General features: G+C 39.2%; 2 protein-coding genes and 1 long non-coding RNA gene across 4 annotated transcripts; all 3 read right to left on the bottom strand.

Moving 5' to 3' along the window:
• Positions 1 to 28,085: 28,085 nt before the first annotated feature.
• On the bottom strand, positions 28,086 to 33,673 carry LOC131351137 (uncharacterized). The gene is made up of 4 exons (XR_009204340.1): positions 33,503 to 33,673; positions 32,811 to 32,889; positions 29,983 to 30,139; positions 28,086 to 28,220 (listed from the first exon to the last, which is right to left on the bottom strand). It is a non-coding gene; the product is annotated as an uncharacterized LOC131351137 (long non-coding RNA).
• Positions 33,674 to 36,237: 2,564 nt separating this feature from the next.
• etaa1b (ETAA1 activator of ATR kinase b) lies at positions 36,238 to 49,896 on the bottom strand. Of its 2 annotated transcripts, none has more exons than XM_058378457.1 (6): positions 49,573 to 49,896; positions 49,082 to 49,210; positions 40,170 to 40,231; positions 39,989 to 40,091; positions 38,071 to 39,381; positions 36,238 to 37,546 (listed from the first exon to the last, which is right to left on the bottom strand). In XM_058378457.1, exons 1-6 carry the CDS (start codon positions 49,733 to 49,735, stop codon positions 37,422 to 37,424), a joined length of 1,893 nt encoding a protein of 630 aa, XP_058234440.1. In that variant the 5' UTR covers positions 49,736 to 49,896; the 3' UTR covers positions 36,238 to 37,421. The 2 variants fall into 2 exon arrangements, with proteins under 2 accessions (XP_058234440.1, XP_058234442.1); XM_058378459.1 differs by having other exon boundaries at positions 36,247 to 37,546; positions 38,071 to 39,344; positions 39,989 to 40,095.
• Positions 49,897 to 50,256: 360 nt separating this feature from the next.
• Positions 50,257 to 53,643, bottom strand: LOC131351136 (uncharacterized). The gene is made up of 3 exons (XM_058386376.1): positions 52,443 to 53,643; positions 51,971 to 52,293; positions 50,257 to 51,051 (listed from the first exon to the last, which is right to left on the bottom strand). Exons 1-3 carry the CDS (start codon positions 53,564 to 53,566, stop codon positions 50,918 to 50,920), a joined length of 1,581 nt encoding a protein of 526 aa, XP_058242359.1. The 5' UTR covers positions 53,567 to 53,643; the 3' UTR covers positions 50,257 to 50,917.
• Positions 53,644 to 72,089: the final 18,446 nt, after the last annotated feature.

Below are 72,089 nucleotides of genomic sequence, written 5' to 3'. Positions count from 1 at the left end.
AGAGAGAGAGACTATTGCAATTGAAAACAGTGATGGATAGTGTTATGTTTTTAAAGCTTATTAGCATCTGGGCCAGTAACAGAGATCATTATTCTTCCACACAGTAAATAACTAAAATTGACAAAATAACTGAGTTTGGCTAATGATGGTGGATGTTGTCTTTGTTTCTAATGACGGTAATTAACCTCTCAATGACTAAATAATAGTATCTTAATTAATTAAAGGAAAGTCTTTAAAGCAAATCAATTATTCTAATGGGCAGCCACACACTACAAAACACTCTCTCTCTCTCTCTCTCTCTCTCTCTCTCTCTCTCACACTCACACACACACACACACACACATATGCCACCTGTCAAATCTGATATGGACAAGACATACACTCCACACTTCTAATTATACACCACAATCACATCTTATTTACTCAGTACACTGAGTTCAGCTAAGTGCATTTTGGAAAAGATTAAACTAGGTTCCACAACTCAGGGGTTATAAGAATCAATCCTTTGTAAAAATCTGGCAGAAATGTGGTGGACATTTAAAGGTCTCTGAGAACAAGAGGAAAAGTATGAGTCTAATAAGACTTTTATCTGAACCGCAAGCATATATCTGGTAAAAACCTGGTACTGATCATTAACTGGCAAATACCATTCCTATGTTGAAGCAGCATCATACCATGGGGGTTACTTCTCTGCAGCAGGGATAGGATAAATTGTTTAATTAAGTGAAAGATTAATCAAATGCAGAGATGTTCTTGAAGAAAAACTGCTGCATAGTGCACACAACCGTAGTTAGGTTTGAAAAATTTCTGCTTGACAATGACCTAAACATACTGACAATTCAGCCTTAAAGTAGCCGGGTGATTCTCATGAAATCTTGGTTTTAAAAATTTCTGGAGTATTTGTGAACATTAATTTCCAAAATGAGTCCTAAAAAATCTCATTACCGCAACAGTGTGAAAACATCAACACTGTCAGAAAGCACAGTTTTAAAAATAGATTATTAATAGTCATGCACAGTTACTTGAAGTTCTGAAATAATATTTATTTATAATTTAACAGTTTTTAAAATTTTGACTGATTTCTCTCATTACCGCAACACCGTCCACCGTTTCTTTTCATGTTGCTTCTTAGTCAGCTCTTCAGTTTTCTTTATTTTGCCAGTTTGTTTTTGTTTTTGATTCCTGGAAGCAGAAAGAAAGCATTACATTAAATTAGTCTCATAACATGGGGGAGAAAAACATTTTATGTATACATCATCAAATAATATAGACTTGATGCTTATTCTCTGTGTGTGTGTGTGTGTGTGTGTGTGTGTTCCATACTGGGCCTGAAGTTGTGGGGTGGGGTAGAGCTTAATTTTAGTCTTTGAAATGAATTGAAAAATAAAGTAAACAAGAAAATAAAAAAACAAACAAATTACAAACAGAAGAACAAATAACTGTTTATTTATTATGTAATTAAATTACTAAATTATAACAAAATTATTAACAATTTAAACTACTGAAGTTTGTTTTTAATTAAAATTAATGACAGTGCAGCAATTTTATTAGGCTGCTGTCACTTTAAGAATCACACGACCTACATGCCTTAGTGTGGCGGGAATTTCCCACAGTATGAACAGTACACTCAATCCAGCACCAAAGTCCTGTTATAGTAGTGGCTAAAGGGTTGTGTGTGTGTGTGTGTGTGTATACTCTCATGTACACTTCCTCCTAACACTGTAGGGTGTTTATTGCTAATTACACCTGCTGTTACATCTCCAAACCTAACCTCTCTCTCTCCCTCTTCTGTACTCCACCAGCAGTTCTGGGTTTCTGTATAATTTTTCCCTGAACTTTGTCACCCTGGCCTTTGCTAAAGTTTTTTTTCTCACTTGCTGACTGTTTACAATGAAACAAATCATAAAGCAAAATATCAACATTTAGGAAATTTGAAATTAATATTAAATTCATAAGAGATATTTACACAACACAATACACAATACACAATATGCTTAAATTCTCAGTCCAGTTATATAAGTTCTCTTTACCACAACTGGCCTTAAATGGTTGCGGTATATGAAAATGGTGTTGTGGTGGATGAGGTGCCTCAGGATGTTTTGCTAACAATAGAGAAGCCATGATGACTTTTTTCTCAATGCATATAATTAGACCTTTATAAACTTCCTGTTTCGGTAATGATAATCAAAAAATCGTGTTAACATTCTGACAATAGAATATTTAACATTTAACTGGAAAGATATAAAAAGATGATCTTACCTGGTCACCATCTTGAAGTAACTGTCCCATGTGCTCCATCACTAATAATCACTTTATTACTTTATTATAATAACTTTATTTGCATTCTATATGTGTGTTATGTGTCCTTAAAAATGTTGCGGAGGATGAGAACATCAGGCATGGACACATCATTTTCTACTTTTTTTCATTATTATTATACATGAATATTCAGTAAATAATTTTTTCTGTCATCTAGAATAATCTAGTAGAACATCCATTTATTTTTTTTCTAATTTTTTTTTATGTTAATTTGTTTAAATTAAAACGTAACACACATTCAAACACAATGTCAGCAGAATTTCAGCAGAAAATGCAGCAAAATAAAAAAATAATTCATTCTCATGTTGAAATTACACATTGTGCAAGGTAGAGAACAGTATTGTCTCTATTCTGATGCTTTTTTATATTACTAAATTACACATTTTATATTTAAAATCATTAGTGCCGTAGTGTTTCAGTGGTTTCGTGAGAATCACCCAGCCCATCCACAGACCCCATAGAAAATCTGTGTAAAAACCTGAAGATGGGAGCTCACAAATGTTCCCCATCCAATATGTGTCAGGGTGTGTAGAGGGAAGAGCCAGGAGAAGCAGATTATGAACACAACAGATAGGGTTTATTATCTCACAGGCATGAATATAAACAAACTGAAATAGCTAGAACTACACAGGAAGATGCACTCTCAAAGAAACTCGGGAGGCCTGCAACAAAGCACATCAGAACACACACCAACTAAAGACACTAACTAATACTTGCCGCTGTCTCTGGTGAGCACTGCACTTAAATAGTCTTAGTGTTAATTATCTGCAGGTGCATCGGCGGTGCTCAGGTGACTGGGGCGAGGCGACGTCGCTGGTTTGATCATGATGGGGATTGGTGAAGGTAATAAAGATGCATATAGAGCTCACTTCACTTGCATGCTACAATCATTAACATTTTGATTTGTTAATGTAGAAATGTAATAACAAGCAATACATACAAAAATAATATAAAAATAATATACTATTTGATCAAAGGTGTCATCCTATACCCAGGATTCAAATGTATCCAGCCTGTTGCAGCATCAATTAGATACAGTCACCCATCTATGTCACTTAAGGGCTAGTTCACAAAAATATGTTGTGCATCATGATCAATTATAGAAACTAGTGGGATCTAGCTAATAAGCAATAAAAGGGAAACAAAAATTTTAGTTTTGAACTCACAATTCTTGAAACAACAAAACATAAATCCTTGTGCTATAGTGCCATCATTTGGCTGAATTGACCCATCACTCTTGAGTAGTGTGAGGGAATACAATCTGTTGATCAAGTTTCATGTCTTTATGACTTATGACTTATGGTTACACACCATCCTATATGATCCTGACCATACCATATGGCATGACATCAGCTTGCAAATTAGGTTTTGTATATTAAGCAAATATTATCAATGAAATGGGAAGGGCTAAATTTCTATGGTTTTAATTAATTAGCTCAAACAAAAAAATTCACTGTTGTAAGCAAAAATGAGGCTAATGTGAATGAGATTCCATCAGATTGGATCCATACCAAAAACCACCACACAATTTTTGATGATAGCTCAGTGAATTTCTGAAATCTGGCCAATGATGGTCATGCTTTTTAAGTTATTAGTTGAGTTATTTACTCAAATTGTTTTCACGGATTAGCAAATGGAGGTACCTAAACAAATTTAGTATTTTTTTTTTTTGCTATGGCAAAACAGGCACCAGGGCCATCAAGACTTGACTGCATGTTAATTAAAGAAAACAATTGGAACAATGATGCATATAAAGGATAGGAGCTGCAGAATTATGTATGGTTGGCAGGGTTGCAAGAAGAAGCAGATGGATTTTGACTCTTCGCCAGCTTCTTTAGAACTAACTTTTCCAAGTAGGTTCCATCGTTAAAGGGTCTATATATTGAGATTGATTGAGCTCATCACATGCATGACAGAAAACAATTCCAGACAGCTGCTCACTTGTGTCTTTCATATGTTGAAATGCCTTGACAAATCATCATTAAAGGTGTCTGGCAGATGTATAATGTGCACCAGAGAATGTTACTATTATTTTGAGTCAAAATTACTTGGCATTATTGTGTAATATCTACCATTATTGAAATATTCCATCATTATGACCAAGCCTCACTGTTGATGAATAAACATTACTAAATAATAATGCATTCACACACCCAGTGTCATTGACCTTAAAATTTTATAAAAAGGCAACTAAATGTACTATAACTATATTGGTTTTTTATATTGTTCTTCTCTAGCCTTGCCAAAGCTAAGATCAGAAAATAATCAATAGAAAAGTTACAAAAGTTACATTTCTCTGACGAGAGTGAATTGTCCTGAAAGGAGAATTCAACATGTTTTCCCCATCAAAAGCAGAATTTATCCTACAGAAAAATACATTTGAATTGGCCCAGCTATTTGTTAGCCCCTAGGCTGAAATAGACCAATGCACATATTAATCTGATAAACTTAACTGATTATCAGGTTACCACAGATCATGAAACTGTTTACATATTTGAAATCTTTTACACAAGTTTGTAAAAGGTGAAAGTAAGCTGAAGAGCTGCTTTGCAAGGAATACTTGGAGTACATGGATTTGCCTCAAGGTTTTTGAGGCAAGGTTTTTTTTTACAGAAAAAATTGCATTACAGATAGATTCTTAAGAAATGCCACAGAGAAGCTTCACAAATCATTAAAATGTCTTCAGTAGGGCAAGTTGCTCGATTTAGATGATCTCTCTTCTGAGTTCTGCTTAGACATGTGGGACTTGATAGGTATATTTATGTTAGGTTTGTGGTATTTGGCAGTATAATTATCAATAAGCAAACGAGACAGAATTAGCGAACGTCCATCCGGTTTATTACTTAACTCACTTCACTTCTTCTTTCTTTTCCTCACATCACATCCAGTTTAACTACACAGTTCAGAGTTCCTATTTCAAAATAGTAGTCACAATGCAATTACTCATGAACACAACATTTTCCCCTTTTTTAACAACATGCTGTAATTATTAATCTGAAGCACATTCGTCTTGTAGCTGTAACTGGTCTTTGATTCTCAAGTACATAACACTATAACACATATCTGATAACAGTAGTGATGCAAATCAGAACTTATTAAATCAAAGTGGCACAACTTGGAAAGCATACCAATGAACACAGTGCATTCAATACATCAGGTCTAAGCGACATAGTCCTTTAACCAACTAGGTTTGTGAGCATTACGTTTAGGTCTAAATGTATGGCTATGTGTACAGTGATCTGTGTTCGCAGCAGGGACTGTGGTTGGGCATGAAAATGCAGTAAGCTTGGAAGCATTCCAAGTTTTCCCATTACTAAGGACGTATGTACCCACCCCCAGTCTTTTGTTCACTGTGAGCGGATCTGTGAATTTACTGTGTCACTTAAGAACATGCAGATGATTTTGAACTCTCACTTTGTCTCCCTCCTGGAAGCAAGGGTTGCATGCACTGCGCTTACCATCAGCATACCGTTTCATTTTCTGTTGCATCCGTGCAACCCTTTGGCGGACAGTCATATCAGTGGGTGAGCACACAGGGGAAGATGGCAGAATAGACCACCTTGCTACACAGAGTCCAGCACGACCAACACTTTTAGTGGTAAGTAGGGTTGTCAGGGCCTGGTGGTCCGTACATAGAGTGAAACGACAGCCCCATAAGTAAGTACGCCACTTTTCTACGGCCCACACACATGCTAGTGCTTCCTTTTCAACTGTGGCATATTTTCACTCAGCAGCCATCAGCGTGTGTGAAGCAAAAGCTACTGTACATTCTGGGAGAGTATGGCGCCCAGGCCATAATCAGCAGCATCTGTAGAGACAATGGTATGCAGTGTGGGGTCATAAATAATGCCAAGGAGGGGCTGCTTGCCAGCAATTGTTTCACTTTGATCAAATATTGTTCTGCCTCTTTTGACTAGCTGAACCCATTGGGAGCTTGTAGACATGTGCGCACTGGAGCTACAACAGTGGCAAAATCCGGGATGAACTTACTGTACCATGACATGAGTCCCAATAAGGAACACAAAGTAGGTGCATCCGAAGGTGCAGGAGCATTAAGTATTGCCTGTACTCGTGACCTATCCAGGTGAAGGCCCTCTGTGGACACAGTATGGCCTAAGAACAGGAGACTGGTTTGCCGAAAACGGCACTTGTCTTTATTGAGTTGTAACCCAGAGGCTTCCAACCGCTGTAAAGACCTCCTGAAGTGTTCTGTCATGTGTAGGCATGTCGTGTCCGTGGACAATAACATCGTCCAGATAATTTTCGACCCCTGACAATACAGCAAGGATGATACTCATCATCTTCTGGAATGCTGCAGGTGCTGAAGCTAACCCATAAGGAACATGGCAGAATCGGTACAGTCCATCATGGGTAATAAAGGCAGTGAGATTGCGACTGTCCTCATGCAGTGGCACTTCATAGTAAGCGTTAGCCAGGTCAATAGTGGTGAAGACAGCAGAGCCTTTGAGAGAAGTGAGCAGTTCATCCATGTGTGGCAACGTAAAAGAATCCACGATAACTGCTTTATTTGGCCCTCTGAGGTCCACACACATCCTGATTTTTCCTGACTTTTTCTGAGTAACACCAATCGGTGAGACCCATGCAGAAGCGTCAATGCGTTCTATCACCCTGGCTGCTTGTAAGCTACTCAATTCCTCCAACACAGCACTTCATACAGAAAGGGGTAGACAGCGAAGTTTTTGACGCACTGGCATGACCGTTTCATCCAGCTTTACACGGTGTACGAAATTTTTAGCACATCCAAAATTGGTTGAGTCAGCAACAGTGCACTGTAACACAGGAGAAGTAAGCTCAGGAAGGGGATCAGAAGACAGCACTTGATTATTCTCAATCCTCACTTGCAGTGCAGACATTAAGTCCCTCCCCATTAGTGGTGTGCCTTTTTCCACAATGAAGAATGTAGCAAAAGCTGTGCGGTCATGTAACGAAATGTTCGCTGATAAACACCTGACCACTGGGATTTGAGTTTTTGAGTAAGTCACCAGTCTGGCTGTAGGTTGTGACAGTGCAACATCACTGAAATGGCATGCATAAGTACTGTGAGGCAAGATCGAAATGGATGACCCGGTGTGAACCACCAGATTCACTGTACTGGTCTGATCAGCAGAGGTGGATATGGTTACTGTCAACACACTTTAGCATAATGTCCAGTCTTTTTGCACTTTCTGCATGTTGCAGTTGCAGCAGGGCAGTTTGCAGAGTTAGCTAAGTGTGCCTCTGAGCCACAGTGAAAGCAGGACCGTTTTTTCCCCCGTGAGCAGAATTGGGCATGACATGTGGTGGTTTCCCTCTCCTGCGTTTTACTACGTGCTGTACTGCCTGTACAGAAGGGATAGCTTGGTGAGGGTTTGAGATTGATTTAGCCTGATCGGCAGCCGATTAAATCTGACTCGTTATAGTAACGGCTCTATCCAGTGTGAGATCCATTTCAAGTAAAAGTCTCTCACGTATTCGTGGGCTAAGCACATTTTCCACTAACTGATCTCGAATCATCTCATCAGCACAGGCACCGAATTCACATGTGACAACAAGTTCTCGCAAAGCAGCAAGGTATTGTATAACTGTCTCGTGAGGTGCCTGGGAGCGTTTACAGAAAGTGTGACGTTCAGCTACTATGTTACCTTTTGGTACAAAATAGGCTTTTAGTGCATCCTCTGCAGTGAGTAGAAAATCCGCTGTCCCTCTGTGCCAAGGCAGTGAAGCAGGACAGCTCTCTGTCTTTCGTCTGGTCAGGAATCCCCCGTTGCGTCGAAAATGCATAGGTACTTTCCAAAGATGCGCAGCCACGTGCTGAACGGCATAGTAGGTTCACCGGGGCAAGGCAAAAAAAAACTAGGAAAAGGCACATTAGCAACAGCCATCTTCGCGACCAAATTAGCAGAAAAAGACAAAAAAATTAATCCTCGTCGCCAATTTGTGGTATTTGGCAGTATAATTATCAATAAGCAAATGAGACAGAATTAGCGAACATCCATCGGGTTTATTACTTAGCTCACTTCACTTCTTCTTTCTTTTCCTCACATCACATCCGGTGTAACTACACAGTTCAGAGTTCCTATTTCCAAAATAGTAGTCACAATGCAATTACTCAGGAACACAACAAGGTTTGAACACAATTATGTTGAATAGTGTGATCAGTGGTGTCAAAAGCTGCACTTAGGTCAAGTAACTGCAGCAAGTGTACTTTATCTGTTAAGAACAACCTCCAAGATCCCAACCGGTCTGGATTCAAAGCGACACATTCCACAGAGACTGCCCTTTTGGCCATTACTAAAAAAAATAGATGATACAAGATCAGCCAAGCTGACATCTGTTCTCATCCCCCTCTGCTTTTTGGCAGCATTTGTCAGTCAACTACAAGACTCTCTTGTCCACCTTCAGGAGTCTTAGAATTTGTGAAGCAGCATTTGCTTCCTACCTGGATGGTAGCTTATATCAGGTAACATAGAGGGGTTACAACTGCTCAGGTAACATCTGCTCCACACAGACTCTCCACTGGTGTCACATAGGGCTCAGTACTGGTCCTCTCCTTTTCTCACTCTATACTCACTCTCTTGGCAAAGTTATATCTTCACATGGGTTCTCTTACCACTGCTATGCTGATGACACTCAACCTATCTTTTCCTTCCTTCCCTCAGATACCACCGGTTCTGCTCAAATCTCAGCATGTCTGGTGGACATATCATCATGGGTGATGGGTCATCAGCTAAAACTCAATCCCAGCCAAACTGAATTGCTGGCACTTTTGAGTTAAGGGTGCCTGCCAAATGCCAGAAGTGTAAATGTAAATGCAAGGAGTCATAACCCTTGTCAGAGGCCAGTAGCAGCCAGTTCTGTCTCTGTGCTTTTATGGGTCCTTACGTACATAGCCAGTGCAAAGGGAACGATGGACTTTGGTATTATCTGTTTGAAAATACAATCATGTTTTTGATTATCTGAAACAAGTCAACATTTACAAACAACATAAACACTGCATATCAATATGTTCTAATAAGGCAAAGCTCAGTTTACATTTTCATATAATCTAGAAAGCAGAGAGTATATGAAATTTACAATTTCACATAATCTAGCAAGAGAGTTGACAAAAACATTGTTGAAGGGGCACTGCCATGTTTTAACATACATTAATACATGTGTACAAAATATATTGTGTCTGTGCATGTGAAAGAATATGACATTTCAGAGCATCAAACTCAGTGCTACTCTGAAAGGATTAACAAGTTGCACAATATTGAAGATTTTAATGTGCTACATTTATTTTGTATTTTTTCTCTCCTAGCAAACATGTTGGTCCATGTTGGCCTGATATTGGCAGCCCACATCAGGCCCACAGGAATTTGTACATTGATGTGAGATTGACCTCACTGGCCCAATATGAGCAGGCCATAGTGGGACAACACTGCACCAATTTGTGGCCTTCCCACATAGGGCCAATGCTGTGGGGCCAGTATCATTACAATGTACAAATCCTCATTGCCTGTTGTGGACTCTGTGTGAATCTTATCAGTTAGCACACATTGGGTCAGCTTAGGTTGCCATGTGTCAGACCAGAATGGATTGCTTATTTCAAGCAAATACCCACATTAAGCCGACATTGCAATCAATGCTACACCAACATGCATATACCCTTTGGCTGGTATGGGAACCGTACGAGGCCCTTACTGTTCTAATGTGGGTAAAATTGAATGTAGAGCAAAGTAAGTCTATTTTTGCCTGTGCAATTGTTTGACCAAGCCTAACATTTAGACAGTTGATGGACATTCTACATTTATTGATGGACTGACAACATTTTGAGAACTAACAGAATACAATAGATCTAGTCAAACAATCCATTTTTCATAACACCAAATAAGTAATATCCATCCATCCATATTCTATATCCCTGATGTTCTCATAGGGGCATCCTCTGGGTCATGAGGTAGGTTGGTCACAATGATCTAGATGGAAATCCACCATGAGGAATGGGTCAAGAATGTTGTGGGCATCCACACAGGACCTTTCTTCTGCTCCATAGCCTTACCAATCCACTAAGTACTGAAGTTCTCCTTCTTTATTTGTATGTTTATTTGTCTGAGGATCTTGAAAGGCCTGATGTATTGTGGGCTTAACTTTTTGCAAGGTAACTTTAGCTTTAGGTTCTTTGTGGAAAGCCAAACTAGCTGACCTGACTGGTATTGCGGCTGTGGGTGTTCCCTGCGGTCTGCATAAACGCGTTGTTGCTGGAGTGCTCATTGCAAATGGGCAGATTGGGCAGACTCACATATTTCTTGGCTTCATTGAATCCATTTGTTCATTGCAGGTACTTCTGAGGGCTCCCCCAATCAAAGAACAGGGGTGGTTGGTATCCCAGTAAACATGGAAAAGAAGTGAAGGAGTGAGTAATGGAGTATTGGGCATATTTGGCCCATGGTAGAAACTCACTCCAACTGAGCTACTCCTGACTGCATTAAGGTAAGACCTGAGGTAACTTCCCAACTCTTGGTTAATGCACTCCACCTGGCCCCTGGATTGGGGGTGGTAGCCAGATGTTAGGGTGATGTTAATAGGATCTCCTGAGCTGTATAGGACAATTTTTGAGATCTAGAATGTATTTTTTTTCTGTTTGTATGGAAGGAAAAAACGGGAAGACAATATGAGTAGTCTCAGACACCACTTTTGTTTATTGACCACTTCTGTTTAATGATTTAAAACGACAAGAAGGACATGAAGTTTGGGTGTGTGACCGGCTTTTTTAGAAGTAGATGGAACTTGAACTGCTGTAGAACTTTAGTGCAATTTGAGTTAAGGCTGAGGTCAAGGCCGTCCTGTCCACTTGTAGAAGTGCTGGTATCTTGTGAAGACTGGTACCGAGCGTTAAGAAAATTTATGTTGCATTGAAGCACATCAAGGGAGGATTGAAGCTGAGTGCGGGTTAAAGCTAGGAAAAGGAAAATAAGAAGGATATATGAAATAGTTGTAAATTTAAAATTAATTAGAAGAAGGAAGAGCAAAATGAACAAAGGTAAGCTGGAAAAACCGCACAGATAGGGACCAGAAATGCCAGATTTTTTTTAAATATAAAGGTGACATAAAAGTTTGATTATAATGTAAAATATAATAGTGTCTGGTCCTAAAATTCTAAAGAAAAAAACAGGTGGGGCATTTCAGCTGAGGGGTGTTGGTCTATGTCATGATTCAGAGGTTGTTGGAGTCAGAAGTAGCAGAGAGTTAGAGGATTAGCATTAGATAAATATTTTCCACATTGTTTTGGTGACCTCGACATGATATGGAATACAACACAGCGGAGACCGGGACCTGGGACCTGTGGTCTCGGCTGCCACCCACAGACCGGACACCTGGCCATCTAGGACAAACGTAAGGCAGAAGCCTGTTTAAGCGAAATCCTGCATTAGTTGTATGTGATCTGGAGAGGAGGCGGCCCAGGCCGATGATGGGTAAGCTCTGTATTGCCTTGATAGAGTGATAGCAAGTAAAAGCGATATATAAATGTGTGATAAATGTGCATGTTAAATGTTTGCTTGATAAAGACTGGATGATGACAGATGTATGTTTGAGGAAAACAGCCCTTGCAGGGTTTGTGTGTGATTGAAAGCCCTGGTAGAGTCCAGGTGTTGTGTGAGAAAGTCCTGCAAAAGACATTGTTCTGAAAAGAGCAGAGTTAAGTAGCAGGTGAGAGAAAACAAAAAATATATAAAAAAGAAGATAATGTAGAAAAATTTCTGGATTAGGGTGATAAGTGAAAGGAATTTATTAAGAAATAAGAAGAGATAAGAAAAGTAAAAGTAAACAAGAGAGAAGAAATAAGAGAAATGAAAAGTAAAATTCCCGGGTCCAGGTGATAGAGACAAAAGAAAAATAATAAGAAAAAAACACTGAGTAGTGGAAGTCCTGGATCCAGGTGATAGTGAAAAATTGAAAAAATTGATAGTAGAAAAAAAACCTATTTTGCTTTATTTGAAATGCTGAATTGCTGTATCCTTATTGTGCTAGAAGATAAGAACCAGTCCCTGGCAAGAGTGCACACATGCATTTGGTATACTCCTTTTACTTCATTGTGCATTCAACCAATAACACACACATATGCATTTGCCGCATACATATATGCTAGTTTAATATCAGTACTTCTGTACTTCTACTAGCTTTGTTGAACAGTTTTTGTGTGTCAGGCATAATCAATGGAAAAAATAGTTAGGAAGAATCCACCCAAAACTTGGTTCTGTGTCTTGTTAGGTTACATTAACTTGTAAGAGGTGTGATCCAGATGAAGAGACATTGCCTTTGCTGAAGTGTTAGATGTTTTACAAGTGCAGAGAAATATATGCATAGTAGGTGCAACTGGTGCCCTCTACTGGATGAGCGAACATACAAAGATAGAGACGGTGTAGAGAGATGGCAATCAGAAGATTTGATTAGATGCATACCGTGGGCTATAACAAAGTTCAAAGGCTTTTATACCTTACAAAATACTTTCCTGAAACAGACTGGTTTGAAGAACTTAGGAAAATTTGGAGGCCTAAATTATTGAGTCCAGTATTGCGTGCATTAATTAAGGCTCCTGAACCTAGCAAAGCCAACATTCCCTTGTTTGATTTCATTGAAGACCCACATAAAGAAGATAGAAAACCATTAGTGGAACTGTTAAACCTAAGACCAGACCAATATAATTATTGTTCAGGATTAACAACAATTGTAACAGTAGAACCCAGGCTCAAACAGTGGGAGAGAGGACTGACATCAATATTAATCAATAAGATTAATACAATTGGAGAGAGACTGAGTAAAAAATCCAGTGAAACCCAGTGTGAGAGTAAAGCAAATAAATATCCTGCTGATGTGGGCGGGAGAAAACAGAAACCCAGGAGAAAGAAGCAGTGCACAAAGAGCACTACAGGGGTCCATCATAAGTGATCACTTCCAATTGTTTCGGTCTGCTGCGCACAGGAGATTTCTTCCATCAGATCCCATCACACTTCTAGGAGCAATGACCACCACTGGTGGATGGGTTTTGGAGTAGACGTCTGGTGCAGAGGCGGCGTGAGAAAGCATCAGCGTCACTGTTTTTGAAGCCTGGCCTGTATTTGTCTACAAAGTTAAATCTTGAAAAACGGGCCCATAGAGCTTAACGTGGGATAATGTGCTTTGCATTTTTGATGTAGTCCAAGTTGCGATGATCAGTGATCACTTGGAAGGGGCATTTTGCTCCTAATGTCACCACTCTTTTTGGGCAGCTCTGACTCAAAACTGTGTTCCTAGCTTTGATAGCTCAGAACACAGTTTCCCACATCATAGTTTGCCTCTGTGCTGGTTAGTTTCTGAGAGTAAAAAGTGCAAGGGAACAGCTTTCTGGGGTTGCCATGCTGTTGAGAGAGTTGAGAGAGTACGGCTCCTATCCCACACCTCGAGGCGCTCACTTTAATGACAAATGGTATGTCAGGATCAGAGTATATTAAGATGGGAGCCATAGTGAAGTTTCATTTAAGCTGGTCAAAGGCAGATTGTGCCCTGGGAGTCCAGCTGAGCTTCCACATTTTTTCCCTGCAGCAGGGAGGTAAGGGGGCAGCAGCAGTACTATATTTGCATATAAAACATCAATAGAAGTTAGCAAATCCAAGAAACCTTTGTAGCTCCTTGATACTAGTTGAGAAGCCCATTCTGTGATAGTCCGCACCTTGTCCATGTCTATCTTGACCCCTTGGCAATTGAATATGTAAACAAGAAATTAGTTTGTGGTCTTATGAAACTCACATTTGGCATCATGGCTTGGGTTCCTGGACAGACAGGGAATAAATGCCTCCCTTTCATGCCGTTGTGTTGGGTAGGAGCTCAATAGCACAGTCCCAGGGTCCCAGGTGACAAGTTTACGAAAAGAACTAGGTCCTTATCATGTAAGAGTATGACCTACAGCTTGCTTGGGACCGTTTGGTGGGTGATGTAGCTGTCCCCAATGGGCTGGTTATTAATGGTTGTAATTCTCAGAGGTGTTGTGGGGAGTTGGAGCCAATGGTGTATCAGGTTCATGACCTGGAAGGGCATGTTGTTCCACACATTTTTTGCCATGAGTATGTGGAATTTTATGGCATACTCTTATGGCAGCAGTTGTACAGAAATGTCCCTACACCCAGTGGGGTATTCAAACACCCCTTTACAGATTATTGGCTAGTCTGGCTGCTATCAAGGCTCCCATTAGCTCCAGTCGAGGAAGCGTCTCTGGACTTTGAGGCTACCAGAGTTGAAATCATTTCTGCAGTCTCACTATTGCTGATATCAAATATTTATTTACACAAATGGAATAGGGTTTTAGGAAACCTATTGGATCAAAGATACCCAATGAGCTTTCAATCTGCCCCTGCCCCAGGACCTTACTGTGATGGGCAATCATGGCCTGCAGGTGTGACAAATCTGCTGGATCCACTGCTGGTGAAGTGTTCTTTAATGAGGTCAATGGGAAGGCTGAAATATCCATATGTGAATTTAATAGAGTTAATCCAACAGCAAACAGTCCAAATCTCAAAGCAATATCCACAATGGGAAAACAGGCACAGTGTGACAAAATCAGAAAAACACAGTCTGCAATGTGTGAATATCTGAATTACAGATTACTGATTTGCCATTAGTGGTGGTAAAAACGATTCTTTTTAAGACTCGGGTTTCGATGAGTCACTCACTGAAATTAATTGAGTCAGTGAATCCTTTTGAGTCAGTGATTTTTTATAACACTTGTTTCCTGTACAAACTCTAATCATGTTGGGAAATAGTGGTGGATTTTTTTTTCACCCTATAGTAATTGAATGGTGGGATTAATGCAGGTGATTATACGCTATAATAATTTAATGAGTATAGTATGAGTATACTGTTATGGCGTGTATGTAATAGTAATTGCAAGTTTTTAGAAAATCTTTGACTATTGTATGAGGGGTAACCAACCGAATGTCCATGTTTGCCCCAGGATGCAATGTGTGCTTGTTCCGCCCACTAGCGTAGCCAGGAATCACAATGTGGGTGGGCCCAGAGAAAATTACCCTAAAATTCATCTGTAATGGAATGTAAGTGAAATAAAATAAGATAAAATGAAATGATGTAAAAAAATATTGTGCAAAAATACAACAGCATCGGTAGAGGTAGTGCAAATAGAAATAAACATAAATACAACTATAGCAGCAGATGACAGGTTGAGGTAGTGCAATAAGTAATGAACAATATAAATTATGTGTGCGTGTGTGTGCGTCCACACAGTTCGAGAGAGAGAGTGTGTGTGTATATGTATGTGAGAGAGACAGAGAGTTGTATACAGTTCAGTCCTGAGTGAGTGTGTGTGTGTGTGTGTGTGAGAGAGAGAGTGTAGAACAGTTCAGTCCTGGGTGTTGAGGAGCCTGATGGCTTGAGGAAAGAAACAGTTACACAGTCTGGTTGTGAGGGCCTGAATGCTCCGGTACCTCTTTCCAGATGACAGGAGGGTGAAGAGTGTGTGTGAGGGGTGTGTGGGGTCAGCCACAATGCTGTTAGCTTTGCAGATGCAGCGTGCGGTGTAAATGTCTGTGATAGAGGGAAGAGAGACTCTGATGATCAGCTGTCCTCACTATCCGCTGAAGGGTCTTGCGATCCGAGACGGTGCAGTTCCCAAACAAGGCAGTGATGCAGCTGCTCAGGATGCTCTTGATGGTCCCTCTGTAGAACACAGTCAGGATGGGGGAAGGGAGATGGGCTTTCCTCAGCCTCCTCAGGAAGTAGAGGCGCTGCTGGGCTTTCTTGGTGATGGAGCTGGCGTTGAGTGACCAGGTGAAGTTCTCCACCAGATGGTTGTTGGCTATATATATAGGTATAACTATATACATAAAGTGCTTTGCCTATAAATTGGCATTTAAGAATTTCAGCTCACACACTTTGGAGGTGCTGAGACTAAACGTAAGAGTCTCAGCTGAATCAGTCTATAACCCGGTTCCGCAAGTCTGCTGAGAATCAGCTGAATCAGCCTATGACCTGACTCCATGAGTCCGCTGAGAATCAGCTGAATCAATCTATAATGTGACTCTGCAAGTCCGCTGAGAATCAGCTGAATCAGTCTATGACCTGGCTCCGCGAGTCCGCTGAGCTAAATCAGTCTATGACCCAGATCCGCGAGTCCGCTGAGAATCTTCTGAATCAGCCAATGACTTGGCTCCACAAGTCTGTTGAGAATCAGCTGAATCAGTCTATAATCCGGCTCTGTGAGTCCGCTGAGCTGAATCAGCCTATGACCCGGATCCGCGAGTCCGCTGAGCTGAATCAGCCTATGACCTGGATCTGCAAGTCCGCTGAGAATCAGCTGAATCAGTCTATGACCCAGCTCCGCGAGTCCGCTGAGCTAAATCAGTCTATGACCCAGATCTGCGAGTCCGCTGAGAATCTTCTGAATCAGTCAATGACCTGGCTCCACAAGTCTGTTGAGAATCAGCTGAATCAGTCTATAATCCGTGTCTGGGAGTCTGTTGAGAATCAGCTGAATCAGTCGATGATCTGGGTTCACGAGTCTGCTGAGAATCAGATGAATTAGTCGATGATCCGGGTACGTGAGTCCGCTTGTCTCTTAATGCAGTTTAATAAATGCATTAATGTTAATGTATAATATATAATGTTCTGTATTGTTTCATAAAAAAAGCATGGTATCAGCCATGGGACAAATTAGAATCGGATTAATTTAGACCTCGGACTCATGAATCATGAGTTAATATGAGGAATCAGATCATTTAACGGGTGAGTCAGTCAGGGCCAGTACTATTTGCCATTTCTGATTGTCGGTGTGTGACTGTAATGGATAAGGGCTAGACGTCTGCCATGGAGCTGTTATTAACAAGCACATATTCTATAATATTGTATGACCAACAGACTCCTCCCATTGATTTATTAAAACTATAAATAGAGAGTAATTATTTGATTGGAGTTTTCGGTGGCTGAGGAGTGCAAAACGAAATAACAAATCCGAAAACAAAATAACAAGTTCAAAAACACAACAACAATTTAGACAAACCAGAAAAGGTAGGTATAGTTTGCGAAAGGAATTCTTACCACTGACTGGGAGAGACATCTGTCACTCAAGATACAAGGAAGTACAGCTGGCTGCAGCAGTAGAAATTTGATTTGCGTGTGTATGAATGCAGCTCTGCTCTTATAACGGTCCTTACATCATTTAATCTGCAATAGTTCAAAAGATACACTATATTACCAAAAGTTTAGCTCCACCCCATATCCTTGACCACATCCTAAAATTTGCCTATGACCTCTTTTCTTGTATGCTTTTCACAATTCATTTGGATGTACACAAGCATCCAGATATAGTATTATGCTTTCTGTGAAAGAGTATCAATAGAATTGATTGATATATTTTCAACATTTTTTAAAATAATTATTAAGCGTCCCACCCTCCTGAATAGTTTAACTATACATTTGTGAATATTGGCCAAAAAACCTAGGACTAGTTCACTGAAGTAAGTTCTGGGTATTATGCATTTAGCAAAGAATCCATCATGGCATAACTTAGTTAAAGGGTTGAGCTCAATTCTAGAAATCCACATGTGGATATTTATTTGTAAATCCACTAAAGAATAAGCAAGTAATCTATTATGGCAGACGAGAAACATACGACAACACGAGAAAAAAAAACAGGCACACAGTTGTAAATACATTGTATACATTGTAAATGTTAGAAACACAGTCAGTGCAGCAAACAAATCCAAAACATGAAATCCAATTTCAGCAACAGCATAGTAAGTCCAAAGAAGTGTGAAATGGGATGGGTGGAACTACAGTATCTGGGCTTCTACTTGGACCACTGTCAGGCGCATCAACTAACTGATGTCATCAGCATTGCAACTTGGCTGAGACCCAACCCAAAAATGTCACCAGCCTGTTGAGTGATCCCACTAAAAACAGATACATTGAACAGTCTTGTTTCAACTGGCTTTTATGCAAGTAAAAGTTACACTCTGTGTCCCCATTATTTTGTAGACTAATGCATCTGTAGACTGTACATCAGCTGCAAGCTTGAGAACCATCTGTACTGGAAGCATGTGTGTTGATGAGGTGACCACTAGTGCAAAAAGAAGATTATTCCAAGGATGTGACTCAGACATTGTATATGTATGGACATAACACTCCTTACATAACACTTTCCTTTACTGTCTTCCCTCAGCCATGCTTTTTCAGTATAGTTATATACAAAGAAATGTATCTGCTGCATGGTTCATACAACATAACTTTGCCCATGTAGGAAATAATATCAAGCAAACTTTTATCCTATCTAATTAGTTTAGAAATTATTAATGGATGACTGCGGTGCAGACCAAAGGGTCATGCAGAGTTTAATTCTGTTCACAGATAACTTTATTTTGTTTGGTGTGTTTATTATTGTCTGAGTGCTAGATGTTTACAGGAAACAATATCCTCAATAACACACTCAGATATCCTATTTTAAGAACCAGCTTGAGCTGGTAACAGTGGCTTCTGAGCAGCCACATGCAATTAATGATTTACAGATTGCAGATGTCTATGTTTTTGTGACATGGGCAAATATATACACACACACAATATGAGGCACACAAAAGCAGTGGCATACCTATAGAGTACTGCATACAGTGAATGTTACCCATATATGATACTAATACTACTACTACTACTACTACTACTACTACTACTAATAATAATAATAATAATAATAATAATAAATCATTAAAATAAATATTATTAGATGCACTCAAAGGCACACTCAGTCCATTTTGTTTCTGTAGCAGCTGTTAACCAGGGCTGACCATTGCGCTGTCACACCTTATCCATGTACAATGGCTACCAGCTGTCTGCTTTTTGTTACTAGATTTTATCTAGTTCTCAATGTATTCTCAGATATTCAAGCATTTTGATTAGGACAGAGCATAAACTTGGGCTTATGTGTCTTAACAGCACAAATAATATCCAGTAAAAGAGTACCCTGGCCTCACTTTGCTATTGATTAAATGTTTAAAAAAAATTTTTTTAATTATTTTATTATTTATATATTATTAGTAAGAATTTATGGTATAGCTTAAACAAACTGAAATTTGTTTTAAGAAGAAGCCTTTGTTATTGTTATTTGTTATATGCCCATATACACTCACATATACAGCACAGTGAAATTCTTTCTTCGTTTATCCCTCTGTAACTCATAACTTTGGTAATTGGGGCCAGAGCATAGGGTCGGCCATTGTACAGCACACCCGGAGCAGCTTGGCAGTGCTCCTCTGATGAACAACCCAGAGCCTTAATTAATTTAACTACTGCCCTGCCTATTCCTTAAAACTATGTAAGAACTACAGACTGCCTCAACCCAGATTCCACGCCACAGTACACATCTGAAAGAGCTCCTTCCCAAAAAGGCTTAAATATCATATAGAAATATGTTTAATTCAATTCAGTTTATCTGTATGGTATTTTTTTTACATTGGTTTAAAGCAGCTTTTCCAAACATTTAGAACACTTAATCCAATCAATTATTAATATGGGAGCAGAAACAACACATCAAGGACCATCACTGAATGAAGGGTATGCGTGACCATGATTACCATTTAGTATCGCCTGTCCAATTGGGTGATAACACCTGAAACAATACCAAGCCATGGTGTACGTGACCATGATTACCATTTAAGGATATCTGGCTAGAGGATAGTATCACCAGAACTGGTACTTAGTTCTTACACTAATTTACATTTAAAGTGAAACTCATTTAAATTACGCACGGGAAACCTTGTATAAAATGTTTGAGCAGGATTTGTCCTCCATTCTTTTTTAATCCAATGAACCCAAAGTACTTTTATTGCGATGCTGCAATAAACGTTTTCTTCATTAAAATCTTTGACGCCTTCATCGTTTTATTTTGCTTACAACTATTTGAGTCATTACTCATCCACAACTGTATAAATTAGATGCAGTGCTTCATGTGTTGAAAGGATCTTGCATATGAGCAACCCTAAACCCTCTTGGGAGTTAATTAGTTTTATCTTTAAGTCCAAACAATTAAAGTGAAGTTATTCACTGTTTGGTGATTAGGACTTGGCAGTGGTTAGGATATCTAAGTAATGCCGAATTCACACTGCATGACTTTTCAGTCGCCGACTAGTTTTGCAAAGTTGCCAAGTAGTTGAGCAAAATCAAGGCAAAGCGTAACGCGTGCACGCGAGTGATCAATCACGCAGTGTGAATGACCAAAAACCCGATCTGACCTAGTTGTCGACGAGTCGTGCAGTGTGAATGGAGCTCTGACTGAAAAATACCTCGGCAATGACCTACAGCCAGTGAGAGAGCACGATACAGGGCAGAGGTCAGTTTGGGGAGGAGTTATAGACCACAATATCAGCAAGCATGGCTTCGGTTGGAATACAATATTATAGTTTAATAGAGTTTATAGGTTTTTATCAGACAAAAATGTCTCAAATATAGTTATATCAGAATAAATAAGCTTTACAATTACATCGAACAGAAATAAAACAGAAATATTTGCTTGACCAGCCGCATCAGCAGCAGGATACTGCACAATTATTCATTTGTTCAGTTCTGCAGAAAACACAATCCTTGTTCCACGCACAGACCATTTGGCTCGCAAACTTTTTGCGGGGTAACATTTCCAGTCTCGCGTGAGAACACATCACGTGTGATCTTGCATTATTTCCTTATTATTTCTCACGTACGTTCGGTTGCGTACCAGACAGAGATGTCGGCGATTCTTCCTATTGTGAAGACATGCAGTGTGAAAGCTCCTGTCGCTGATCCATCATGCAGTGTGAACAGAGCAGCGACTGAAATTTTTGTGCAGTGTGAAAGCAACAGTGATCCGATGACTTTGAAAATCGTGCAGTGTGAACCCGGCATAAGGATATCTACAGCAAACATGGATCCACAAAGTCCTTTTGGAGGACTTTTTGGAAAGGAAATTGCTGACGTAAACGTATGCCTGTTAGAAGGCCCCAGTGACGCCAACTCGAAATATGATTGGTTAAGGTAACAATTTCATTGCCACTTATTTTAAGCTATGGGCGCTTGCACTATTGATTCTGAAGGCCTTAAGGCAGATTTCTTTCACCCTGGGAACACATGATGTCAGCCACTGGCTGAAATATGATTGGATGAATACTCTTATCATAAATATTCACAACTGGAAGCGCAACCAAGAGAAAAGCTATGAAAGTAGAGAATAGACTATTGGGAATAATTTAATACACATTCATGGGAAAATATATTAAATATATTAAAATGCAAGATTCAGATCACTGCTGTTTAGGTCAGCAGAGAAGGCCTTGCTGGCCCTGACGGCCCACCACTGTGAAAAATTTAAGGTACACCACCAGGACAGGGAAATCATGCTGCACCCCCAACTTTCAGGATTACTTTAAATAATCCGGATAAATGTTAGGGATAAATTGTAACTTTAAACTTTATAATGTTTTTGCTCTTTCTATACTTTTGTAAAGCTGCTTTCAGACAATGTCCATTGCTAACAGTGCTATACAAATAAATTGAACTGAATTGAAAATTAGCTAGAGGGGTGTCTGCTTAGTGTTAAACACATTATATCTTTATGTGCTAATTTTAATGACTTGGATTGGATTCCTGTTGTTTCTCCCTTCTCTAATGATTTCCCATTTCCCTTCCCTCATTTTCCTGTGTTATCTCCTGTTTGGTTTTGTATGTGTATGTTGGGGGTGTGTAGCACTCCACTTTGCACCCCTCCTTAGTGAAAGCACAACTAGCCTCCATCAACTTGCAAATCAACTTATATAAACCCTGTTCCTTCAGCCACTCATTGCCAGATCAGTGCCAGTTCCGGCTTTCAGTGCTAAAATTTGTCAGGCTTTTTTACTTTTTTTTTTATTTTAACTATATCATTCGCATTTAGCAATGTTTTGTTCTTTACAGCAGATGTAATCCAATCATAAAGGGCCCATGACCTACGTTTGGGTCATGACCCATTAGCTGAAAAATACTGCTAGACTATACCTAGTGTAATGCCATGCAACTGTCATGATCCAGTTGGGATAGAAATGTCTTGCTGGAGAGAGAATTTAGCCACAGCTTTTTTCCACAGCTACACTATATTGCCAAAAGTATTCGCTCACCTGCCTTGACTCGCATATGAACTTAAGTAACATCCCATTCCTAATCCATAGGGTCCAATATGACATCGGTCCACCCTTTGCAGCTATAACAGCTTCAACTCTTCTGGGAAGGCTGTCCACAAGGTTTAGGAGTGTGTTTATGGGAATTTTTGACCATTCTTCCAGAAGCGCATTTGTGAGGTCACACACTGATGTTGGACGAGAAGGCCTGGCTCTCAGTCTCCGCTCTAATTCATCCCAAAGGTGTTCTATCGGGTTGAGGTCAGGACTCTGTGCATGCCAGTCAAGTTCCTCCACACCAGACTCTGTCATCCATGTGTTTATGGACCTTGCTTTGTGCACTGGTGCACAGTCATGTTGGAAGAGGAAGGGGCCAGCTCCAAACTGTTCCCACAAAGTTGGGAGCATGGAATTGTCCAAAATGTCTTGGTATGCTGAAGCATTCAGAGTTCCTTTCACTGGAACTAAGGGGCCAAGCCCAGCTCCTGAAAAACAACCCCACACCATAATCCCCCCTCCACCAAACTTTACACTTGGCACAATGCAGTCAGACAAGTACCGTTCTCCTGGCAACCGCCAAACCCAGACTCATCCATCAGATTGCCAGATGGAGAAGCGCGATTCGTCACTCCAGAGAACGTGTCTCCACTGCTCTAGAGTCCAGTGGTGGCGTGCTTTACACCACTGCATCCAATGCTTTGCATTGCACTTGGTGATGTATGGCTTGGATGCAGCTGCTCGGCCATGGAAACTCATTCCATGAAGCTCTCTGCACACTGTTCTTGAGCTAATCTGAAGGCCACATGAAGTTTGGAGGTCTGTAGCGATTGACTCTGCAGAAAGTTGGCGACCTCTTCGCACTATGCGCCTCAGGATCCGCTGACCCCGCTCCGTCAGTTTACGTGGCCTACCACTTCGTGGCTGAGTTGCTGTCGTTCCCAAACACTTCCACGTTCTTATAATACAGCTGACAGTTGACTGTGGAATATTTAGGAGCGAGGAAATTTCACGACTGGATTTGTTGCACAGGTGGCATCCTATCACAGTTCCACGCTGGAATTTACTGAGCTCCTGAGAGCGACCAATTATTTCACAAATGTTTATAAAAACAGTCTGCATGCCTAGGTGCTTCATTTTATACACCTGTGGCCATGGAAGTGATTGGAACACCTGATTCTGATTATTTGGATGGGTGAGCGAATACTTTTGGCAATATAGTGTATGTAATTACATTTGTCATTTATGCAGAGATTTGAGCAAAAGCAAATATGGCTGATTTGTACATACAAGTAGAATAACACCCACATCTGAGACTCACACACACACAAACGCACTGTCAGCACTGTGGCCATGATGGATCGTCCTCATTTTCTGAGCCATGATCCGATAAAACTAGCATTCGTATCTGAGCCGACACTCTTTGCCTCAGTGTTCTCTGCACCTCAATACATCTCAATGTCCTAAAGCAGATATAGTTGAGGAAGTCCATTCTAGCCAAAGCTTTATAAAATGTGTGCTTACTCAACTACTACTGCAGTTTTCAGCCTTGGGCATCATCACATCCTTATACAAGCATCTGCAGATGTTTGCAGATCTTTCCCACTGTAAAGAAGTGTAACAGATTGCTTAGGTTAAATTGGGGGAAAGTGAGACAGCACACCATCAGGCTAGCCTCTTTGTGAATTACTTGTGGCCTCCTCGAGATCTGATTGTCCTATAAGTTAAAGGCATAGGCGTATTAAAAAACTATTTGTATATAAAAAAAATATTTCAAGGTGAATTGCTATCATGGGCATTAATGTATGTTGATGAGATTCCTGACATTAATTACACTCATGAAGTAGGAATTGATTTTTTTTGTACAAAACATTTGTGTATGGCTGAGGTTAAGACAATCCTGTTATGTCATATGTTGTTTGAATAGTAAAAACACAGATACACAGATTTTTCTGTTTGCACAGATACAGAATCTTCTCTTTCTAAGTTACTAGTTACCTTGGCAAGCAAGTCCCTCAGGTCGAGTCTATAAATTAAGAAAACATATGTGTACATGCTGACCTCATCCATCAATGTGGCTCAGTTAGACTAGCCACAGGTGCCATTACTCATTACTGATTAAAAATATTGACTTAAACCTTTAAGACACAGTTGACAAACCTCATTTACAGTAACTACAGACAAGCAGCAAATTCACTTGGCCAAAATTGTGAAATTTCTGTGGATGTGTCTGTAAATGCACACAACCATGATTTGGTGAATAATTAATGTAGCCTTTTTACCACCTGTTCTGAGGATATTGGAGTGAATTCCTTTTAATCTGTGTGAAATCATTTACACCTTATATACATAATATAAGCATAATATATTAATATATTCATCATAATATGAAATATATATTGCATATAGTGGAATCAGATTTTTTGTTAGTGGGTTAAAAGAAAGCTAAGAGCCATGGTTGGTTTATCCCACAACAGTAGTTTATCTTTGATATACTATGCTTTATTTCAAGTGGGCAAGTCTGCACACCCACACACCCACACACACATTTACAAATCCCAATTACTCTCTTTATCTATACCTCTTGCTCACTCTCTTTGTTTTTGCATACACATTCCCTTTGCTACTCCCACCAGAACAATTGTTCTTTTGTCAGGGATGATTGATGTTGGAATTTCATTAGTGGACTTCTTTGTTTTGGTGTTGCCTGGGCAACCAGGTATAAACAGACCATGGTGAGGTATTAAGTTTCAGCCAAGAGCACAACAGAGAGAAACAACTGCATGGACCCTTGGAAAGGTTAAACAAACAGAATGATCTCTTACTAAAAGATTATTGTTCATTGGGAAGATCAATCAGAGCTCATTGTGGATTTACAGGTTACATGAGCAACACTAAAAAATTAAACCATCTGCTTATTCCAACAAATTACTTGCTAGCTACATGCAGATATTAGGAACATGCTGCTGCTAGAAGAACCCCCACCACCCCCACCCCCGACCATGAAGCTCTTACTGTACCACTCCTGTGCCAAGACTGTTCACGGGTCTGCTTTGCTGAGTGGTTTAATTCTACTGACCTAATCCTGTTTGTTTCTAAGTCTGGTGATCTGACTAGCTATTTGTGACTGGGATCCCAGAACGTACTTAACTGTAACTTAGAGGCTATGTGAATAAAGAATAAAATATTAAGCAGAGGTTGTTGCTCCTATCCTGAAGGTGTGAGCTTCTAGACTAAGGCTGCTTTGGTTGCAGTGAACAAGGAGCTTGTCGACTGATGGCTGTCAGTCATGCAGAATGATGTTGTTGGGTTGCAGGAACTGTAACATACAAAGGGAGAACAGAAAAGGGAATAAATTCTGGGTGGAAAGGTATTCTGGGTGGAAAGGTACTTATTTATTTATTTTGAGGATTTGCTACGTGGAAATCATCCAGTGCCTGTCAGTTTTTCATGTAAAAATTGTATTTTAGGTGCTATGCTGATTACAGCCACTAGCAGATGCCTCTAGTACACCTAATTTTTAGATAAAGTAGTAGAGTAAGAAGAATGTTCAGTTGGAGCTATCACAAGGTCACCTGTTGTTTGCCTTACTAATCCTGTTTCAGAAACTTTAGGTTTGCTACTCAATTGTAAGTTTAATGCTTTGTTGCTTTATTTCATTTATTGCTTTTGTGAACATGCATGAAGTTTGCTTTAGGAAATATTTGCACCCTTCACTATTTTGTATGTTATGTTTCCTTGGTTTGTAAACAGAAGTCTAAAAAAAGTCAAAAAAGAGGATTTTTTGATTTGTGCTTGTGTATCGTGGTCATACACTTTCGTTTTCCCATGGAGTGTAGATCCTTGGATTGTATGTGGGTGCAGTATCACCAGGGCCCAGGATTAAAAGCCAAAAGACTTTGAGGCTACATCAATGAGGGGATCTAACCCTACAGAAAACCTACATGCTGGATTTTTAAAAAGAATTTGTTATTAAGATGAGCAGAAAAGTTTTTATTAATTCAAATTTATAGTATATTGCAGGAGGTTTGATCTGCTTGCAATCTCATACATCACTGTAACTTGCAGGGTAAAAATGCAGGATGGCTCACTTTTGCCTGTGGGAGGAAATTAGAAGAGACACACTAGATGTCACTATTGTAACTTGATAAAGAATTTGGGTTCACATAAACCAAGTGAGGAAACTGAACAGCAGTCTTCTGTAATGATACTGTTGAGAGTATCACAATTATTAATGACCCATGCCTGTTTCTGTGTATACATTTTTCCAGTTTAAAATGGTTTGTATTAATACTGCTTTTTTCCAAATTTTTCCATGTTTATTATTTAGTTTATATTTATTTTAGTTTTACCCGAATCAATATGATCATAATGATTTGCACATTATAATTATGCGACACAAAAATGTTATTCTGAGAATATGTATTCTTACATTAACAACTAAAAAGGTTCCCTCCTATTTTGCTTATTATCTTTTTTGTGAACTTTTCAAAGATATTTATAATTAAGCTGCGTGTTTATAAAGCAGACCAGACCTGACCAATTCAGACCTGATACCAAACATAATCTGGAGATATAGAAGCTAATGATTATCAGACCATTATTTTATGTCTCTTTATTTTGTTTATTCCTCTCTTTGCATGCATTTCTCTCTTAAATTTCCTATCATTCTACAATCTCACTGTGATGACCATTTATACCATTTGTCAGAGAAAATGTAAGTGTCACATCTCCATGGTGGTGCGTGCACCGGCATGCCATGGAGACAGACCCATATGCAGGATTCCAAGAAGCACAGCTTTTATTCACGTAGACAGACAGACAGACATAGGGAAGACTAACCTAATCACGTAGACTAACATAACACTAACTAAACTGAAACAAACAAAACCTTTAACATAAATGATATCATAAAAGACATGACTTTAACCAGGACATAGTACATGAAACACTGAACAATAAACAATGAACGACAAAGACAGGTACACAAGGATCCCTATTTAAAGGGCTACACATTATGGTTAATTGGGAACAGGTGACACAACAGGGTAGGCGAACGATAGGAAAGGCATGGCACAAAATACACTGAAAGAAGCAGGCTTCCAAGGTTCACTGTGTTTTCCAAGGGAACTGTCCAACTGTTCCTGACAGTAAGCACCTGGTGCAGATTAGGTACATACTCTCAACTCCTTTGAACATTGTGAAATTAATTTAATTTTATGTATTATGAAAATAAAATATAAATGTAAATTAATAGAATAAAATATTGATGTAAATTAACCATAAAACAAACTTAACAAAAACTGTTTTACAAAGTACAACAGGATGTGAGGGCGTGGTCAAAAAATGTTTCTCACCATGTTTACTTTTTAACCCTTGGTTGGCTAAACAATCATTTCTCGTACAAAATCCCTTACCCTCTGTCCTACAACCAAACAATGGCCATCAATGGACACACACACACACACACACAAAATAAATTAATAATAATAATAATAATAATAATAATAATAATAATAATAATAATAATAATAATAATAATAATAATAATAATAATAATAATAATTCTTGAAACATAGAAATGGCTATAACATTTCTACAAAAACTTTTACAATTTACAAAGATTCACAATTCACAGAATATTATCAATAATCGCAGGGCAGCACAGCTTCACCATCTCACCATTCCAAGGAACCCATTTTAATCTTGAGCTGTCTGTCCTCCCACCTCCTAAAAATATGCCAGTAGGTGGTTCAGCTGCAATTACCCCTACAATGAGGAAAAAAATCAATAATAATATCTTGAATATTTTTGTATTTTTGAATGTGTGTGCACTACAGTCAGTTAAATTAAAAATGAAGGACATTTTCAACATAAAAAATTAAGTTCCCTTCTGAGGGAACTTAATGCTGCATCATGGCTTGACTCTATGAGAACCAGTGTCTAAAGCACGTGTGAACACACACCAATATCATTTTTCTGAACCCGGGGACAGGTGATGTAGTCATGAATGTCAGCAAGCCCATAAAAGTGCATCTACATCACATAACCCCAGCTTCTTTGTTATCAGGAAGCACTTGTCTGTGTTAATGTGCTGTCTATTTTGTTATCCATCTTTTCCACTTTGTGGCGTCGTAGACAGGGTCAAAGAAGATATACATTGACAGAGTTGATGGCTGGCAAGCAATTCAACCGAGGTGTCTAGGTCTTGGAAGAATCCATACTCGGCTTGCCTTTTCACTCCCTCCACCTCCATCTATTCAGCTATTAGTGGGGCTTCAGGAGCACAGGTATGGGGTGCTGCCCAGGCTGTAAGAGATACGTGCAAGCTATATCCTCCATGTCATCAGTGTCAAGGAGAAAACCCACATTAACATCAAAGCTTTGTGGGACTACTTCTGCCCTCATAGACATGGCTGTTTTGCAAGCCTACCAAACTGACCTGCTGAAGGAACTGGATAGCAGTGAGGTATTAAAACCTAAGGTGGTAGCAGAGCCCTGCTGAGCCGCAGACCTTGCCCTCTGTGCCACCAAGCATATGGCCAGTGCCATAGGCCATTCTGTGGCTGCCTTGGTTGTCTGAGCACATTCAGCCATCATATTGCTGAATACCATATACCTCCGGGGTTATACTTGCCAACTCTGTCACCTGCAATGCTTTGGGTGGCAGATGCACCCGGGGGTCTCTTCAACCTAGCCACGGGCCTCTATAGCCCTTCCTCTTAGCCCCTTCAGTTGTTCCCTGCCAGTACCTGTTGTTTAAGGGTGCTGGACAGGGCGAGGTTGCAGAGAAACTGGATCCTCTCTCGATTCATCTGGGAGTGTGGCTGCTTCTGCCAAATGTATCTCAATGGGTTCTAGACACCATGGAAAAAGTACAGAATCCAGTTTGCCCCCTGCCTGGCTCATTTCAAAAATATAGTGACCACTGTGGTATGCATAGAACATATTTTGTTCCTTCAGCAGGAACTTTTCTCCCTCCTGGGCAAAGGGGCCATAGAGCATGTTTCACTTCATGACAGAGAGTCAGCCTTTTACAGACGGTACTTTTTACTTATTGTCTGGATGTTCCACAAGCTCCAGTTAGTCCAGAACGCAGAGCCAGAAGATATGAAAACATCACTCCTATCTTATCCACACTGTGTTGGCTCTCAGGCAAATTTAACACTGATTATAAAATACTATTACTGACACTATAAAGCACTGAATGGTCTAGCACCACAGCTGTATTACTGTATTGTATATGCTACCTGACATACCCTTATTTATTGATGATTGTACATATATTTACATAATTATCTGCACTTTCATTTCATTTCTGCACAGTTCATTTGCACAGTTTTAACTATTTGCACTTCTGGTAGATGCTAAACGGCATTTTGTTGCTATTTACTAGTACTTTGCAATGACAATAAATGTAAATGAATTGTATCAATTGTCTATTTCAAGGAGAACTTGTATCCACAAAGAAACAGTTGGAGGAGAAAACCTACATACAGACTACAGTGAAATAGCTGGGAAATATATTTACTATTTAGTGACAGCCCTCCAAACCTCCAAAGCTGCCCTGATACAGGCGCTTCTTGGAACATCCGAACCCGCCAAGATGCCATCAATTCCTTGCCTTGGCAGCCCAGAGAGGACAGAATGATGCCGCACTGCAGACTATTTTCAGGGAGGGACTCAACCTGTCAATGCAAGCAGAAACAAGTGAGCACTGAGTGACATCTGATCCCTCGTCCAGACATTTTAATAAACGTGAATTGGAAGTAACATAAATTTAGCACCTGGGACAGTAGCAGAAATGCTTCAAAATGATTGAGAGGCAATGTTTGCCAACTATACATGACCTGCCCAGGCATAACAGGTGAGAATTCTGAACTCTACTGAACCACCAATGATTTTTAACAAAGAAAAACTTAGTGCTTAATGCGGAGTTTCTATTAGGAACTGTTCATTTAACACTTATGGAAATCAGAGATCAGTGCTTTGCAATAGTCAGTTAGTGTCCTTCAAAGAGAGAGTCTTCAGAACAGGGGACACCATGAAAAAAATCATGTGTCAGTGTGGTATAAGATCAATAAAACAATATGCTGTTATAGGTAAATAAAGAAATTCACAGCATGATAATGGAATCACACCACCCAAATAATTGACTATATTCCTGTAACAGCACATCCAAAAGTGTTTTATTCCTTATGGTAGTGCTTACAATACAATAGTATGATGTGCCACACTAACACCACTAATGCTAATTGATAGAAGTGATAGATATACACACACAGAAATCCAAGTTGTCACTCTCTTTAGTCTTTGGGTTTGACATACACACAAACTGTATACATATGGATATCTGTATATGTATACATATACTCTATACATTTACATGGACACTGTATTACCACCAGTTCCCTGAATCAGGAGGTAATATATAACACATTTCCAGCCTGGCACTCAGCAGAAACCTTGTACAATGTTAAAATTATTATCTTGGTGAACCATAATAAAAAATACAAACAAAAATAGTGAGGATTCTCCAGCATAAGGTAAGTCCTTGAAAACTATAGTCATTTTCTTTCATGCCATTGCATCTGTGTTGGAAACAGTGAGATGTATTTGAGTATTTATTCATAAATCACTATTTTGAAGTTGCACTCATTGTAACATCTTTTTTTTACTTCTTTGTAGTTGAGTGAGTGTGTTAAAGCGAGAGAATGTTTACATAACCTTTGGTAGGGGTATCACCAGTGGATTTTTAATCTGCATGTAAGATGCCAGCAGTATAATGTAAAATGTGATTTGTGGCACTGGACTGCCTTGTATTGATTGAACATATTGTGCATATGTGTTGGGGTGTAGGAAAAAGACACACTGGTGACTTTGTTGTAAATGTTGTATTGTGAATGGTGTGTCAGGCCTAGTGTGATGGCTAGTCATCAGTCCTGAGCTGTCACAGTCTCTCTTTTGTTCTCCCCCGCATGTCCAATTTTTTCACCTAAGTGATCAGTCTTTGTTTAAACCACACAGCAAGCCTCCTGTTAGACTGCACAAACAAGCCCAAAGTTATTTGCAGTTACTATACCTCACAGCTGTCAGTTAAAAGTCCCTGTCATTTCCTTAATAGTCAATTTTTAAAAAAATAAAAAATGTTATTCATTAAGCTTAAGTATAACAATAGTTATAAAGTATAAGTATTGAACGTCACCATTTTTCTCAGTAACTATATTTCTAAAGGTGCTGTTGATGTTACGGATGTTAGTAACAACCCATGCAATCCACACGTGAAAAATTAAGCCACAAATGTCCATAACTAAAGTTATATGTGAAATGGCACAGGGATGAAGAAAGGGAGGTGCAAAAAGGCATGGAAAGCCAAAACACCAGCTGAAATCAATCAGTAATTAGAAAGCAATCCTGCCCCTTGTCAGTGCAAATTAATATTAGCTATTTCTTGTCCCAACTGATGGCCTATAAAAAGATGTCTCATTACCAAGCTGTCACACAAGAAACATCTCATGATGTGCTCTCTCAAGACCTTCACAAGAGCTCTCTCAAGACCTTTCTCTCAAGACCTTCGCAACCTTGCAACCTAACCAACATACTGATGGCAAAATTGAACTCTTTGGATGCCATAATACACACCATGTTTGGAGGCAAAATAAACAAACTTAAAATCAAACTGTTAGTTATGCAGGACTGTAAAAAGCCATTTATCGGGTGATCATTACTGCTAAGATAAAATATTGAAAATGTTACTGTTAAACACACACTGGAAAGTTGCCTAATCACAGGCCAGTGGCACTATTTGAAAAGAAATTTTGCTCTCCTTTCTTTGTGGCTTGCAAATCTCTGGGTAAAGTCAGTCATCAGTCTCTTTACCATTGACTGTATGGCCAATGTAATGGAAAAGCACTGAGTGTAAGCTTGACCACCATTACTTGACTGCTACTGAATTTGCAAATTGGGTTGATCTGCTCCAAGCTCTTTGATTCTTTTCTTTTCTTCATCCAAACACACACACACACACACACATGAATGAAATACAGTTTTTATTTTTTTATTTTAAATTAATGAAATAACAGTGGAATAGTACGACTAAATGATTTTATTTCATTATTAAAATATCTAATTACTGTAAATGTGTTAAAGTAGCATTCTTCTCTGGCTAACTTTAAGGGGACAGTGCCACAGTGCCTCTTATTGACCAGCCACCACTGTTTGGAGGACAAATGGTACTGCACATCACCCCAAAACACCATTCCAACAGTTTGGAGGTGGGAACATCATAGTGTTTTTCAGCATATGTTACTGGCAAACATCATATAATTGAAGGAAGGATGAATGGAAAAACGTACTTACACATTCTTGATAAAAATCTGCTGCCATCTCAGGAGGATGAAGATGAAACAAGGGTGGACATTTCAGCAGGACACTGATCCTAAACACACAGCCAAGAAAACTCTCAATTGGATTCAGAGAAAGAAAATAAAGCTGCTATAATGGCCGGGCCAATCACCTGACTTGAATCTAATTGAAAATCTATGGAAAGAACTAAAAATCAGAGTTTATAGAAGAGGCCCATGGAAACTTTAAGATTTGAAAACTGTTTGTGTGGAAGAATGGGCCAAAATCACATCAAAACTTCCTCCAAATTAAATCTCATGTTCTGAGCTGTCTAGATCACCATCGGTTGATTAAAAAAGTTTCTAATTGATCTAGCATACATTTGCATTTTCAAACCCCTTTGTTTGTTCGATGCTACATTTTTGAATGTGCAAACAGCTTGTGTAATTTGACTGGGGACTCCCAGTTTGCCTGTAAGGCCACATTCCAGATCAGATCATATTTTTCTCCTTCTCTGAGCTGTGTGCTGTGGTCTCCTCAGCCTAGAGCTGAGTCAATTTACTTTACTTTTCTCTCTACTTCAGTGCCAACTTCATTTCCATATATGAACTGCTCTACTGCTCTCCCCTGCCAGGATTAATTAGCCATATCCAGGTAGGAAAACAACTCTCAACGTGCCAAGAACAGTAAAAATTGATCATAGTCACCTGCTTTTTACTGGTTTACTTGATGACGGGGAGGATGAGGTGCTGGAAGCCTTGTGTCTGTGTGTCTGTCTGAGAAAGAGAGTGTGAAAGTGTGAGTGTGTGTGTGAGAGAAAGAGAATAAATGAACACATGAAAGGATGAAGGAGAATGTACACATGCTTATGTTTTAGAACAATAAACATATATCAAGGTTTCTCATTTTTATTTTTAAAGAACTGTAATACCATTAACTTATTTAAACCCTTATGACATAAGTTACATTATGCTGAAGGGGTACAAAACATTACAATAACCTGGTTAAGTAAGTGTGCCCACACTTCTATAATGATGCATTGATGGGTCAATGGTTAAGGCTCTAGGTTACTGATCAGGAGGTCAGGGATCAAGCCCAACACTGCTAGGCTGTCACTGGTGGGCCCTTAAGCAAGGCCAGGGGCTGCACCAGGGGCACTGCTTCATAGCTGAGAGCTCACTCTAACAAGCTGGAATATATGAAGAAAAGAAACTGTGCTGTAATAAATAAATATAGATATGTATACATACTGTATATAAGACTAATAATAATTAATTACTTCTAAAGAGGCATGTAACCGCTCATAATTAACCAATCACATTCATACTGATGTTCAAAAGTAACTATAATACCCCTGTTATCAATTGACTGATTCTGATTAACCCCAAATAAAGATTTGCTGGTTCTGTAGAAATTTCTTGACAAGGTAAGAACAGTATGTCCTAAAATAAATGAAGGTACAACTAGGACACTTACCAAGGAGGCTGCCAAGAGACCAAAGGCTACATTAAAGTAGCTGCAGGAACATCTGGCAAATACTGATTTTCTTTACATATCACAGCAATCTCGCATATTTTATTTACTTATGTATTTTGTATTTTATTTCTAGTGCACAATACTCTGAACATTATTTTTTAAATGTTTTATTAGATTTTATGAGATTTGTTTATACTGGGATAGAGGGGAGCAGCAGGAAAAAGCGAGCGTTCTGTGGATTTGGGGATCCCTGGCCCCATTGCATGAATTTCTGCTTTGTTGTATTTACCATGGCAGGTTCCAACATTTATATGCATGTGTGTGTGCATGTGTGCGTGCGAGTGAGAGAGAGACAGCTGGGTTTCTAATCCCATTCGGCTTTACAGTTTTGCAACACATATTGAAGTGAGGCTACTACTCTACTGTTGGCCTTTCTCACAACAAGCTTCTTGGATTTTGGAATAATGTCACATTGACAGCTGGGCGTTTCCTATAAATTATATATAAATAAAGTTCTAGCAATGTAACATTTTATGTATGCGTTTTTTTTTTATCATGCCTTTATGATTTACATTAAGATTTGATCACAGCATTGGTCTTGCAGAAAACCTGATGATTCCAAGGTTTTCATAAACTTCCTCTTACAAATTTACCTCAGTCTAAATGTGTCATCACACCATTACAGTGCCCCACCCCTATATTATGTGATATAAAAGGGGGGTGGGGGCAGGGGTTATAGCCATTATAGCAAGGCAATGGCAGATGTAAATGCAAGGAATGTAACTGGAAAGTTATCTGGAGAAAAGTCACTGCATTGTGTTATTATTATTATTATTAGTTCAGTCTATTTATTTTATCAGCATACTGACCAGAGCTGAATTAACAGGGCAAAACAGGAAGAGCATTACAAAGATTATGGCTGAGAGAAGCCAAAAGCTAGTAAATGCACACACTAAAATAACCAAACAAAATATATCGCAAATACATATCCTCTTGGAAGCAGAACATTGTGTCAATTATTATTTATTCTTACTTCCTTGTGTTTCTTACTCATATTATAGACACATTATTGTTAGTAGTTGTACATTTTTCCAATTTACATGAGCTAATCTGCTAAAGAACAACATTGAGCATGTTTTCTCCGTTATAACATTCCTCAGCACACACACTTGAGTTTTGAGTGTGCATTTTCCTGTTCATACCTGGGGGCCTATGCATAGAACCCTCATGCGAGCCTTGTTGAAACAAATCTAAGCTGCTAATGACACACATTGAAAATATTTACAGTTCATTTAACCTGATGACAACTGCAGCCCCTTTTACTCACTCACCACCTGACTGTTTTCTGTATTAGTCATATGTCCGGGCAATAACCTGCAGCAGGTAATGCTGTGGCAGCATGGTTTAACGCATGGGAGATGCAAGCTTTTTTGTGAGATATTTAAACCATATAGGATAAGACGATTACATTTTTCAAATCTCATTTTCTTTTGAAATGTTAAACATTTTTGGGATATTAAAGGAGATTTATTTAAATGAACCCACCATTATATATTGAAGATATTTTACGCTTTCTTGATTGATATGTGCTAGCTATTATACAAAATGTATCATCCTTATCGCAAAGTTAAAAGATGCATCTTCACCCTGGCTTGATTTTTTTAAGCATAAGGTTCTCTTATTTTGTTAGAACACACTTGGATGAACCAAAAATTACTAGCTTGATACCAGAGTGCATTTTTTCCACAGATGATCACTCCAGTGGCACAAAGCTGACTTGTTGCAGCACCAGTCCATCACAATAATCAGTAATTGCTCTCTGGTTTTCAGGGGGAAAAGGTTTTGAAGAATTCATTACACTGTCTACTGGCAGCCTGATTATACCACATAACTGAAAATCCTTCAACAACTTGTATATTGTAGCAACTCAACACCTGTTGGGCCCTCTGCTTCTCATCCTCTGCTTGGGATAAATTGGAGTCATCATCATAACCATAATCACAGTAATTAAAAAAAGCCTTCATCCCTGTGCCAAATTACTGTGCCATTTGATTTACAGTCACTGAGCAGGAGGGTGGTGAGAATTCATTGCATGCAAGTCTTGACTCAGAAAGCACAAACCCAGGAACACACAGGCACACACACCTGTGTATCCTACACCTGAAAATGGCAAGGGTCCAGATCTAGGTGAAACACAGGCATTCCCCTGGGCAAACAATGAAAAACACTGTGGCATGTACAAGGCACCAGGTGTGCTGGAGACAGAGACTTTTCATTTAATGTGCAAAGAAAATTCCCACAAGTGACATTTTAATTCTATTACATACAAAATGGTAATGAGTTACGATGAATCAAAGAAATACAACATTCATCAATGTAAAGCATTTGGGATGTTCTTAAAGCCTGGAAAACCAGGAACACACTGCAATATGTTTAGAATGTTTCTAAGAACATAAACTGAAAGGAAGTTTGGTTATCCAAACAGCACAGTTCAGAAAGCCAAGGTAAAAAAAACAACAACAGAAAAACAAAAACTGGATAACATGCCTTCCAAAAGTTGCACTTGTATATAAAGAGATTTGCTTGTCTTTATAGAAACAAGTAGAATGGCACTTCTTCCAAAGGTTCTTGCAGCTTGAAAACAACCTACTGTTAGCTTAGAAACATTATTTGAAATGGAAAGGTTTGCCTTTCACAAATCAATAAAATTATCCATGCTTTATCATGGCAATCATTTGCAAATCACAGAGTAGACAGCCACTGCTAAGTGATGGAACACACAAAAGACAACAGAAACAAGAAAAGTTCAATTTGCAGTTCACAATGACACACAGGTTTCTACTGTAACTAAAAGTGGAACCCCAGATTGATGAACAATTCTAAAAGAGAAATTTTATACATTCCTCTCCAGGGTATATCTAAATGATTAAGAACTGCTATTTTGTCTCATTTTCTAGAAAATATCTGGAAATAATATCTAATATCTTAGAAATTAAAGAGTATTTTCTACAACACAAATAACCAGACAATGAATAGGTTTTAGTGTTTTGACACTAACAGCTTTTACACAAAATCAGAGACCATAACTTTCTTTAAATGTCAAATGGCAGATAGCACTCATTTTACGCATTCAAGCTTCTCTGTGGTGGGTTATGTGGGAGCAGCAGGCTTCAGAGTCGCTTGCAGTCGTAATCTCCTCCTTGCTATAGCTTCCTGTTTCTTCCTTTCAATCTCAGTGGCTGAGCACTTCACTGCTGGCTGTGATGTGATAAACACTACAGAAGCAAACAGAGAAAAAACATCTACAAGAGCTTGCAGATTTTTGTTGCTGCTCAGCATTGTGCATTTTTGGTAAGACCAAAAATCAACAGCAAATTCCCAGTTTCTTCTAGGACACTTATGTAGAAAATCAGGCTCTCATCAGGGACAGGATGAATGACAGTACATATTTACATTCAGTCCACTTTATTAGGAACACTTCAACACTACTGCAGTTATCTAATAAAACAACCATGTAGAAAAAAAGAATTCATATACCACTCGAGCCTCAGGTAATGTTCACATCAAACATCTACTGTGTAAACACTAGAGACTGTGTGTGACATTCCTAGGAGCTTAGAAGAAAATACTCAAAACCAGACCATCTGATATCAACAATCCATGGTTAAAGTCACAGAGATCGGATTTTTTCCCCATTTTGGTGTTTGATGTGAACAATTATCTAAAGCTCTTGAACTGAATCTGAATGATTTTTGTATGGTCAAAATCCACCATGAAGTTATTGCTGTAGAAAGATTACCTTTGTTCTTCAATATCCCTGGGTCAGATTGATGCCTCTTGAAAGTGGAATGGTAAGAGTTTTCTCCAGATGGTCCTGTAGCATGCATCAGCTGAGTGACAGGGTACTGCTGTTTGCTGTTCTCAGGATAGTGGTTTACTTGTAAGGCACTAGCTGATTCAGACAAGCCTTGCTTGTTTACATGATTACCTGAAGCACCTGGTATTGAATGTGAGCGTGCAAAAACACACACTGGGTGTCTGTATTCTGTGGGATGCTGAGATTGAAAAGTTGTACTGTTTCTACTCATGCTTGAAGAAACAGTGATGATAGATGAAGGTACTTCAGGTAAAGAATATGAGGCCTTGGTTAAATTCTTGTCTCTTTGCTTCTCTTTAATGGCTGCGCTTCGCTCCACATCATCACAGGCCTGATAAAGCAGATCATCATCATCTCCATCACCCCACAGAGGGTCCTTCCCTGATGCTCCAGCTGAACTGGTTATATATTTGGCTCCTGGGCCAACAGCAATCTGTTGCTTTCCACCCACTGTGTGTGCTGTTTGATATTCTGAATCTGTGTTGACTGAATCAGGGGTAGTTTTGGGAAGTTGCATAATTGCATCAGACTGGACAGGCCCATCTGACCTGAAAGAACTAGGTTTGGTGTAAGTTTCAGATGAGATCCTAGTGTAATGGCTGGTAATTTGGTAAGCATGAAGGCAACCATCTCTGCTGCTTGCTAGAGAGGAACTGGTTGCTGTCTTAGGTTCACATTTTTTGGAAGCAGCAAATGATATATGGCTGGTAGGCCTTGCCATACAGGAGCTCAAAAGCTGAGGGTTCTGAGACACCTCCAGTACAAAGTCACTCAGAAGATCATCATTCTCCCAATCATCATCAAAATCTGGTTTTGACACTTGAGCATCCTCAGGAGGATTCTTGCTGTCTGAAGTGACTGGTCTCATTCCATGAGTAGCTGTTTTTTCAGTCCTGCTCTCCTGTGAACAATTAGCTGATAAAGGGCTTAGTCTCCCAGTCAAGTGCTGAGTCGGTCCATCAAACATAGCATGCAGCTCCTCCTCATGGCCTAGTCCCTTGGCTTCTTCAACTGAAGCACCATTACTCTCTGGTTCTGGGTGGGTGGCAGTGAGTTTGTTGAGCTTGTGCAAGTCCTTACAATTTAGACCCTTACTATTCTGCAGCCTCTCAAGAGTGTCTTTGTGTTGGCGAGTCATGGTGAGGTCAAACTGCTTAGCAAGTTTCATCAGGTCCTCAACATTGTTACATTGCCGGCTTGACAAAGGAATAAGTTCAGTTGGTAAATCAGTCACTATAAGAACACAAATTTCCATAAATATATTAAAATAATATGATGGGAATTAAAAATGATGAATCAGAAAATCAGACCAACAGTCTCCAATATATTAATAAATTTATAAAAAAAAAAAAAAAAAAATAATAAATACCCCAATGATGTGTGTGTGTGTGTATATGTGAAAGAGAGAGACATTAAAGTATTATTATTAAATAAATACTTTGGAAATACTTCTGATTCAATGGCTTAGAAGGATTTTAGGTTTTAACATAAGAATTGCTACATGCATTGATGAAGCAACAAACCTTTCTCTACACATTCAAGCTAAAGATGCAACAGGTAACAACTAGTGTTTTCTTTTAGAGCTTCCGACCCCACAATTCTAGCAGGTCGAAGACATGCACTCCTATAGCATGATGAGAAATGTTGGCTTCAGACACAATACCTATGGTGTAAGCCATATACACAACACAGTTCAATCAAAATGTTTTGGCTCAGTACTGTTACTTGTTTAACTGTATTGTTACTTGTTTAACTGTATTGTTTTTGCAACTTACTATATACAGCTACCAAGGTGTGCATCATTTCATCTGAAAGATGCAATTGCCTAAATTATACTGACCGTGCTGAGCACCGCCGTACTCTGGGTTGCTGAACCTCTGGAGTGCAGGGAATAGCAGAATCTCCAATCCAGTGAAGCACAGAATCTTCATCCACAGACTTCTCTTCCTTTGACATAAAACAATATGTTAGACAAAATTGTAGACACACTGCCATTTTCATTTCAAAGAGTTGCTACTTACATTTGGTGCAATTCTGTTGACAATCTCAGATATTTCCACGACACTTTCTCCTGCTTCTTTTCCTGTTGTTAATATTCATAGCACAAGAAATTGGGTAGTAGCAAACCATGTACAGCATTAAAACCAGCATGGTTAGCATGTAAACGAGCTTCCATGAAGGCAATTTAAAGCTACCCAAGCTACCTCTGTACATATTATTGTGCTTGCTGCAAATAAAACACACATTTCCATAGTTATGTGGAATAAAAGGAACATACACTACTCACAAAAAGTTAAGGATATTTGGCTTTTGGGTGAAATGTTTTGGAAAGTTCACGCTACAGTGATATATCATGAAAGTAGGGCATTTAAGTAGAGGCATGCAATGGTGATTTCCTCATCTCAAACAACGTATTGAAACAAAAGCCAACAACAGTGGTGGGTATACCACAACAAAAAATGTCAATGTCTCAATAATTTGTCATGTGAACAGAAAGTGCAGGCCACTCCATTTGAGGTACCCCAGCCTCCAGCAGCCATTCCCTAATGATGCGACCTCGATGAGCTGGAGCATTGTCGTCCATGAAGATGAAATTAGGCCTGTGTTGTTCATGCAGGGGCACAATGACTGGATTAATGATGTTATTCAGGTAGTATTGGCTCATCATTGTACCATTCACAAGATGCAGGGCAGTTCTGTATTGAGTAGACACACGTGAAATGAAATGAAACATGAAATGAAACAGCCTTTATTTGTCACATATACATTACAGCACAGTGAAATTCTTTCTTCGCATATCCCATCCTTGGAGGTTGGGGTCAGAGCGCAGGGTCAGCCATGATACGGTGCCCCTGGAGCAGAGAGGGTTAAGGGCCTTGCTCAAGGGCCCAACAGTGGCAACTTGGCGGTGCTGGGGCTTGAACCCCTGATCTTCCAGTCAACGACCCAGAGCCTTAACCACTTGAGCCACCACTGCCCAGACTGTAACACCACCACAACAGTGGCTTATGCATAGCGCTCTCCTTGAAGTCTCCAACATCGTTGGAGGCCATCATTTCTACTCAACGTGAATCGACTTCATCAGAGAACAGCACCGAGGCCCACTGGTCCCTCGTCCAGCGTAAATGCTCCCTGGCCCATGCAAGCTACCTGGTGGTGTGGTCAGGTACCCTTGCAGGTCGTCTAGCACGCAGACCATGCTGATGTAAATGGTTTTGAATGGTCTGACGTGACACTTGGGTGCCTCTCACCTCCCTTAAATGTGCCTGGAGTTGAGTGGCATTCATCATCCGGTTCCACAGGGCACTGTTTACAATGAAGCGGTCATTAACGTGAGATGTGGCCAAAGGACGTCCACTTCTATGCCTTTCTGTGACTCTTCCAGTCTCTCTGTATCTCTGCCGCAACCTGCTGATGACACTCTAAGCTCAGTGGCCACTTCCCTCTGAGAACATCCTGTTTGAAGCCTCGCAATGGCGAGGTACTGTTGATCAATTGTTAGGTGTCGTCTTGGTCTCATGAGATACCAATTCTAATTGAACCAGAAAATGTATTGGTCAATTCATAGATCAAACAGCATTTGTGAATTTTGCAGTTAAGCACCTTGTTAGAGAACAGCAAGTTATGCAAAAAGTACTGAAACACTGAACAGTTGGACATGTGCATTCAAAAGTGTAGAGAAGGTCAAATTAAGTTCACCTGTAAAGGTTATAGTGCATTTTAGGTGCATCCTGAAATTTCACCCGAAGGCTGAATATCATTAACTTTTTGTGAGTAGTGTATAACTACTTAGATTAGGATTACATGGGCCAATAATGTAACTTCATCTTAGAAAAGTGCGTCTTAAGATGTTTGTCTATTAATCCTAAAATTAATGGCATCATGTAGGCATATACAGGCCTCTTAAAAAGTACTGAAAAGCCAATCCCTTTTTTGCTATACACTGAAGTGTTTTTGTGTGTATGATGTCAAACAGGAATATAAGCTGATAGATAAATTTCAGCTTTTATTTCCTGATATTTACAACTAGATAAACTTAGCATGACTCCCCTTGTTTGTACCCCCCAATTTTGCAATTGATACAAAAATATTGGAAAATGAGACTTGCAGGTGTTTCTTGTTACCCAGGTGTGCCTTAAGACTTGATTGTTTAAACATTAGATCTTAATGCCTACTCTTGGTCTCAACCTTTGGTTTCACTTTTGAAGACAATATTTATTGCAAAAAAGGTTAAACCAAGAGGAAGGCTAGTAAGTCTATGGGAGAAAAGCAAACTATTTTGAAGCTGAGGAAAGAGCAAAAATCAAGACATTGTACAAGCATTGGCCATAGTCAATGTGTGTCCTGAAGCAGGGAAAAAATGGTGTATTAACAACCAGACATCAAACAGGCCAGCAAAGAAAAAAAGAGCATCAGTTCATGAGAAAAGGATTGTGAATGCTATAAAGAAAAACCCCAAAACAGTAACCTCACCAACAACCTCCACAGGGCAAGGGAGAAGGTATCACAATCCAAGAATATAGAGCAACAATACAGAATCCATACCACAAAATGCAAATCACACAACAGCAGTAAGTATGGAAAGGCCAGATTGGTATTTGAAAAGAAATATTCAGATGAGCCACAAGCTCTGGAACAGAGTTTTAAGGGCTGCTCAGACTATGATTAACCTTTACCAAAATTTGGCTCATGATCCAACACACACATTGGTCAAACAGGGTAGAGAAAGTGTCATGATTTGGGTTTGCATGGCTCCTTCTGGAATGGGCTAATCTTTACTAATGATGAAGTCATGATCAGAGCAGAAGAATAAATTTAAAAATCTACAGAAATTATTTTGCCAATTTACAAAGAAATACATTCATCTGACTGTGAGGAAATACAGCAATACAATGACTCTAAACACAGGTTGCCAACACAACATGGTGGTTTTAAATTAGCCAAGTCGATCACCAGAACTTAACCCAACTGGGCATGCATTTCAGCTCCTGATGACAAGACTGAAGAGAAACAAACAACTGAAAGAATCGGCTGTACCAACCTGAAAAAGGGTCACAAAATTATTTTGTTGATGTCTGTGGTTGGCTAGCTAAATCCATTACAATCAAGGGATATGTAATCTCAAGAAAGATGTTCCTATTTTTATGCCCACTTAAAATGGGTGGTCTGCTATCAAGGAGTGCCATGTTCTAAGTTGTTTAATACAATAACATAATCAAAAGACTTGGTGTTGTCTTTCCACTACTTTCACAAGGGACTCTTGGTAGTTTATTCACACACTTTTGATCTTGATTATACAATTAAATTATTTTCCATTCATAAGAAGGTAGTTATGTGATGAAATCACATGAAATGAAATCATAGGTAGGTATTTTTTCACTTCATTTATAAATACATTTATTAACCAAGTTTCCATCCTGAACATATAATGGAGGTCTAAGTTCTTGTGAATAAAACAATGAAAGAAATAAATCAATTTGTATAAAATCACAGTGGGTGGGTGTTACTATAATATTTTGTAACCTCAAAAAAAAAAACCCACCTCTAATCTCCTAGTGCCTTTGAATTGACTGTCCATCCAAGACTACACATCCAGGTTCAAGCTACACAGGACCTTTTCTGTGCAAAGTACAAGGGCGAGCTGTGTAAAAGACAGGTCCATGAGAGTATACCCTATTTCATGTAAACCAGCCAATTTTTAGGAACACCATAATCCTAGGTTGTTCCTCCATATGATCTGAGAAATGCCTCAGTTCTTCATGGCAAGTTTTCCACAACTTTTTTGAAACATTTCTTTGAGATTATGGTCCATGTTTGCATGCTTACAATTCTGCAGGAATTATGATCCAATCAGGCACTGTTCTGCTGTTGTACTGCTCTGGGGGGGGGCTATTTTTCATCGTTGGTGGTATGTGAATGAACTGTCCTGTATTGCCTGCCAGAAGTGAGCAATTTGAAAAGGTGGTGTGCAGAATGAGTGGGGTCCCTGATGATTCTGCAGGCCCCAATCTTACATCTGGGCAGATAATTGTCCTCAACGGCCAGTAGCTGTGTGCAGACGATGCTTGAGCCATCCTGATGACCCACTTCCTTCTGGCCTTCTCTTATGCAGCTGACATACTATGCTGTAATGCAGTATGTTAGTAAATTCCCCATTGTACATGATGAGAGGTCACAAAAAGATCATGTGGCAGTCTTGCTCTCCCCATGTTCAAGATTAAGGGGCATTGAACTCTTCCAATTACTGTGGAGGTATGCTCTTTTCCAACTCTTTTGGTTTTCATGTTGGTTTATATTTTTTTAGTCTCACACAAAGAATAGACATATAGAGCTATTAATTGGCAAAAATGCCATCTTGCCATGTGCCATGTTCAAAGTTCTATAAACATATCTAGATGGATATATCAGAAAAGCTGAAATCCTGAACGATTGTTTCATTCATATTTTAACATCGAGTCCAAACAGCATAGTCTTCTCCCCTCTGAAAGCTGGGGTAGAATAACATGTGAGCCTTCCCAAAACTGTTGCCACAAAGTTGTAAATAATGATGTAGCATTACAATTTCCCTGCAGACAGCTCCGCCGGCCTTCTCGATAAACATCAGTACCTCATCTCAGTAATGAACTTGTGGCTAAATGGGCAAATCTACGGGAAAATCCTCAAGTCTTCCCAGAACATTGGAGATTATTATAACATTAACAGGAGGTTTAAATAAGTAATGGGATATTCAAAAAGCACACATGATTAATCAGGTGTACACATTTACACAATTAGTGTAAATAACAGGAAAGTACACACTTGCTCAAAAGAGATAATCAAATACAATATATGGCTTCATCACACATAATAGCAATTAAAACTGATGAACTGAAATAGCTTTTTTCAAGATGAACAAGATGCTAATGGAGAGTAAAATACAAGTTAATCTTCAAGTTGTTAATCTCCAAACTGTGACCACAATAGACTCAGATTTGTGTTCTTGTCAAACCAGAGTAGAACCTTTTTTTTTTTTTTTTTTTTTTAAATTATTATTTGAACGAGTACATCAGAGGGACAGCTCATGTTGGACGTTTGGGGGACAAAGTTAGGGGGTCCCAGATTAAGATGGTTTGGACATGTTCAGAGGGAGAGTGAGTATATTGGAAGAAGAATGTTGGACATGGTGCTGCCAGGTAGGAGGCAAAAAGGAAAGGCCAAAGAGGAGGTATATGAAGCTAGTGGGTGCACGTGTTGAGGATGCAGAAGATAGGGATAGGTGGAGAAAGACGATTCGCTGTGGCGACCCCTGAAGGCAAAAGCCGGAAGAAGAAGAATTATTATCATTTGATTTATTTGTTTATTTTTAGAACCTAACATTGTCTTCTGCTGTTGTAGCCTATCCAACTCAAGGTCTGATGTTTTGAGATGCTTTTATGGTCACCATGGATGCAAATAGGGAATATTTGCGCTACTATATCGTTCCAGGTAGTTTGAACCAATATGGTAATTTTCTTTGACCTCTCTTACAAGGTACTTTTTTGCATCATTTAGTACGTTATGAAATACTCAAACCACATCCATGCATAACAGTAAAACAGGTTTTTTTTTTAAACCATATTCTGAGAAGCATATTAGGGGAAAACAAAAGAGGCTCAAGAATGGATCCCTGTTCACAAGATCACAAAAAATGTGTGCAGGCAAAGGAACTAGTGCAAACAGAAATATTCCCTTTATATATATATATAACAATATCAGGATAGCAGATGACCCAGAGTCAATGTATAACAAAATGTCATTGAATCAGTTTGATGCAAAGCACTAAAACCCAATTGAAATGTATTAAACATTGCATTTAACATGAGATTAACTGAGAAAACAACTTTATATAAAACCTTTGAGATTTTAATTTAGAAATGGATCAGTAATTATACTGATGTGTATACACAGTGGGGTCAAGATGAGAGACTTTACAACATTAAAGAATAATAAAGACTGTACACTGGCAACTCAGTGCACAACTAAGTGGAAATACCCCATTTATCAGAGCTGTTTATCTAACTACAATAATATGACTGATAGTATAAAAGATATCTAAACAAGCATGCAGGCAATACATTCTTTTGGCAATATCTGGTAACAGCTTCATCTGAGAAATTATTTTGGATAATTGACATGGAGAACAAAAACTGCATATTATACTAATGTCCTCAGGTAAAATTACCTGATAAATAATAATAAATTTAAATTAAAAGAAAAAAAACAAAACACCCCGATCAGGCATAACATTATGACCACTGACAGGTGACATGAACAACACTGATCACCTCCTAATCATGGCACCTGTTAGTCGGTGGGATATATTACGCAGCAAGTGAACATTGTCCTCAAAGTTGAGGTGTCAGAAGCAGAAAAAAATGGGCAAGCGTAAGGATTTGTGCAAGTTTGACAAGAGCCAAATTGTGATGGCTAGACGACTAGATTAGAGCATCTCCAAAACTGCAGCTCTTGTGGGGTGTTCCCGGTCTGCAGTGGTCAAAAGTGGTTCAAAGAAGGAAAAGTGGTTAACCAGCGACAGGGTCATGGGCAGCCAAGACTCATTGATGCACGTGGGGAGCGAAGGCTGACCCGTGTGATTCGATCCAGCTACTGGTGCTCAAATTGCTGAAAAAGTTAATGCTGGTTCTGATAAAAAGATGAAAAAGCAGACATTTAACAGATACCTGTGGGCCATCATTTCAAAACTTGAATGGAAGGTTCAGGCGGTGATACTCTTCTATTTTATGCAATCTCACTCAAATTGGCTACCAGGGGGTGCTAGTAACTTTTGTGTACTTTTTACACTGAAAACAAACATACCATTTTGGGGATAAGTCCTACAATTAACATTATTTTTAGTTCAATTTGTTTGCTTCCATTCCAAAAGCTTGCCCATTGTACCCTTTATCTTCCACCTACTTAAATAAGATAATTTGCATAATATGCTAAACTGTGACTAAATGTGTAAGTGGATTTTAGGTGGATAACCAATGAGTTATTTGTCAAAGCTTGAATGGAAGGAGTGAGCAGGGACCCACTAACACATGATGTAATCTTTGCACATTCCTATGTAAATTCCAATCTGGCCTTTAGATTCTTATTACTGGTGAGTGGCTTGCATTTTGTGGTCTAACAATTTTTTTTTTTTTTTTTTTCTCCAAAGTTGGCATGGCTGTACTGGTTATGTCCAATGCCTGTTCAGTGGCTCTGACTGATTTTTCCTCATCTTGAAAATGGCTTTTTTCCTCCCATAGATAACTCTCTTCAGGTTGGTTTATCCTTTTAAATGAAGAAATTCAGTCTTCAAAGGCAAAACTCAGGGCTCAAACCAAGAGTAGACATCAGCAGATATGAATTGTTTAAACAATCATTTTAACAGGGCACAACTGGGCAACAATATGTCACATGCTTTTCATCTTTTGATTTCAAACCCAAATATCTTCAATGTGTAGCAAAAACAAATTATTTGTCCTTGCTGTTTCAAAACCTGCAGTCTCTATAGACAAAGATTAGATGACGAATGGGTTATACTGATAAGCGCTGTGACTTTAAACATGGTAATTTCATTCTAAAAAAATATATATTTTCTGTTGTCTCTCACACACTAGTACCAAATTGTGTCTGGAAGCAACAACAGCACAAGAAATGTGCATCAAGTTCATAAAATGGGTTTCCATGGCTGACCAGGTGGTGGAAAGAAAGCAGTCACTGGACTCTGAAGCACTGGTAACCAACAGCAGCACCTACCCATATTAGTCCAAGGAAACCAGTGAAGTAACAACAGGGTCATGGGCACCCAAGGCTCACTAATGTGCATGGGGAGCAAAAACTAGTCTGTCTCTTCCAATCCTACAAATTGTTGAAAAAGTTAATACTGGCCATCATAGAAAGGTGTCAGTGCATTACAGCTTGCTGCACATAGAGATGCATAGCCACTGCTGCATAGCCACAGACTGGTCAGAGTGCATCTGCTTACCCCGTCCCCCTCTGATAGCACCCACAATAGGCATGTGAGCATTAGAACTAGACCATGGAGCAATAGAAAAAGATGGCCTGGTCTGATGAAACATGTTTTCTTTCACATCCTGTGAATGTACAGGTACAGGTACATCACCTTGATGTACAGGTACATCACCTCACCTCAGCAAGCCAATATTAGCAATGTTATGCTCTAAGCAATGCTCTGTTGGGAAACCTTTGGGCCTGACATTCAGTTGGATGTTACTTTTACACATACCACCTACCTAAACACTGTTGCAGACCAAGTACACCCCTTTATAGCAGCAGTATTGCCTAATGGCACTGGCATAAAACATTGCCAGTTGTAAAAATTGTTCCAGAATCATTGGAGGAACATGACAAAGGGCCTCCAAATTCCCCAGACCACAAGATGATCAAGCATCTATGAGATGTGCTGCACAAACAAGTCCAATCTATGGAGACCTCCAAAGATCTGCTGCTAACACCTTGGTGCCAGAAACATGGCACACCAAATGAATTTAGGGGGAAATGATTAGAAAACAAATAATCTTTGCTCACATAAAATTATGCCCTCAACCAAGTCCATAACCCATCTGCTGATGATGTACTACTGTCTCCCCCCAGGTGCCTTAATGCCGGGGGCGTGTCACTATGTAATCACATGACATGGCTATCAGTGATTGGCTGCATAAATCTACAGTGCTGGGTTGCTTACAGTTAGCCAATAGCAGCACTTTATATAATTCTGTGTTTTAACAACCACCACTTGTGGTGTTGTTGCACTTGGTTAAAAACATGGGCAATATACAGAACTCATTGAACATATTCATAACTCATGTATACAAAAATGATTGCAAATGAATAGCTACAAAGTAATCCAGATAGAATCCAAATATCAAATCAATTAAATGGTCAGATATAAACAAGTTCTCCTCACCTTTGCTCATTGCAGGTGGTGAAGCAGGATCCCAAATGATGTCCTGCAGAGGGTCTGCCTCACTTGGGGAATCACCATTGGGGCAACAATTAAATCTTCTCCTTGATCTAGGTTTTGGGGTTCCCACATCTGTTAGTAAAGAGAGAAGTGAGACAGTCAAGTCTGACTCAACAATTTTGCTGCATGTTTTGCTTTGGAAATCAACTTATCTTAATGAATGCAGTCGTAACCTGTGTTAGGTATCGATATTAAAGAACATGGCATTTAAGCCAAGTTATACCAAAAGAAGACAATTACTGTCTAATTTACCATCCCATCAAAAAAAGGTCTTCGGCAGCTGATCAAGCGTTAATAGACAACTTTCTACAGGGTTTGTCATCCACACGCCATTTAAAAGAGAGCCAAGTGGCGTTGGATGAGGCCGTTTACAAACATTCCAGTTTCATTTTAAACGAAACTTTAAAAAATAAAAACGTTCAATATTAGCTTACCTTTTTCACAATACAGCAATGCACTCAATGATGGAGAGCGTGTTTGTTCTCGTAGATACTTATTGTTTGTTTTGAATTTGTTCTTCGAAAACATTGAATTTCGACTCCGAATTTCTTTGGTTTCATCTGTAGGTCGCGTATCGTTGATACTCTTGTCTGTCATGCTTATTAATTGCAGACATACACTGCACAATATTAATATTAAGCATTCGGTTCATTGATCTCAAGCTTTTTCTATATGTTTTACTTACTATTTAATGAGCCATCTAGTTTTGTTGAAGCATGCACATCCTCTCACTGCGGGGCCATAATGTTAGCGCGTCGCAGAATTTCACGTCCGTCTCTAATTGGTCTGCAGCAACCTTGCGTCTACTCGCGAGATAAGACGAGATGTCTTGTCAACTCAAGTTATTACCATTTTGTGATAAAAAAATTGTACACTCTTTTAGATAAAATTATTTGTACAATTACAAATTAAACCCACGTAATATATAAAGAACACACATTGTTTTATTTGCATAGGTGTAAAAGCCAAAGGTGGCAAAACTCACATTCTATACTTAAGTAAAAGTACAGATACTTATGTGAAAAAAGACTCTGGTAAAAGTAGAAGTACTGATTCAACTTCTTTACTCAAGTAAAAATAAGAAAGTACAGGGTCTGAAATATACTTAAGTAAAAAAGTAAAAAAATTTTCCCGTCAATGACACACAATACATGTTTTGAAAACTAAAAAAGTTTGGCACAAAAGCAGGAAATTCTTCTTCTTTTATTAACAATCTGCAGGGAACAAAATTACTGGACACAGTCAGTTTGCTGCAAGTTAAATATAATCAAGACTGAACTGACCAGAGGTCCTCCATGAGCATCTGGATTATTTTTAACAACTTTGGCACTCTCAATACTATACTTAACATAAATTACTTTTAAACAGAATTTGTATCTTTTAAACATTTTATATATATATATATATATAATTTTGACAGCCTTACTTCACGGCAATGTGCAAACCTGTTTTCTATTTCAGCAAAAGAACATGAAACATTATATGATCAGCAATGGAAACTTTAAGTCTAATCAAGTCTTTTTTTTCTTTTATGAGAAATTCACTCATCTCTACAGAACTACCAAAATCTTTTATTCAGCCTCAGCAGAAGCTGGTTCTCAAAGTCCTTTGAATCAAGGTGTGCCCTTTTAGGTGTGAAAATCAGTCCTCCAGTGCTAAAAAGCCTTTCGCAGGCAGCTGAGGCAGGTAGGGGTGTGTTGAGCTTTAGTGACAAGGTGCAGACTGCTGGGAAAGATTTCAGGACATCCATGGTATCATCTGGACAGGTTAGGTAGGACTCTAGCTGCTTGGAGTTTTCTTGAGCATTTCCCTGCCTGATGGGGAAAAGAAGTCCTCCTCCTCTGAAGAATGGGAATGGTCACTTGGATGCACCATGGGTTGCTCCTTCAGATGGTTTTTCATAAAGTCAAGGCCTATGGAATACAAAACCATAGAAGGATTTTTTTCCCTTTGTAATACCTTGATAAAAACAGATCATGGAATTAGACTTCAATATTTTACAATACTTTTACATTAAGGGTTCAAATTATATACTCAAGTAATAAGGATGTATCATAAATTCCTGGTGCTCACTATTAACAAATGTTCATGTCACTACATTTTTATGTGATCAGCTCACAGTTAATGTGATCATCAGCTAAATAATGTTAGTTACTTAGTATATTATATGCTATAAATTAGCTGAACAGTTACATTACAGTTTACACATTACAGTCGCATAAATTTTAACATTTATTTGCTTAGCCTCAATGCCTCTTCTAATAGAAATATGAAGCCATCTTTTATTCAAACTCAAACATAATCATAATAAAAGGATGCAGATATTTTTACATAGAATAAGATTACATAAATACAGTTACATAAATAAACGTATGTAACTGGAATCCAGCTAACTTGTTGCATATCAATTGATGTATGAAGTAACTCATTTTACATACAATTGATGATCTACTAAGTGTGAACTAATCACAGGAAGTCTTGATAATGACTTGATCATTAAATTAAATGTCATTAACTTCATGATGCATCCTACATTAATTCAGGCATTATATCATCAGGAATCATGAATTAGTTAACCGTTACTTAAGTGTATGATTTGTACCCTTTATCATGAAGTACTTCCAATATTTTTATGCTAACATGTTTTGAAAAATAATTTTTGAAACAGAAAATGATTAGCATAGGATTGTAATTTGTTTGCAAAAATGAATGTGACTTTCACTTGTTATTGTATGACAATTACCCAGCATGTTATGGATAATTAAGATTCCAATATTTCCTCTGTTATCTTCAAAAAATGTAAAGCATTAAGCAAAATGTTTTAACACATACCAAGTTTTAAGATGTTGTCGTCACTTGTCCAGCATGTCCTGAACTTGGGGACAAGAATGGCAGCAGCAATCAGCTCTGGATCAGCAAGCATCTGCCCGAATCGCCTTTCAAGTCCTGCTTGAAGAGCATCTACTAAAGGCACACAGAACTTGGAAGAATGTTTAAGGTTCTGTAGCTTAGTCTTGAGAACTGTTATTGTGGGTACCAGCCATCCCATCTGCACACTGGCCTCTCCCTGAAGAACATCAATAGCCTTTGCAAATGGGCTCATAGTCTTGACATATTCTACGAGAAAATATTCTGCGATCTCAGCAGCAGTGAACCTGTCAGAAAATGTTTACAACACAACATATCAGTGCCTACAAAAAGTCAAACATGTAACACATGACATATGAATATTGCACACACGTAATGGAATTAACATTAACTAATTAATAACAGTCACAGAGGTGGAAAAATGTAAGCTACTAACATGGGAATTTTTAGCGCACTGCACACAGCTGTAATGGCTCCTTCTCCTTGCTCTCTCATGATCCTCACAATCCTCTCCAAACCCAGGAAAAGAGAATTCCACCTCGTCTCATTTGGCCTCAAGAGCTGGAGTTTGCATTTTTCTTTAATTATCTCAGCAGCTGCAGTGGATCTTCCACTTTTGTTCCATAGACTCCAGCACTTTGAAAATGCTGAATGAAAGAGTCGCCTGTAGACAGTGTTTGCATTTGCCTCTGAAACATCAACAACTGTTGACACCAGGTTCAGAAGGTGGCAAGCACAGCAATGATGCTTTGGCAGTTGGAATTCCAGGCCATCATCTTCTTCCAACAAGTTTCCTGCTTCAACAAACTCAAGATAGTCAGTCTTTTCCTCATCTTCCTCTTCTTCACTGTTCTCTCTTTCGACTGATTCACATGGCCTTGCCTGTTCGAGTTGCAACCTCTGGTTATTATTTTCATCCAGCTCTCCGTAGACTCGAAAAGCTTTGAGAAAATTAGAACCATTATCAGTGGTTGTACACACAATCTTGTCGCGGATGTTATACTCTGTGTGAATGTCATTCAGGGCACCAGCAAGTGCAGAAAATGTGTGTGATCCTTTGAGCTGTTTGCATGTTAATGCAGCAGAGCATCTGTCCATTGTTTCAGGCTCTATCCAGTGTGCTGTGACCCCGAGGAAACTCCGTCTGTGTGCTGTCCAGCAATCTGTTGTGGTAGCAATGAACTTGATCTCACTCATAGCAGCCTTCAGATTATTCTTCATTTCCAGTGTTGCTTTGTCAGCTTTGTTTTTTATGGTACCTCGGGACATTACAACCACATCTGGTTGCAGGTGATGCACAAGAGTTGTAAAACCCTGCTGTTGGACAATACTGAGAGGGAGCAGACCTTGAATGACAAAGTTCATGATGGCTTCATCCACACTTTTCTGTGAAACTCTCTTGGTTTCCCACAATTTAAGCTGCTTGGATGGGCCCTCATCTGAGGTTGACTTCCTCTTCAAAGTAGATGCAGTAAGGTTTTTGTATCTCTCCAAGTAATTCACGCGCTTTCTCTGGGAGTGACAATTATATACATAAACACATACAGAAAACACAGACATACAAGGGTGTCATAAAAAGCCTTTCTTTCTTAATTTTAACCCAAACCACTATTCACCCCTAAACCTACCCAAGAGGGGTTTTCTAGCAGATAGCCCCAAAGAGTAAAGTCTCACAACAGTGGGACAACAGCAATTAATTGAGGGTTACTGTTTTTTATTCAGCAAAACGCTAGCTAGTGTTAGCTCTATACTATCAAAAAATGTGTTCCCATAGCATTGTTAAAGGTTGTAAACTGACTTCCATAAAATGCTAAATAAGCTAATAAATACAACTGTAAATATACTTTACCATTATGTGTTTTTTCAGATTAGACGGTGAATTTTTGTGCGCCAGAAGCTCGTGGGTTTTAGGTTGGCACAAGACACAACGCATTCGCCATGAATCATTCTTGGAGCCGACAACATCGAACAGTTCTTTTAAATACGGCCATGGATGGGGAATGTCTTGCTTTTCCGAGTCTGCTGCATAGTCGTCTGACTCGGCAATACTCCCTGTATCCCTTTCTTCCTCCATGTCGCGCTGCAAGTTTTCTCTCTATCATAACCCGTTCACTCACTCGATTTCCCTCTCAAGTTAGTTACGTCTTTTACATTGTGTCATCATCTGTGGAGGTCGAAAAAGTAACGAGCATGTTTTGATAATGTAAATAGTAGAAAGTACAGATATTTGTGTTTAAATGTAGGGAGTATAAGTAAAAAGTCGTCAGAAAAATAAATACTCAAGTAAAGTACAGATACCTGAAAAATCTACTTAAGTATTTGTACTTCGTTACTTCCCACCTCTGGTAAAAGCTTCTAAACTGCAACTGAGGTGGCGAGTATTCAGACACTCTCCACACTCCCCGACACCAGCGAAGGATGTCCAATCAGCTATATTTGAACGCACCCAGTAGGGTATTGTAACATCACTAAACATGTCATTTTGCTTTGCATACAAACTTTGCACGTTAAATCTCTATCATTCTCTTTGACAAAGTCTCAGTGTGATCAGTCTCAGTTGATGCACTGCGTAGTAGTGAAGACTTAAAAAAAGCAACACCATGTTTTTATAGAGGAAGTGTTCTACCAGTTAACTAGCAAGCCTTTGCTTTCTTGTGATGTTAATAGATAACGATTCATCAGGCTGATATTATCATATTGAAAATAATATTGATAAATGTACAATAATGATTATCAATATGATAATATCAGCTTGATGAATCATCAATACAAAGACTCTTCATAGTTAATTATGAAGTCTGGTGAGTTCATTAACTTAAGCTTACAGTATACACATTGTAGCTAAAGATTTAGTTATAAGTTATAAGTTATAATTTATTTGTAAACAAGATGTCATTGTGTTTCATTATTATCTTTTCCATGCACATGTCCTACACCTCACCCACAGCTGTACTTTTAATTACACAAGTTGTGCTTAAACTATATTTAATTGCTTTATATACTGCATATAATGAGGAAATTTTGCCTTCTAAAGTACCTTCTTCGCAAGCTTAAATGGTGGCACTTTTTCTTGTACCAAGTAAAAAATAAATGCCTTGTATAAAGTGTCTATTGATGCCATGTCTCTTTTAGAATGAAATACATTCATTTAAAAAAAAGGTTTTCATGAGACACTTTTAGTATTATAGTTTACTAAAATTGACATGTCCAATCACAAGGAATTAATTCTCAAGAAAGTCATTTTAGCCAGAGCAGGGTAGTTTTGAGAAATTGGTCAAGAAAGAGGATTAACAAGGAAAAAAAAAAAGATATGTAGGTCAAAAATAATGTGCGTGCTTTAGCTCAGTCATGCATGTCATATGCTCATCAATGCATATGAGGAAAAAACTTGAATGTGTTAATTCTGTAGGAATTAGCAGTGACAACTCTCAATGTGATGATTGACAGAAAAAAACTATACTATACTGTGTATAGTGTTGGCTGTCCAAGTCACTTTGTTGGTATTTGTGCCAAATCTGCTTGGCCAAAACTGGAGTTCACCTGAATGGGGACCTGAACAGCCCACTGACATCTAGTACTACTTTGGGGAGAGTTCTAAATGAAAGGAAGGTCTTGAAGTGTTTCAAGTGTTCTGCAGTGTTGCTAAGCAACACTTACTATTTTGAACCACTTCAATGGGTATCTCTTCTGACATATTTTGAAACCAAGAGTGAGATATCCTAGGTTTGACAAATTTAATTTAATTTTTCAAAACAAGACATCTATACTCCACAAGTTGGATAAGCATAGGGAGAGTTTAAAACACATGACATCGCATCACTGAAGGTTTCTTGCCCATTTATCTCTGCATTTTGAATGACCTCAAGGGAACATTAGTAATGTCTGTTGGATGAGATTCAGACACTCAGCTTTTGTTTGTCTTGCAGTATAACATACCAGTGAAACAGCAGGCTCATTCTTAGTAATTGGTTTGGCCTCTGTGCCACTGCTATAGGCCTAATTATTTCTCTTGCAATCACTTAGAGAGGTTGGACTATTAGTACAGAGACATTTTCTAGATGTGCTTAGTCTATTTAAGTGATATTGTAATAATTTTGTAAGCTTTACCTACAAAATTAGTATTATTAACATTCAGGTAATTGATCCTAAGCAAATGAAAGCCTAATTGTTTTACTGGCTTTGTTTATGCTGAATACTGTTTTCTTGATGAGTTTTCTTTGCATTGCTTTGTATTTCATCAGTGTAGTCTTTTGCTTTAGTTGTTCTAGTTTTCTAGTTATTTTTCTGCCTTTTGTTCATTTTTAGTTCTTTTATTAAAAACATCTGCACTTTTATGAGACTCCCTGGATTTTGTGACAAAATTGATTATGATATTGCAATGGTGTTTTTGCTTAAATAGTGCAATATGCTGTCCCAAAATCTGTTCTATGCCTCTTACTGTTCTCCCTTTAAACACAGGGCATTTGACATGTAATCTGCACACAGAATGCTGGATTTTAATTATACTTAACATTTTAGCCAGGTGAATGTGAATGTACATTTGCACATTTTATGATGGTTTTTGGTTTTGGTTTTTGCACATTGTATATGGCTTAAGCCAAATCTTCATGACCAAACTTAAGTGTGCCCAAAATAAAGCAGATTTCTTATTTAGACTACCAAACATTTCAACACACTTTTTCATAGGAGGATTTTCTTTGTTTCCTGTTTTCTATTAATAATTATGACACAAATCAAAATGATGTTTTAGTCATGGCAAGGTTACCCTTTTGGCACCTTCTTAACTAGCTACATGAGGGAGCATTACCCACAAATAGAAAAATACTTGGTAGCTGCTTCTAAATACAAACTATGTTTGGCAAAACAGAAAAAATATACAAAATAAATAAACAAACAAACAAACAAATAAATAAATACATAAAAATTGCTTATTAACACGTGTAAACATCTCTGTATAGGCATGTAATTTAAGAACCATATGAAAAATATAATGGTTAATTTTGTTATTATTATTATTATTATTATTATTATTATTATTATTATTATTATTATTACTACATCTCATGTACTAAATAAAGTACTAAACAGTATCCTTTTCGTTTAGTAAATTTGTAATTAAAATTATAGTAGTATTATAGGATGCAATAGCTACAATATGAAATAAATTTCAATTAGCAACTAAAGACTCTGTCTGAAATGGGATATGACACACTTGACCAGACAACATTTTCTTTGTCAAGTGTGCCATTGTGTTTTATTGCCCTCCAACATGCCCCCAATAGACACAGTATGTAACACCCACTGTCACACCAAATGGGAGCACTTCACATATTTGATGGTTAGCCAAGGGAATAAAAGGCACAGATTTGTCACTTTCAGTCTTTACTCCTTCACTTCTTAGAGTTTTTATTTGCACCTCAACCATGATGGTAAAAGACCACACAGGGAGAAAGTTTCTCAACCTACAGTAGACTATCTCTGACATGCTCTGTGCAATTATACTTATTTATTGTGTCTTTATTGCAGCTGCCAATGGCAGATCCAGATGAATGAAGACTCTTTTATATATATAGATCATTTTATGTGTAGAAAGCCCTAGTATAAAGCCAGATGAGTGAACTTAGCCACAAGTGTGTGCCTTTCAGGTAGGATCTGAGCCACAGATTCTCTTATGTTCTGTTCGAGTTCCCCCTGTAGACACACAGACTGGATGACACTGAGCATGTGGGGAGACTCAGGCTAGAATTGGTAAAGCAGCCAAAATGTGAATCTAATGCTGGGCCATAACTGAATGATCTCTCTCTTTTCTTGATAGGGGCATTTGAAACCATGCATTCATACTGAATTGTGGGTATAGATATACTGTTAATCTGTGGCATGCAGGTTTTGATGAGTGGTCTCACAGGACCATTAAGAACATCCAAATAAATGTTACAAACTTGAGAGCATTCTGTCCATTGTGGGCTCCATGTTCAAAATGCACACTGATGTGTGAAAAGAGCAGCAGCTCAACAGTGTCACCCGTCACTCAAAGGGAATCAGCTTGAAATGGGCCTTAGAACTGGCCTTGAATGAGACATCTACAGTAAGCATGGTTAAGTCACTCTGTTTGGATTCTGTTGACTTTTTGTTGGAGCTCTGGTGTAGTGGTACAGTGATGATGACTGGGAGAGTGACTGTTAATGAGGAGAGGTGTGATGGAAAAAGCTGAGATCTTTCTGCATATCATACACCTTACTCCACAACTTCTCTCTCTCTCTCTCTCTCTCTCTCTCATTAATCAGCCTACAGAAATGTCCGGCTGTGTGGCAGCTTGACTGCTCATTTATTCTGTTTATAATAGCAATGCTGGTGATAAATGTCCCACAGAGTGCACATGTGCTAAAATATTCATAAATTAGTATTCTTAATTTACAAATGCTAATTTAATAATTTTCAAAAGCAGTGACAAAGTCATGTTATATTAATATGGGTATGCAGACCATAGGTTTATCTGTGTATTCACTGTGTTTAATTTGGTGGTTGCTTTTAAGCAGTTGTAATTTATTACTTTCTCAAGGAACATAGATGTAAATGACACAAACTTGTTATTTAATTTTATTGTTTTTGTTTGTTTGTGGTTGTGGTTGTCACAGTGTTCTTGGCTTTGTCTTATGCTCTCTGTCTCTTTACTGTGTGACTGGGTTGTTGGTGGACTGGATGCATCTCTCAGTGAAAGTCTACTCAAGATTGCTTCTCCTGGGGGATGGTTGACTTGAGCCAGATGGCAGAGTACAGGAGCAGAGATAGAGGAGCTTCCTATAGCCTGAGTGACTATACCATAACCAAGATGAGAGCACAAATCCTGTGCCAGTCCTGCTACATGTCACATGCCCTTTGCACACCTCCCTCCTGCCCATATCACTAAAGGGAGAAAATTGCTTAAAAGGAGGAGAAAAGAAACAAACACCTGTCTGACATAGTGAATGAAATGTAAACCTAATTTAAGGGGAATTATTTACGGTTAGAATAGAATATAATATCTTTAATGTCACTGTAACATGTATAATGAAATTAAAAATGGTGTGAGGTGTTCTTTATTGTGTTCTGAGCTTTTTTGAGACAGTAGTTTTTCCAGTGTGAGAAGAGGGCAGCCGTCAATCTTCTGGGCCGTGTTAATGATCCTCTGCAATGCTTTCCTCTGAGCCGCTGTGCAGCTGGTGTACAGCACACATATACAGTATGTTAGTAAGCTCTCTATGGAGCATAGATCAAAGGACACCAGCAGTCTCTGGGTAATGTTGTTCTTCCTGAGCACCCTCAAAAAGTGCAGTCTCTGCTGGGCCTTTTTCAGTCGCTCAGAGGTGTTCATGCTTTAGGTCAAGTCCTCCTCAATGTAGACTTCCAGGAAGTGGAAGTCATCCACACTCTCCACACAGTCGCTTATGATTAGTGGTGTGATATCCATTTACTTCTTCCTGTAGTCAATAATTCAATTTCAATTAAATTAAATTTATTTGTATAGTGCTTTTAACAAAGGACATTCTCAATGTCTCAAAGCAGCTTTACTGAAGAGAAGAGAAAAAGAAATTATAAAGTTCAAGTTAAGTAACTGAGATGATGATGAGATGATATGAGGAAGAAACCTTGAGAGGAACCAGGCTCAGAAGGTAGCCCATCCTCATTTGGGTGACACTGGACAGTAATTAATGTAAATGTAAATAATGTCCTTTCTACAACAGCAACCAAGGGCTCATGAGGAACTATTACGTCAGTGTAGTTTCTGAGTTCATTATAGACACTAATTCCTTGCTGTCACAAGCTGACAGATGTAATGGCAGATCTGTGACAGTGTGATAGTCTCCAAGTGGCTCTGTCCACAGCTGTCTTCTGGTCACAGGCTGTCCAAACAGATCTATCCACAGCATCAGTGAGCACCACCAAGTGACGAGACTCTAACGAAGGGTTAGGCCTGAATGGATTCCATGAAGGCCTGTGGCTATGGCATCCTCTGTAGACCTATTTAATCTATAAGCAAACTGGTGGGGTCAAAACTCTGGGGCAGGAGTGATGTGATGTGACCCTGGACCAGTTTTTCAAAGCATTTCATCACCACTGGAGTGAGTGCAACTGGCTGGTAGTCATTGAGGCTGGAGATGTGGGGTTTCTTGTCCAGAGGGATTATGGTGGAGGACTTCAGACAGGGTATATTGGGATTGGTTGAATATCCTAATGAAGACTCCAGCCAGCTGGTCCACGCAGTCCTTCAGCACACATCCAGTCTATGCAGTTCTTAATGTAACACAGCACACTGTCTGAGAACACCTCCAGGTCTGGATGTTCAAACATGTCCCAGTTTGTCCTGTCAAAGCAGTCCTGTGGCTGCTGAGAGGCACCATTTGACAAAATCTTGACAGACTTAGTGAAGGTAGGAGCAGTTTTCCTGAGGGGGGCATATGCAGGGATTAAAAGCAGGGACATGTGGTCAGACTGGCCCAGGTGTGAAAGTGGTCTAGCCCTGTAGCCCAGCTTGATATTAAAGTGGACCTTGTCCAGCATGTTAGCTCCCCATGTAACACATTTAACATGATGGTAGAACTTGGGGAGCACTACTTTCAAATCCACATGATTAAAGTCCACTGCTATGATGTGCACAGAGTCAGGATATATGCTCTTCTGACTACAAATGCTGCCATGTAAAGTGGTATTAGCATCCGGTGGAATGTAAACAGCAGTAATCATGACCATGGTGAACTGTCTCGGGAGATAATTGTCCTGCATTTAACAGTCACATACTCCAGGTCTGGGGATCAGTGACTGTCTACAGTTACTGTGTTAGTCCACCAGTTGTTATTGACATACACAGAGAGCCCCCCTCCTCTGCTCTTACCGGAGTTCAATGTCCTATCATGACGCTGTAGCCTGTTAGCTCGATAGCTATGTCCAGAATGGATGAATGAAGGTTTCTGTGATCAGCAGAATGCAGCTATCCTTCACAATGTTATTAGTCGCTGTCTGTAGCCTCTGTTCATCCATTTTATTAGCTAGGGATCTGGTGTTCATGAGGAAAAGGCTTGTGAGTGGTGGTCTGAGTGGCTGCTTCTGTCAGCCTCGCTTCTGCTTCCTCTCACAGTGCTGCCTTCTCCGCTTCCCCACAGGGATGATAATCCACAGAGAGCTGGGGCTCCTTGCTATGTCCACCAGAATGTTGTGTGAGTGAAGAAACTCTCTCTCTTTGATTATGGCAGGTGTCAAAAGCACTTGACAAGATCACTGGTAGACTGTGAGAACCGTGGTACATACAAGCTAATGACATGAGGCTGGATCAATAGTTCTTTATCACAGAAACTGTGAGCCTTCACTTGTAAGGACACATACACACCCTAATCCCTTTGTCCCTAATGCCCTTTGTGTTTCACCAGTTCACACATAAGGGTTCTGGCACTATCAAAAGTAAAACATCTGTCTGAAACATTGCTGGAACCAGGTGCTGCAACTCGACTGGGGCATGGCAAATCCTTTCTGCCTCATACACCACATGGAGTGGTGGCCAAACATGCCACCTCCTTAAGGTACGCTCCAAGACCAGATTCCTAATGTACCTGGCTCACATGCACCCACTTGGAGGCCACCTTTGACATCCCGAAAGATGTCTCCACCTCGGCAATGACTTCCTGAAGCTCAACCAGGTATCGGAGTTTCACAGCTATCCCCTCCCCTCTATAGATGACCTGGTGGATTGGCTGGGAAGAGCCTGGTTTATTTCGACCGTTGACCTGACAAACAGTACTGGCAAATGATCCTGGTCCCAGATGTTAAACCAAAGGTCATGGAAGAGCTCCAGAAGGCCAGGTTGATACTTTACTGCCAGCGCCACCGCGAGTGGCAGCCTTTCCAGCAGCTCTGTGCATGCCTTGCTATTTATTTCCGTTGTCCAAGACTTGATTTGGAGGCTATGGATGAAAATACTGAGCCTGTATCAGGAACATGAATATTTTCAACAGTTCAATCAACAATTATCTTCTTATTTAAACTTAATACTGGTTCCAAAATGACTTAAAGTTTAAATGAGTAAGCACATAGTACTTCTTTAAAATAACACTGAACAATTAAAGAGTCTCCTTTAAGCAAATATCAAGAGCAAGTCCACATTAAGCACCTTAACATGAACTTGTGTGTGCTTAACTTTCTTGTTGGTCTTAACTTGACAGTGCCTTGACTCTGTATTTTCTTCTCAGCTTTTTAGTTACTGGTGTAAGCAGTACTTCGTCTTGCAGAATCCAAAGTGTGATAAACTTAATGTTAACTTGAAGTTTTGCTGACTGCTGGTTGGGTCTTCCCCTCTCCTAAAAGGAGAAGAGCAGTTGAATTCTCACTGTAACTCCCCCCCCCAGTAATTTCACGAGTACAAGGATTCACTGATGACTGACGATTAATTAACTGATTCATAACCAACCAACTCAAGATGCTGTGAGAACTAAATGCAAAAAAAATAAAGTAAAAACAAAGAATATAAACATAAATACATTAAATAAATAAATGTTGTCTTTGTAAACATTTTACACAGAGTTAAGTTCACTTTAACAGCTTAACTATATTATTTGTACAGATATTGTTCTCTTTCACACAGCAACACAATCCACAACAATCACATATTATATAAATGAAACACTTACTTCACTGGCTGCTTGTTACCAAAAGGAGAACTTAATCTTGCATCTGACATCCTTTTTAACTTCAGATGAGTGGAATATAAACATTAGATTGTGAACACTCTTGTGAACACTCAAATTAAAGGTCCCCAACAAAACACTTTTAAAAAAAATAAAATAAAATAAATAAACATGAAATACAAACTCGGTCAGTTACAGTTGGTTCCGCAACAGTAGGAGTGCTTTTGTAGGGCTACAGAGGGCAATTTGACACCAGCAGTTGCAGGCTCCCCAGTGGGGGAGCTTTTGACAGCATTGATCATATCATTTGCAAATGTTGTTGGAGTTAAGGGAACAGCCCTGTCTTGGCTCTGGCCTAATTTGACTCATCGATGAGTCTTCTTGTGTTACAGCAGCTTAGACAGTACACTTCCACTGTTTTGCTGATGACACACAGTTATATGTTTCAGCAAAGCCAGATGAGAGGCACCAGCTTAATAAGACTGAAAAATGGGTAAAGGACATTAAACAGTGGTTGATTATTAACTTCCTCCTACTTAATTCTGACAAGACAGGAGTGCTTGTGCTAGGACCACCAGCCAGAAGTAAGCTTTCTTATTACAGAGTAATTCTGAATGGCCTATCTGTTTCATCATATGCAGCAGTAAAAGCCTGTATCAGGAACATGAATATTTTCAACAGTTCAATCAACAATTATCTTCTTATTTAAGCTTAATACTTGTTCCAAAATGACTTAAAGTTTAAATGAGTAAGCACATAACACCAGTACTTAAAGAATTAAAGAGTCTCCTTTACTGTTTTGTGTTGTTTTTGTATTTTCTGTTTGCACTGCATAACCCAGGGACAATTCTAGGATTTTCATTTAAGGGGGGCTCAGCCCCCAATGTGGGTATAATAGTAAAAAAAAAAAAAAATTAATTAATTTAAATAAACGTTTGACTAACAGGGTATGATGGTAAACTTATTGCAGCATTCCACTGTATGGCATAGATATGTATAACATTTGAGAAATGAACGAGCCAAAGATCTTCCTGATCACACACACACACACACACACACTCTTGTACTCTGATCCTTGCTCTGCGACACTGTGGTCTGCGGATTGAAGAACGCGCTGAAAGACGGGGAGGAGCCGAAGTCTGCCACCGTTTTCATATGAAATTTAAAGGGGACTGAGGCGATCACCAATTTGTGTACAGTTTATGGAGAATCGCATAATTTTTAGGGGGGCTGAGTAGTTATGTTAGGGCTAAAGTCCCCCTAAAAATGGCCTAGTGACGCCCATGGCATAACTCCATATTCTTCTCTTTACATTACTCTGGTACATTCAAGATTATCTTGGTTTCATTTGTCTAAAGAATCTTGTCCAGAATTGAGCGGGCATTTTAGAGGTTTTCTAGCCCAGTCATATCAGGTATCGCAGGTAAGGCAGTTTTAATGAACAGATCCAAAACATTAGGCAATGGCAAAGTCAAGACAGGTACATGTTAGGTGAACAGCAAACACTAACAACGGGGCTAGGCAAAACACAGAAATCAGAGAACTAGGCAAAGTCTACAAACTGGCTAATCAAATACAATAAAGGCTTGGTAACATCAGCACATAATATATCTGAGCATATACTTTGCAATTAACTGAGTGAAAGACTGAGTGCAAGGTGATTGAAAACAAATGTGTGTGATCAGTCGAAAGGTTGTGAGCAGGGAAGTGCATGCATGTTCTGGGTATTTGAGTCTGGTGTGGACATATTTGTAGGTTAGGGTTAGAAACCCAAAGGGCTCACTCTGGGAGCAGTGAATTTTCTGGGCCTCACTTGGGCTAAGGACCTGAACATTTTGGGTATGGAGGTTAGGGTCAAGAATGTTATCAAGTCAAGTCAAAGTCAAATTTATTTTTTAAAGCACATTTAACACAACTTAGTTGACCAAAGTGCTGTACAATTTTAAAATAGCTTCAGACATAGAAACAGACAATAAAAACAGACAATAATAATAAAATAATAAAAACAGGGAGAAGAATACCTCATCACTCTGTATTAAATGCCAATGTGTATAAAAAGGTCTTAAGTGAGGACTGCTGATGAGGATACAGTGTTACCAAGACCAACAGAAAAACTTCTGGCCGTCAGGTAAGATCTGAACCAGTCCAGGGCAGAACCAGTAATCCCCACAGTGTTGCAGATGATATATGAGAATGGAATGATCCACAGTGTCAAATGCAGCTGTGAGATCTAAAAGCAGAAGAATGGCAAAATTCCCTGAGTCAGTAGTTATTAAGAGATCATTAAAAACTTTTAAGAGGGCGAATTCAGTGCTGTGGAGAGCTTTAAAACCAGACTGGAACACCTCAAGAATGCCATGTGCATCTAAGTAAGACTGGAGCTGTACAGAGACAATTTTCTCCAGTACTTTTGAAAGAAATGGTGACTTAGATATTGGTCTGAAGTTAGACAGAATCGAGGGATCCAGGTTAGGTTTTTTAATTAATGGTTGCACCACAGCATGCTTAAAGGTCTTAGGCACAACACCAGTGGTCAAACTGACATTTAAAATTTCCTGAACCACTGGTCCAATGGTATGAAAGATCTCTTTAAAAAATCGAGGAGGGATAACATCGGTAGGACAGGATGAACATTTCATATGGCCTATAATCTCCTCTAAAAAGGAAAGTGAAACAGGCTCAAAATGGTTAAAAGCAGCAGAGTGTGTAGCACTAATGGATGGATCACAAGATCGAGGTGATATAAGTGCTCTAATATTTTAAATCCTATCCACAAAAAAATGTAAAAATTATTCACACCTTTCAGGAGACTCAACAGGACATGTAGGCTGTGAGGGATTGAGAGCAGCATTAATAGTACTAAAAAGAACATGAGGTCTGGTACAGTTGTTTAAAATAATAGCTGAGAGATATTTTGTCTTCTCAGCTTTTACAGTTCTCTGATAGACACTTAGGCTGTTCTTCACAATTTCAAAAGATACATGTAACTTGTCTTTCTTCCACCTGCACTCAGCTCTCCTACACTCATGCCTGGCAGCATGAGTGGTGTTATTTATCCAGGGTGCAGGTTTAGGTTTAGAGTGCAAGGTTCTGAAAGGTGCGACACTATCCAGGATATTACGGCAGGTTACATTAAATATGTTTTACATTAAGATGTTAACCCCTCAACATTAAAACAATTAGAAGCATCTAAAAATAACTCAGGAGTATTATTAAAAGCAGCACAGAATTGTAGAGCAGTAGAAGAATTAAAAGAACGACAGCACCGTGCAGGTACACACTGTTTAGCGGTTTGACAGGGGAGCGGGATCTCAAACACAACAGGCATATGATCAGAAAACAGCACATAACATATCTCCATATTAACAACTGGAATCCCACAGGATAAAACAAGATCTAATGTGTGTCCCTGCTCTTGTGTAGGACCTGACACAAACTGAACAAAGTTAAAAGAATCAATAAGATTTAAAAAGTCACTAACTAAAGGTTTGTTAGGACAACAGATGTGAATATTAAAATCTCCAACAATAAGAACCCTATCATATTTAGGCATAATCCCAGCCAAAAATTCTGAAAAATTGCTGATAAAGTTCTTATTATATTTAGGTGGTCTGTAGATCATGGCGCATAATACCGGAGAAGAGTGCTTCAGTTCGAACATGTTCAGTTCAAAACTGGAATAGAAATCTGCCACCAGCTGCTTACAGTTAAAACTTGTCCTAAACACAGTCTCTACTCCTCCTCCAAGTCCAGAAATTCTTGGCGAATTAAAATACGCACAGCCCCGCGGTACAACTTCAGTAATTGAACTTGACTCACCAACGCTCATCCAAGTCTCCGTTATACATAAAAATTCCAATTCGAGAGACGTGAAGAAGTCATTCAGAATGAAAGTCTTATTCACCATTGACCTGGCGTTTACCAGGGCAATTTTGGCCAGGTCCCGTCCATCAGCCTCGCAGGGTGCTCGACCCAGAGGCCGAAGGTTGTGGTGATTCACCCCACCTTGACTAAGACAAGGTGAGCAAAAGGACGATATCCAGGTGTCCTCTTCCACACCGACAACAGGTACCAACCAGTTGTAAACAGGCTCCAAGGAAGGCCCGGAGACAAAATGGTTATCTAGTCCACTTTCAGCCAAAGTCCAGCGAGGACTCTTCCCAGGCCATAATACCAGACAGGTTTTTACTCTCACCTGCATGCCCCCACGTTTACCCCGGCATCTACGACGCCTCCTCTGAGGCAGTGGAACCAGAGCACGTCGGAGGTGAGCATGTATTCCCCATAGCAATGGGGAGGAAAAAGGATTCCGTTGATCCAGGTAGTGATTTACAAAAGTCTCAGTGGTAACACGAATATAAAAAAGCGTTTGACGATCATAAACCAGCAGTGAGGTAGACGCCTCAATAATATAAACCAGAAAAAACACAAACAGAGCAAATAGCGACAGACGGCAGGCCACACACACCGGCGCCATCTTGACTTGGAGTCCCCAGAGTCTGCCACTTTACATGTATCCCACCTCAGTTTCAGTGAAACTAGACCACCTCACAATTCACCAGCCAGCCACTACTCCTCTCTCTCCACCTTTAAATCCTGGCTCAAAACACACTTTATTAAACTTTCACTTAAATGGTAAGAATAGGAAGGCTGGAGAGGCCTCTCCAGCAGAGGTAGTCACCACTAGGTAGAACTAGTGGTGAACATGGTAGCATCCCCTGCCTATTCTGGAGATCTTGGCTGAAGAAAGAGAAAGCCTCCCCCATCTGGGCCCCAGTCAGAAGCCAGTGTTGTAGCCTCCCCTGCCCAGGTTCAGCCTAAGGACAATGAGGCAGCCACCCACAACCTGCTCATCCCTGCACAGCTCCTCTCACAGACTCACAGTAGGGCTTCCCTGGAAGAGCCTCAGACTTTGGTCAATGAGCCAGCCTCCCATGTTCTGCTCTTGACTGAGGCTGATGACATGGCCTACCATGCCCTGCTCACTTCTGAGGCTGAAAAGTCTGGCCTCCCATGTTATGTTTCTGCCTGAAGCTCATAGTGTGACCTCCCATTTTATGTTTCTGCTTGAGGCTGTGCCAATGTTCCTCCCAAGTTCTGCTCAGGACAGAAACTGATGTTGAAGCTTCCTACATTCCCACTTCCTGTGTGAGGCTGATGACATCTCTATTGTCCAGCCTCACACACCCTACTCATTTAAAAGCCTAACATGACCTACCTAGCCAGAACACCATAGCCCCGCCTCCTTATGTAAAACACTGGTCAGTTTGCTCGATCTCTGCTACCAGATCTGGTAAGCATGACATCACCCTACCACCCTCTTCCCACAATTATACACCATGCCTTCCTCCCAGCAAGTCTGGGAAATGTCAACATGGTGGACAATGGCTGCCTCAGGACCTTGTGTTTTGCATGGACAATTTGCTCAGAGGGACAAGACCATCAAGGAAAGATATGTGTTCTGTCTCTACCCTTGTATTTTCATTGGTTGTCTCCTTTATGTTTCCCGATTACTTGCATCTGTTTTCGGTTAACTTTTTGATTAGTTTATATATTTAAATCCTTGTGATTTTGGCTTTGGCATGAATAATTATTCAGTGTTTACAGTCTGTCTATACTAAGCCAATTTTTCTGTGACATCAGTAATAGATTTTGTTTTTGTTTCCTGGTTCATGTTTTTGAATTTATCTTGATATTATTGTTTGCTGATCACCTGACCTCTACCTGTTTTTCGTTCTTGATTTGGATTTAGGGTTAGATTTCTTTAGATGGCATAAAGAGGAAGTGTTTAGTTTCATTCTTTTCAGTAACAAACAAAAATTTATTTGAGTTGTCTGGCAACCTTTATACTTCATTGTACCATGGATGCTATACACATTAATATGTATAGTACATACTATCTTCGGTTTGTTTTTTCCCCTTTGTACTCAATTTTCCCCTGGGCCCATCTTTGGTACTTCATGCATCATATTAATGTTCTGCATCAGTCATACTACTGTCATTAACATGGCATTGCAATTAGCACTCTCAATATTTTGTTCTAGCTCTTTAGCTCTGCATTGGTTTTTGTCTTGCAATCTGGGATTTGGCATTCTCTTGGCTTGGAAGTTTTTCCCCTTTTGTAGATTCATGACAGATGTGTAATTGAATGATGGATGTGCCTTTATTATTTATTAATTAAAGGAGCAGGCCAGTGATTGGGCAGAGAAGGTTAGAGTTGCTTTGATTGGTCCAGCTGAGACTCTGGGGGGCTGGCAGTCTGTGGCTTATTCCCCATCTGTCTGCACACCCTTGTATTATCTCTGTTCATCTTCCATATACCCGAAAATAAGTGGGGATGGGGGCAGGAAGATCAGGCTGTGTGGTGAATCATAATAAATTATGCAAATATGACTTGTTAAGGGACTGCTCTTCTCCTTGTGTCTTCTCTGACCTGATGTAAACCCTGGTCTCGCAGACTTTTGCTCTTTTTCCAGTCACTTGCTTGACCTGACAAGCCAGTGATGAAGATTAATGACCCAACCCTGAGTGACAGCAGTGGGAATTAAAGGGCAGTGGTGGTCATTTATCATCCATTGACAGGTGCCATTCAGCCCATGCAGCCAGTCCAGCTAGTGGCAACATTTTTGTCTGTTTCTTTCTGCATATTTTATTATCTCTCTAACTCACACTCATTTTTATCATAGACAAAGTACATAAATGTTAATAACACATTTCTGAATTAAAACTTATTTTTCAGCACAAGGCTGACAGATAAAAATAAGAAAATCAATTCAGTGCTTGTTCAAGGCTGCTTACGCTCCAATTTGCCTGCTCTCAAGTTTAATTTGAATCCACAAGGCAGAGGGGCTAAAGCAGAGAGACTTTTACGTGGCATCATCCATTATAATTTACCAATAATGCCAACCTTCAGGATCATTACTGCCCAAGCATTAATGATTAATTCCTTATTCTGCAAAGCAATTGCTTCTGGGCATCTGGGCAAGAATACTTCATCCATCCAACGGTTGTTTAACCTACTTTATCTCCGCCAGATCACCGTCTGAAAAATTCAAGCAGTTTTTAGGTGTCTTTGCAGAGGCCATGATGTCAAGGCATTGACTAAAATAACACTGAATCACTCTATTTACCTACTTATTCCACTTAAATAATTTTGATGAGCACAAGCACAAAAATCACTTTATCACAATGACTCATCACCAGTCTCTATAATGGATTCATATAAATGGCAGAATTTTTTAGTATCTGTGTACGAATTGGATGTACTAAGGCTGTGCTATATTTAAAAATATTTCACTGTGACAGTGAAGATATATATTTTGTCAAATGACAGAGGCAGAGGGTATTGAAAGAGTGCTTTTATTGACCACAGCTGGCACTAACCAACAAATCCAAATTCCATTTTGCATTAAGGAAACCACTACTGTATTCCATCATTTAGTTCAAGAGTGTGTGGCTTTACCTGTTTTGCAATGCCCTTGCAATTCAAAATAAATTAGTAGATATTTTCTCCATTTCTCAAGCTTTATTAAACTAATGAGCTTAATAATTCATGAATGATTAATGGAATGTAATAAGCCAGTAATTAACATTGTGTCATGGAAATATGGGTATATGTTTTATTCACATTCACATAGTCTTTTAATCTTAATTATGTGCTTTTTGTCACTTTTTTAAGTTATTTATTAAGCTTATTAAGCTTTTGTTTATTTCCTTTTGTTTGTTGCTGTTGTACAAATATATTAATGAGGATTACTGAGAAACATTAATTTTAATGGCATGCCAAGTCTTTTGAATATATATATATATATATATATATATATATATATATATATATATATATATATATATATACACACTATATTGCCAAAAGCATTCGCTCACCCATCCAAATAATCAGAATCAGGTGTTCCAATCACTTCCATGGCCACAGGTGTATAAAATCAAGCACCTAGGCATGCAGACTGTTTTTACAAACATTTGTGAAAGAATGGGTCGCTCTCAGGAGCTCAGTGAATTCCAGCGTGGAACTGTGATAGGATGCCACCTGTGCAACAAATCCAGTCATGAAATTTCCTCGCTCCTAAATATTCCACAGTCAACTGTCAGCTGTATTATAAGAACGTGGAAGTGTTTGGGAACAACAGCAACTCAGCCACGAAGTGGTAGGCCACGTAAACTGACGGAGCGGGGTCAGCGGATGCTGAGGCGCATAGTGCGAAGAGGTCGCCAACTTTCTGCAGAGTCAATCGCTACAGACCTCCAAACTTCATGTGGCCTTGAGATTAGCTCAAGAACAGTGTGCAGAGAGCTTCATGGAATGGGTTTCCATGGCCGAGCAGCTGCATCCAAGCCATACATCACCAAGTGCAATGCAAAGCGTCGGATGCAGTGGTGTAAAGCACGCCGCCACTGGACTCTTGAGCAGTGGAGACGTGTTCTCTGGAGTGACGAATCGCGCTTCTCCATCTGGCAATCTGATGGACGAGTCTGGGTTTGGCGGTTGCCAGGAGAACGGTACTTGTCTGACTGCATTGTGCCAAGTGTAAAGTTTGGTGGAGGGGGGATTATGGTGTGGGGTTGTTTTTCAGGAGCTGGGCTTGGCAACTTAGTTCCAGTGAAAGGAACTCTGAATGCTTCAGCATACCAAGACATTTTGGACAATTCCATGCTGCCAACTTTGTGGGAACAGTTTGGAGCTGGCCCCTTCCTCTTCCAACATGACTGTGCACCAGTGCACAAAGCAAGGTCCATAAAGACATGGATGACAGAGTCTGGTGTGGAGGAACTTGACTGACCTGCACAGAGTCCTGACCTCAACCCAATAAAACACCTTTGGGATGAATTAGAGCGGAGACTGAGAGCCAGGCCTTCTCGTCCTACATCAGTGTGTGACCTCACAAATGTGCTTCTGGAAGAATGGTCAAAAATTCCCATAAACACACTCCTAAACCTTGTGGACAGCCTCCCCAGAAGAGTTGAAGCTGTTATAGCTGCAAAGGGTGGACCGACGTCATATTGAACCCTATGGATTAGGAATGGGATGTCACTTAAGTTTATATGCAAGTCAAGGCAGGTGAGCGAATACTTTTGGCAATATAGTGTATATATATATATATATATATATATATATATATATATATATATATATATATATATATATATAATATATATATAAATTGTCTCATTTTTACAGCAGCAGTTAACATGATTAAGAGAGCTTGCAATTTAAGCAAGAATACTAATAACAGTTTTGGTCTAAGATAAATATAATGTATAATGAAGTGCTAAAAAGGCTTCCTTTATTTTAGCAGGGGTGCAAGATTAATTTTCCTGCTGTGGAAGCAGTGCTGATGGAAAGATCCAGCCAATTTAATGCAAAGCCTACTAATGCAAACTCTCTGATATCATGAAGAAACACATAAGGAAGT

The sequence above is a fragment of the Hemibagrus wyckioides genome, linkage group LG03 (assembly GCF_019097595.1).
Source record: "Hemibagrus wyckioides isolate EC202008001 linkage group LG03, SWU_Hwy_1.0, whole genome shotgun sequence".
NCBI classification, from domain to species: domain Eukaryota; kingdom Metazoa; phylum Chordata; class Actinopteri; order Siluriformes; family Bagridae; genus Hemibagrus; species Hemibagrus wyckioides.
Note: the sequence above shows the minus strand (reverse complement) of the source record. Positions and strands in the feature narration are given on the sequence as shown.

What these genes read in the sequence shown, in the direction of transcription:
- LOC131351136 (XM_058386376.1), bottom strand. Translation starts at nt 53,566, where the DNA reads ATGTCTGTGTTTTCTGTATGTGTTTATGTATATAATTGTCACTCCCAG. An exon ending in AGTGCGCTAAAAATTCCCAT is followed by an intron (nt 52,294 to 52,442) that starts GTTAGTAGCTTA and finishes ATTTTCTGACAG; the next exon opens with GTTCACTGCTGCTGAGATCG. An exon ending in CGACAACATCTTAAAACTTG is followed by an intron (nt 51,052 to 51,970) that starts GTATGTGTTAAA and finishes TGTATTCCATAG; the next exon opens with GCCTTGACTTTATGAAAAAC.
- etaa1b (XM_058378457.1), bottom strand. Translation starts at nt 49,735, where the DNA reads ATGACAGACAAGAGTATCAACGATACGCGACCTACAGATGAAACCAAA. An exon ending in TCAACAGAATTGCACCAAAT is followed by an intron (nt 40,092 to 40,169) that starts GTAAGTAGCAAC and finishes TGTCAAAGGAAG; the next exon opens with AGAAGTCTGTGGATGAAGAT. An exon ending in AGGGATATTGAAGAACAAAG is followed by an intron (nt 37,547 to 38,070) that starts GTAATCTTTCTA and finishes TTGCTTCTGTAG; the next exon opens with TGTTTATCACATCACAGCCA.